The sequence below is a fragment of the Protopterus annectens genome, chromosome 5.part0, assembly GCF_019279795.1.
Source record: "Protopterus annectens isolate FY-2018-M chromosome 5.part0, PAN1.0, whole genome shotgun sequence".
Lineage (NCBI taxonomy): Eukaryota > Metazoa > Chordata > Ceratodontiformes > Protopteridae > Protopterus > Protopterus annectens.
The window spans coordinates 1,467,833,672-1,467,905,760 of record NC_056735.1 but is presented as its reverse complement, the minus strand read 5'-3'; positions in this window follow the sequence as shown (position 1 = coordinate 1,467,905,760).

Genomic DNA, 72,089 nt, shown 5'->3' with positions numbered 1-72,089 from the left:
ACCTGACCGATACAAACCAGATAAAAATACAGCTCTATGCAAAGTAGCAGTGCTCTGTATTAAAGCAGCAAGGCAAATTTTATGAACAAAACGACAAAAACTTTATTCTATAAAATAAACACCAGAGTTTAGTGCTTTCATCTCAACTGTATCCAGACTTCTTCAGAACTACGAAAAACTGTTAAAACTACACTTCAGATTTAAAATTGATCAGTAATACACTCAGCTCAATAATCACCTAATTAACATCATTAATTCTTAAGTACTGCCAAGTTAAAATGCATATGTAAAACAGTTTCAAAATAGAATTAGAAAGTTAAAAACTAAAAAATCAAAAATCTTACACATCTAATTGTTTTAATTTTAGTACAGAATTTATAGAACAACATTCATTCAGCCCAGGATGGTTTGTTGCATTTAAGATCTGCCATTTAACTCACATTTATTTAAATGCTCTTCAGTAATGAACCCACGCTGATCTTTAGCTACCTGCTGAATATCTGTAAACTTGTGTGTGTGTGACATTAAACTATATGCCTATACAGGACATTCATATTTTTCTTCCTTTTGATAGCTGCCAAATGCTAATGTATCCTTTCTTTTAACTTTCCACAAGTTTTGCCCACATAAAAAGCAGGGCTTTGCTGGCAGAACGCTATGTATACTACTTCGGTGGAATCACAGGTAAAATGACCTGTGATATTGTATGTCTTTCCTCTAAGACTAATACTATTCGTAATAGATAGGGGCATTGGAAACACCTTCCACATTTCACCACCCCCATAGCTGTGTTTATTTTTACCATTTTTTTTTTTTGCTTTTCTAACAAATATTTATTGTATCTGTCCTTCCTATACACTGCTAAGCATTTTTTACCCAGTATTTTAAGAATATAGTTATCTGCAGAAAGTATTACACAATTCTTTTGTAATATATTCAAAATACCATGACTGTCCAGATAATACGTGGAAATAAATTGTGTTCTACAATAGACTTATTTTTCAGACTGTCCAAGCCATCTTTCAAACTTATACTGAAATTGTTAATATTAATATTTACATTTACATTGCCCTCTCTTCCACCTAACAAAGGGATATACACCCCCTGGTCTGTCTTCTGTACAACCTCATTCTTAATTTCAATTAAAAATTCTTTAGGGTATCCCCTTTTCAAAAACATCCCCACTGTATTATCACATTCTTTGATAAACCAAAAAGTGTTTTTTTCAGTGTCATATTGATGAGTAAATAATAAAAATTCAGTAGTAGTTGAAATAAAATTGAAAAATTCTTTCAACCGGTCCTCTGTGTCTGTCCATAAAATAAATGTTACCTAAAAAGCGGGTGTAATATAACCAAGACCTAACAAATTCACTCTTAAATAAATAAACTTGACTCCCAGTGAGCCATGACCCGGTTGGCAAAACTGGGAGCACAGGTTGCTCCCATTGGCACACCCGTATTCTTTTTATAACATTCACCTTCAAAACTCAAAATGTTATTAGATAACACCAAATCCATAAAAGTGGTGGCTAATCTGAATCTGTCCAGACTTCAAATTCCTATTTCAAATAGCATCTCTTCAAACCGGTCTAGACCTTCCCTGTAGGGTATAGTAGAATATATAAGTTGTTGACATCCAAGGTGACAAAAGTACAGTTTTCCCCAAATTCTACCTCATTCATCCTGGCTGAGAATTGCCAGGAATCTCAACAAATCTGTGGTACCTTTTGTATAGACTCTTTCACTGACATATCTGTAAACTTAGTTGTGTAATGTGCATTTGATTGAGTCAAGTTGACATTTGGCCCCAAAGGTGGAGCAATCACAGATTTATGCATTTTTGGGATGCCAAATATCCCAGCAGTAATAGGTTCAGCATTTTACAAAAATATATATTCTCTCTTTTTTTTTTTTTTTTTTTTTTTTTATTTGCCCCTCTTATAATAGATCAAATAGAGCCATGTCTATTTTCTCAAAAGCAATATTGATTTAATTCTGATATATTTGGATATATTCATCCCCTATTAATAAACCATTCATTCTATTAATAAGTCCTCCTTATTCATTATCACAAGCCCCCCCCCCCCCCCGGTCTGGCTTCATCACTCTGATGTTATCATCCTTATATAAATCTCTTAAATACTTAACATCATCACCAGACAAATTGAAACATCTCCTATTGGGTGGTTTTGAAAGCAAACTATAAATTTTGCTTTCACATAATTTCTCGTACAGACTTACGTAAAATTAAAGTACTAGATTTTTGCAAAATGTTCACATTAGGTCTAGCAACACTGTAACTAAACCACACACCGAGATTCAAACTTGCGAGTGTACTTTTTTAAAATCTGTTAAACTGTCTACTACAAGAGCTCTCCTTGTTGGTATAAAACTCAACCCCTTTGCCAAAATGTCTGCATGATATTTATTAATATCCTGGTCAGAGAAGTTAAATCAAAGTCCATGGAGTTAGTTATTTGAATAGGATAATTTACAGTTATGTTCGCACCTGGCATTAATGATGATTCTTGAAGTTCCTGTTCTGTTAACCGTTCAGTTTTGCTCCTTATTTTACATAATTTTCTTCGTTGGTATTCACTGCACCTTGCTGTGTGTTGTTCTGCATTATTCTCTGAGATCTCTGAAAACTACCATAATCTAAAGGAGCAGGCGCTGCTACTGCATCATAAGTAACCTCTTTCGACTCCATTCCCTGTTGTCTTGTGATTGGATTATCGACACCATTAATGTTTCTGTTGTACTTCTTCATTGTTGGATTAGGGTAGGTGAAACCTTTTTGATATTCCTCCAAATCTCTTTCAAACTGTTTAACCTTCTGCTGCAAAATGTTTTCCCAGAAGGATTCCACTTTACTGAATATGTTCCCGTAATTAGTTTCATAGTGATCGAACGTAACTCCATTTAATAAAGCAGCATTCAGACTGTCCATCTCGGCTGATAATTGTTTGATCTGCATATCGTTGAAGTTAACCATAATCCTTAACACATCAATTCCATATGTGTTTTATATATGCATTTTAAATAGGCAGTACTTAAAAATTAATGATGTCAAGTAGGTGATTATTGAGCTGAGTGTATTATTGGTCAGTTTTTAAGTATGAAGGGTTATTTAAAGTGTGGTTTTAACAGTTTTTGGTAGTTCTAAAGAAGTCTGGATACATTTGAAACAAAGGTGCTTAACTCTAGTGTTTATTTTATGGAATAAAGTGTTTTGTCATTTTGTTCATCAAATTTGCCTTGTTGCTTTAATATAGAACTCTGCTACTTCACACAGAGCTGTATGTTTGTTATTATGCTGCCGATACTTCCTGCAATATTCCTGGCATAATCTTCAAGCTTTACCTGATGATATTAAGGCTAAACTTCTTTATGCCCCCCCCCCCCCCCCCCCCCGAGTAATCAAAATCTCTTTGGTATTCTAGTAGTAGATTTGTTTTTAAGACTGTACAGGTCCAAGGCAAGTTCATGAAGGACCTTAAAACAGATTTTTGTCTCTTCAATGCCTAAGTTTGAGGAATTATTCTGCTAAAACTACCTTTGTTCATAGACAGCCTCTTCAGCCCTCCAAAGGTAGGAAAGCCCTCTGCATGATGTTCATCGTGTTTCACTGTTGCAGTCATGACTGTAGGGTTCTCCCCTGCCGGCAGGCAGACCTCGGTCGGCCAGAATCCCAAAGTCTGGGTCCGGCGTCGACTGTTCAACCCTGCTCCCTGACGTCAGAGCGCCAGGAGTATAAAGCTGACAGCCGACGCCATCTTCTCCAGTCTTTCTTGCCGTGCGGAGCAGTTCGCAAGTGCCGGTCGGTTGACTCCTGACGAACATTTCTATATACTTCGGTCCGAAGACTTTCTTCTCCACTCAAAGCTAAGTACCCCGTTGGGGAAACTTTTTTCTTGCTCCACTCCGATGTCAGAAAAAGTTAATAATTGTATTTCATGTGGGAAGCAAATACCTCATGAGGATTTTCATTCTTACTGTATTCCTTGCTTAGGCCCTGACCACGACGTAGCTAGTGTCTGTTTTGTGCTAGATTCAATCAACGTACAATTAAGCGAAGGTACGATTTTGCTTTTCATTACTTCGGTAGGCGCTTTACCTACAAAATGTCGTCTGATACAGTTCCATCTACCGGAGTTCACAAACGTCGCAAGGATAAAGACAGGCCTCCGAGGTCTAAATCTGATGATAGTGCACATGTGGAGCCAGCTTCAGGTTCGGCTGTTGTCAGTGAGGCGCTTTTGCAGCCCCTGTCGTCAGCCATTTCAGAACTGATGGCCGAAACGGACTCTCATAAGGAGCCAACCAGGCCTTTAAATATCTCTGTTGCAGGACCTTCGGACAATGCTCCTTCGGATGGGTCCGGAGCCGCTGTGCAGGTACCGGCTTCCAAAGGGGTTTTCAGGCCTACTCAGCTTCAAGTAAAGGCCAAAGCCAAAGGCAAAGACTCCTTCTAAATCAAAGACTTCAACCCAGGCCTCTTCTGAACCGGCTCCCAAGTCACAGAAACAGTTACTCAAGATGGCGGAGGATTTACTTACAATGATTAGGGGTTCTCATCCCCCTCCAGCCAAAAGGCCAAGGCAAGATGTTTATTATGATTCCTCTGATCAGGCTTCTGTTTCCTCAGTTTCTTCTTCTGATCAGGAATTTTCTTTCCCTCCTTATGAGGAGTCTGATGCGGAAGAATCCATTCCTTCAGCTTCTCCTCCTGAGGATTTTTCTTTTGGGGAAACTCTGCATGAAATGAGGGAACATTTCCACTGGGAGGGACAGGAGTATTCGGAATCCAAGAAAAGACTGAGGGATTTTCTTCTTCTTCCCCAACATAGACCCCTGGCTATTCCTCCTGTTTTGGATATTGTGGATGATGCCTTTTCGGAGGCTAACTTAACCCCTGATTCTTTTCCTCCTGCTCCTGTTAAGCCTGATAGATACTACAGGGTTCTTGATTCCCATCAGTTTTTATACAAGAATCCTACTGCTGACCCTGAAACCATTTCTCAGGGTCCTAAGGGTGTTAAGGCCGCTACTGCTAAAAATCCCATTCCTACTGAGAAGGATTCTCGAGCCTTGGAAAGATGGGGAAAAAAGGTGTACACTTCTGCTACTTTGTCCATTAGGGCTTTAAACTGTCAGTTTCATATGGTTAAATATCAGCAATTTCTCTTGTCTGTCTTAAAACAAAAATTTACTTCCATTTCTGCCTGTGCAGATAAGGAATTACATGACTTATTGCATGCCACTGAACAGGTTGGGAAGCATGTTTTACACTGTGGATTTGATGCCTTGGAGGCTTCTTGTAGGGCTGCGGCCTCTGGCACAGTCATTAGAAGACGTGCATGGCTAAAGGAACAAAATTTACCTGAACAAGTAAAGGCTAAATTATTGGATGCTCCTGTTCAGCATAATGTTTTGTTTGGGTCTAAAGCTGAAGAGGTGATTAAAAAGATGGAGGATAAGGCGAAATCCATGCAAACAGTTAAAGATTTCTTACAAGTACAGCCTCCTAGATTTAGCAGGAATTGGCCATCAAAAAACTGGTCCTTTCCCTCTTCAGACAGGCCTCAGAGGGGTAGATATAGACGCTCCAGGGGGAGGCTTCAAACACAAGCTGCTTATAGACCAAGACAGTGGACTGCTTCTACCCCTAGGGGAGGAGAGGACAGGCCACAGTCTCAAAGGAAACAAACTCAATGACTTCCTCTGTTGGGCTACAGGAACGTCTTGCCTGGAAGCCCCTCTCGGAGGAAAACTCTCTCTTTTTTTATCAAAATTGGACACAAATAACCCAGGACAAATGGGTTTTGGATGTGATTTTAAGAGGTTACAAATTCCATTTTCATACCTTGCCAAGGCCAAGCGGATGGCAGACCTTCCAAAACATCAATGGACGGAGGCCTTAAACCAGGTGGAAGCTCTTTTGGCTATGAATGCCAGAGAACTGGTTCCTCTTTCAGAGATGGGAAAAGGGTTTTACTCAAGGCTCTTTCTAGTCCCAAGGAAGCAAAATTCATGGAGACCCATTCTGGATCTGTCGGTCTTGAACACCTTTCTAGAGATTCCAAAATTCAAGATGCTTACTCTACAGCAGTTACTTCCAATGCTGTCCAAAGATGCATGGATGGTGACTTTGGATTTAAAGGAGGCATATTTACACATTCCCATCAGGCAGGATCGCAGAAAATACCTCAGGTTCAAGGCCGGATCGAGGCACTTTCAATTCTCTGCGCTGCCCTTTGGATTGTCTACTGCGCCCAGGGTCTTCACCAAATGCGTGGCTCCAGTAGTAGCTTACTGCAGACTCAAGGGAATTCAAATTTACCCTTATCTGGACAATTGTCTAATTCAGGCAGACAGCAAGGATGTCTTACTCCAGCATCTAGATTTTGTACAGAACCTCCAAGTTCCTGGGATTCTCTGTAAACATAAAGTCAAATTTGACACCATCACAACAGATAACTTTTCTGGGTGCTCTTCTAAACACTACAACCCAGATGGCATTTCTGACATCCGAAAAACAATTACAGCTGGCTTCAATTTTCAAAGCCTTGGCAACTCTAACCCATCTATCTGCAAGGAAATTCCTGCAGGCTTTGGGTTACATGGCCTCCTGCATCCTTCTCATACCATATGCAAGACTACACATGAGGAAAATACAGTGGTACCTAAAAAGTGTATGGTCTCAGCATTGCCACAGTTTGGACATACTGATTCCCGTCCTTCCTTGCCTTCAAAAGGAATTTCTTTGGTGGTCCAGGGCATGTGCTCTAAACAAAGGGAAGCCCTTCCGTCTACCTCCTGCCTCTCAGATTCTAACCACGGACGCCTCTGATTATGCTTGGGGAGCCCATTTTCAGGGCAATTGTCTGCAGGGCCTTTGGACAAAGGATCAGAAGCACCTGCATATCAACTTAAAGGAAATGTTAGCCATTCAGAAAGCTCTATTGGCCTTCAGGAATCTCATACAACCAGGACAACTACTAATACGGACAGACAACACCACAGTTATGTGGTACATAAACAAGCAAGGGGGATCTCATTCCTACCCCCTTTGCAGACTAGCCATGGATTTATGGAACACAGCTCTAGCTTACAATCTGGATCTTCAAGCTCAGTTTCTACCGGGGAAACAAAACTTCCTGGCAGACAGTTTGAGCAGAAACCTTTCGGATCCACACGAGTGGATGCTGGACACCAAAATATTCAGGATGATAACAGCAGTATGGGGATGTCCTCACATAGATCTCTTTGCACCCCATCTAAATCATCAGCTACAGAATTTCTGCACCAGGACTTTCCACAGAGAAGCTTGGAAAGTGGATGCCCTGTCATTCAGTTGGAGGAACCTCTCAGGATATGCCTTTCCGCCTCTTCCTCTTCTTCCACGAGTTTTATTGAAGATAAAACAGGATAAACCCAAGATGATGATCTTGTTGGCTCCGAATTGGCCTCGGCAGTTTTGGTATCCAACTCTAAAAAAAACCTATGCCTGGAGCCCCCTTGGATTTTACCTCAGTCTCCGAACCTTCTGTCCCAACATCAGGGTCAGGTTCTACACTCTCACGTCAGAACTCTCAGCCTGGCGGCCTGGTTAATCCAGGGCCTTTGATTTCTTCTTTCCTACCCAAGCAGGTTATGGATGTCATTTTAGAAGCCAGACGTCCTAGCACTAGAAAATCTTATGCAGGAAAATGGAAAAGATTTTGTTCCTGGATGCAGGCTCAGGATTCTGATCCTCTTCTTCCTAACATTACTTTAATTTTACTTTACTTGTCAGATCTCTTACATAGGGGTCTCTCTTTCTCTTCCATTAAGATCCATGCCTCTGCTATTTCTGCTCATTATAATACAGACCCTCCCATCTTTTCCCACCAGCTCATGAGACAGTTCCTCAGAGGAGCTAAGAACTTAAGACCTCCTAGATCTCCTCCCATTCCTGCTTGAGATCTCAATTATGTTTTGGAAAAACTAACCTTGCCTCCTTTTGAGCCTGCCGCTTCTTCTGACATCAAGTTTTTATCTTGGAAGACAGCTATCCTGTTAGCACTAACCTCTGCCAGGAGAGTTTCAGAGTTACAAGCTCTTATGGCTGTGGAACCTTATATTATTTTTCACCAAGACAGGGTATCTTTGAGGACTAATCCGACCTTCATGCCTAAGGTGGTTTCCAAAGTGGCTTTAAATCAAACTAGAAAAAAAGACCTCCGAGGACCGGGTGCCTCAAACCTGCTGCCACTCCGTAAATCAGCTTCTCTTAGAGAGGTATACCAGTGACCCTTCAGCAAATAGTTTAAAAACAGGTTACGCTAAAACAGAAAATTCTGTATCCAAAAGCAGAAAAGATCAGTCCATAAAAAGCCAAAATTGCTTTTAATAATCCACAAAAGATCGTAAAAAACGAGCGCTTTCACCTGGCGCATCCCAGGCTTTGTCAAGTTATATTAAAATGTATGGCCATCCCCTTTATTTATATCACAAGATAGGCCAACCAATTAATCATTTAAACTTCAAATATACAAATTGATCAATAAAATAATTCATTAATTTGCAATTAAAGAAACACAAAAACTTAAAAATAATCAAGTTAGAATGAACAAGACACTGCTACTTATCAAATGATTTTTAGAAATGCCAACCTAATGTGTTAAAAATGTATATTTAAATTTGATCCCCTACATGAATGTCTAAGAATAATTTCTGTACAAACCTCGAGTGGGCTAAAAATAAACATTTGTGGTCGACTTTCAAGCAAACCACTAAGTAAAAATTATATTAATAACTTGTTGAAATTATAAAAGTTGCCACTTAGTGCCAGTTCCAAAGGCGTACGTGTGGAAAACCACTACAACCCTTAAATAATTGTCTAAACATTCATCTAGTCTCAAAAGGTATACTACTTCAAATTCAGGCCATGAAATGACAACAGTGCATGCTAGAAAAACTAACCAATGTATTATAATTTATTACTTCTGATTTTAAGCACACTCTTGAGACTGACACTGTCATTCAACCCAGGGAATCTAGTGGCATCTAATACTAGTTGCCACATTAACTCTCGATTTTCCAAAAGGTTCTCCCAGTCTCCCCCTCTAGGGTCATGAGTGACCCGCTCGAGAATGAAAAACTTTATGACCATATTACTACAATTCAGAGAGTGCTTAAAAAATGCGTTACTCTCTTTTTTCTTTTCAATATCATATGAATGTTCGTATATCCTTTTCTTGAGAGTCCTAGTAGTTTTTCCCACATAGAATGCAGAACACCCTAAGCATGTACCTAAATATACCACTCCATAGGAGTTACAATTGTAATGCTCTTGTGCTCTCAGCATACGTTTTCTGGATGGAATGAAAATGTGGTCATCATTCAGCATATATGGGCATTGGTTGCATGCTCCACATTTATAAGAGCCTTTCTTTCTAAATGTGTTGATGTTATTAACAGTGCCCTGATTACGCCCACCTTGCTCAAACATGTCCTTTAAGTTTGTATCACGCTTTCTGATAAAATGTATCCTGTCTGGCAGGAAAGATTTAATGTCATCTTGTGATGACAGAATAGGCCAAAAGGTGTTCATGGTGTTTTCAATAAATTCTGAGTCCCCCAAATACGTATATACAAAACATCTGAGGTTTTCAGTGAGCGCCTGTTTATTGTTACTAGGTAAAGGAAGACCATATCCCAAGAGTGGTGGATAATGTGAATCTCTTTTGGCCTTAATTTCCACAACACATGTGTTGACCAACCAATTAGGATAACCTCTCTCTTCAAATAGAGCTGACTAAAAAGATATTTCATTCAAAAATAAATCAAAAGTACTACACATTCTGGAGGCTCGTATTAGTTGTCCTCTGACTATTCCTCTTTTAGTGTACTGCGGATGAAAACTATCAAAGTGTAAAAATGTGTTTGAGAATGTTTCCTTTCTAAAAATCTGAGATGCAAATGTATTATTGGTCTTATCCTTTACACGAGCCACATCCAAATAGTGGAGGGAATGTTCACTAAGTTTGTAAGTGAAGGATAAAAAATCTGTAGAAGAACTAATATGGTCAAAAAACTCCAAAAAACTATTTCTAGTACCTTGCCATAATAGGCAAATGTCATCCAGGTAACGTTTGTAAAAAAATAATGTTGTTCTTCCAGTCAGATGCATGGATGGCCATAGTCTCCCACTTGTGTAATACAATATTAGCATAGGAGGAGGCACACGGGGCTCCCATGGCCACCCCCTTGCACTGCCTAAAAAATTCTCCACTGAAAAAAATGAAGTTATTGTTCAAAATAACTTCCATAAATTCAACTATTAAGTTCGCCATGCCATTATTTAACCCTGATTCGGTGGCTAAGATCTCCGTAAACCACTCCATGCCAATAGTGTGAGATATACTTGGAGACAATTCGATGACATCAATAGTCACCATTAGCAAGTCCGAATGATAGCTGTTCATAGGTATGCTAGCTAAAAATTCCCAGGAGTCCTTGCAAATGTGAGGAAGTGTGGATACGAAGCTCTTTATGTTATGTTCCACAAACTTACTCAAGGGCTCCGTGATGCCTCCTGCTCCTGACACCACCGGACGAAATTTAAGAGGTTCTAAACCTTTATGAACCTTCGGAATTCCGAATAAAATCGGAATTTTAGGGTTAGGGACATGCAAAAAAATTAAATAACTTCTCATTGACACATCCTTGTAACAAATGGTCTTCAATCAAATATTTAATGTTGGCATAAGCTACATTGACTTCGTTCTTAGAAGCCTGCTCATATGTGTTCCTGTCCTGTAAGATATCATGCATGTAAAGCAGTGCATTAAAATCACCCCTCCCCCTTTATCCGCTTTCATTACTCTGATCCTGTTGTTTCTCAAGTTATTCACTACTTCCTCTAAGTTGACATCAAAATTATTGATGTTTAAATTGTTATACTTGCCACAATTTTTTCTAAGTTCTTTTTCCACAAATTCCTCGTAAGTCCTTAAACTTGGGTGAGTGGGTGGATTAAAAGTACTACTTCTGTGGATGGAACTGTCAATGACATTTTGGCCTTTGAAGTGGAGTAACAGATTTAAATTCCTAATAAATAATTTTAATTCCACAAGTAAATTAGGTAAATTTGAGGACTTAGCCGGGACAAAATGGAGTCCTTTGGTAAATAACTCAAAATAATCAGATGTAATTATTTGCTCAGTGAAATTATAAATGGTGAAATTATTGTTAGTCACCACCATACATTTATTAGTAGGCTCAAAAATTTCTGTAAGTGAGGAGTCGTCAAGCGTAGAAATTACCTGCGCCCCCTCCCCCAATTCTGTTGGTAATAAGACTGATTCCTCCCCAACGGTCTGCCCTGGGGGAACTGAAAAAAATGTGGTGAACTATTAGCTCCTTTTTGCGCTAGTCGCTCACTCCTCCTTAGGGGATCCACATCAGGGGTGTTGGGTACAATGCCATTCCCTGCCAAATTATCAGAATTGTTATGGCTTACCAAGTTTTGTTTTTGGCCCATTGGTAAGGGATAAGCTCTACCATCTCTGTATTCTAACAAGTCCCTTTCCAATTTTTTTGTTTTTCTATCTAATACCTTGAGACAGTGTTGGTCAACTTCAAGAAATACTTCATCGTATTTCTTTTTGTAACCTAGAAAATTCTTATGTTTTACAATCATATCATTCAGTGTGGTTAGCTCGTTCAAAATCGTGTTGGCTTTAGTTTGGTAATCATTTATCATTAATTCCATCATTTCAAGCCCTGTACGATTGAAAAGCTCAACCAGTTGAGAATGTAACGATGAGCCAAGTTTAGCCCCATTCGGAAATTTGTACACACGCAGCCCTTTGGGGACTCTTTGTACTTTAAGACATTAACTTAAATAATTAATTTCCAATTGCGTGTTCTTATATGAGTAAAGCTTTTTGTTAAAAACATCAAAGTCTAAGTCCAGTTGGTCAGAATGAACATTAAAAGTACCTTGTTTAAAGCTTGGCTGGAATTCCGTCCAAGCTTTAAAATTAAAAGCTCTCCCATTGAGATTAGAGTCAGGGACAGTTTTGTTCGGTTCCTTCTCTTTGTTGTAGCGACCCGTATGAGTTACCGTTGGAATAGAACTCTGATTTTCTCCAGCGCCGTTCGGCTCCTGAATATTTGTGGCTCTCGTATTTAACAAAGCCTCGTGTTGTTGGTTCCCCGGGATATAGGTATCACGGTCCATGTTACCGTTAGTCAATGTGTTGTTGATCTGAGTGAGTAACGCTACCACTTGGTTGAATTCTTTACGCGTTACAGGAGCCTCTTCTGGCTCATCGTGCAAAACAGCCGGTGTGTTAAACAGGTCAGAGTTATCCGTGCCCTCCGCCATAGACGTAGAAAACTGCGACTGAAAGAACCAAACAAGAAAAAAGACCTCAGAGGACCGGGTGCCTCAAACCTGCTGCCACTCCGTAAATCAGCTTCTCTTAGAGAGGTATACCAGTGACCCTTCAGCAAATAGTTTAAAAACAGGTTACGCTAAAACAGAAAATTCTGTATCCAAAAGCAGAAAAGATCAGTCCATAAAAAGCCAAAATTGCTTTTAATAATCCACAAAAGATCGTAAAAAACGAGCGCTTTCGCCTGGCGCATCCCAGGCTTTGTCAAGTTATATTAAAATGTATGGCCATCCCCTTTATTTATATCACAAGATAGGCCAACCAATTAATCATTTAAACTTCAAATATACAAATTGATCAATAAAATAATTCATTAATTTGCAATTAAAGAAACACAAAAACTTAAAAATAATCAAGTTAGAATGAACAAGACACTGCTACTTATCAAATGATTTTTAGAAATACCAACCTAATGTGTTAAAAATGTATATTTAAATTTGATCCCCTACATGAATGTCTAAGAATAATTTCTGTACAAACCTCGAGTGGGCTAAAAATAGACATTTGTGGTCGACTATCAAGCAAACCACTAAGTAAAAATTATATTAATAACTTGTTGAAATTATAAAAGTTGCCACTTAGTGCCAGTTCCAAAGGCGTACGTGTGGAAAACCACTACAACCCTTAAATACCCTTAAATCAAACTATCCACTTGCCAACCTTTTTCCCCACTCCTCAAAATAAAGGGGAAAGGATCTTACATTCCTTGGATGTACACAGACAGCTACGTTTTTATCCGAACAGAACCAAGGACATCAGAAAATCAGAACAGTTGTTTGTTTCTTATGCATCAAGTTCCCAAGGTAAAGCCATTTCTAAACGAACCATTTCTAAATGGATTGCTCATGGAATCAGATTTTGTTATTCACACCATGGAAAGCAAATCCCAGGGAGCATACGGACTCATTCCACCAGAGCTGCTGCCACTTCTGCGGCCTTCCTCAGGGGAGTTCCTACCAAGGGCATTTTAGAAGCTGCAACTTGGAGTTCAGTGCATACTTTCTCTAAGCACTACAATTTACCTCTCTACTCTAAGTCTAGGGCAGGCTTTGCCTCTGCAGTCTTGCAGGGCCTTTTAGCCGCCCCTTCTTCATGACCACCTCCCTTTCTTTCAGCTTTGGGATTCTACCCTACAGTCATGACTGCAACAGTGAAACACGATGAACATAGTACAGTTGTGTACACCCTACCATAAATGTAGATGTTCGAGTGTCTTCACTGTTGCAGTCTGGGTTTCCCTCCCTCCTGTCCCCTCTTATTTTTACTTTTGTGTGGTTCCTTTTTTTTCACCATTCTTCTGAGGTGTGTTTGCAAAAATTATGGGACCATTTTCATTTTGGGACTCCTGACATCTGGGGCAAGAAAAACTGGAGAAGATGGCATCGGCTGTCAGCTTTATACTCCTGGCGCTCTGACATCAGGGAGCAGGGTTGAACAGCCGACGCCGGACCCAGACTTTGGGATTCTGGCCGACCGAGGGCTGCCTGCCGGCAGGGGAGAACCCTACAGTCATGACTGCAACAGTGAAGACACTCTAACATCTACATTTATGGTAGGTGTACACAACTGTACTTTTTACTGACAAACCAACTCGGACACCTAGACCTCAAAAGCCTTCCTTTTATAACAAATCTGCCTCTGTCTGACATTCTGCCCTTCCTTGGCGAGTTTCCCTTTTTCTCTGACTCTCTCTCTCTCTCTCTCTCTCTCTCCCCATGTATTAGTAGATTACTTCTGACACTCGGATGCTTTCAGTCATTCATCAAAGCTGTTTCTTGGTTTGGAAATCTCTCCCCTACCTCTTTTTTGGACATTCCTCAACCCCATTTCAGATCAGATTCCCCTAGTTTTCAAGGGTAATGCAGAGTGTCTTGGATAAGGGCACATTTCAACCCATCCCAGTGGCCCTGAGGGGTGCATGGTTTTATCTGAGGATATTTCTGGTTTCCAGAAAGGAGGGTTTTTGGAGGCCAGTACTAGACCTGTCATTCTAGTATACTTTCCTCAAGGTACCCACCTTCAGGATGCTTTCCCTCCAGACTCCGTTTCCCCTTTTACGTCTTCAAGCCTTCCTAGTTTCCCTGGATCTGAAGGATGCTTCCCTTCATATTTCCATTCACCCTGTATTCAGGAAGTATTTGTTTCTCTGTTAATTTCCTCTCATTTTCAGTTCTCTGCTTTGCTGTTTGGTCTTTACACAGCCCACAGGGTATTCATCAAGTGCCTGGCTCCAGTCATAGCTTTCTTCAGGCTTCAAGGCATACATATCTTTCCTTATCAAGACTGTGCTCATTCAGGCCCCTTTACTTTCCAGGATCCTGCAGGACTTTCACTTTACCAGGTTACTGATAAACAGTCTGGGTTTCACCATCAGTCTTCAGAGGTCTGTCATGTCCCCCTCTCAGGATCACTTTTTCTGTCTCATGCCTTCCGGGGAATTTCTGCAGGTTCTGGGCTTCATGCTTTCAACCATCCCCATGCTCCCTTGTGCCAAATTTCATGTGAGAAAATTCCATTGTTACCAGCAGTTGGTGCGGCTTCTGCATTCTCACCCACTGGAGTTTCCACTTCCCTTGCTTCCTTTCTTGTCTAAAACTTGAGCTTCAACAGTGGATTTGGCATATATTTCCCAGATGTTCATCGTGCATACAGCTGCAGTAATCACAGATGGGTTTTCTGACGTCAGGCGGTCCCTCGGTCGGCCGAATTCCAAAGTCTTGGTCCGGCGTCGGTTGTTGTCGCTTTCTCTTCTGACGTCAGAGAGGCCAGAGTATATAAGACACAGCCGACACCATGTTCTTCAGTCTTTTTTGCCGCGCAGTGCCCGAAGCAGAAGCAGTTCGCAAGTGCCGGTCGGCCAGCTCCTGAATTACGAATATTTTGGAAACCGAAGTCTTCATTAAAGCTAAGTACCCTGTTGGGGAAACTTTTCTTGCCTCAGACCGATGTCAGAAAAAGTTAATAATTGTATTTCTTGTGGGAAGCAAATACCACATAAGGATTTCCATTCCCTCTGCATACCTTGTTTGGGCCCAGACCACGACATCTCGGGTTGTCGCTTTTGCGCTACCTTCAATAAACGCACTATTAAGCGTCGGGCGGAGTTCGCCCAGCACTATTTTGGTAAAGCTTTTGATTATAAAATGTCGTCGGACACTTCGACTACCGTTTTGTCCAAAAAACGCAAGGAAAAGGATCGACACCAGGCCAAAACAGGCTACACGTGGTCCGGTTCTCAGCGAGACGCCTTTGTAGTCCCTGACTACCGACGACACTCCTTTGGCAGTGTCCTCTGTACCCGAGACCGCTGGGTCCTCGGCCCTTTCACAGACTACAACCGAAGCCTCGGCTAATGTTGAGCCTACTAATGTGGACAGGTCCACTTCCACCCATGGTGTATTTAGGCCCTCATCTTCTTTTTCAATTAAGGCCTTTACTAACTCCAAAGCAGCCAGGCATCTCACGAGGCCTGTTGCACAGGGCCCATCTCCAGGTCCCATGCCTAAAAAACAGATGCTTAAAATGGCTGAGGATTTAATTACTCTTATCAGAGGTTCTCAACCCCCTCCAGACAAGAGACCCAGAGTGGAGGAAGATTCTCCCTCTTCTGATCAGGGATCCATTTTATCAGAACATTCTGATGCAGAGGAACTCTCTTACTCTCCTTTTGAGGATTCGGATGCAGAACAGTCCATTCCTTCTGTATCCCCTCCTGAGGATTTTTCCTTTGGGGAAACCTTGCACACCTTGAGGGAACATTTCCATTGGGAAGGCCAAGACTTTTCAGATTCCAAGAAAAGACTTGGGGAATTTCTTTTGTTACCTCAAAACAGACCTCTGACTATACCCCCGTTTTGGACATACTGGATGATGTCTATTCGGAGGCTTGTCTTAACCCGGATTCTCTGCCTCCTGCACCAGTCAAACCTGATAGGTATTACAGAGTACCCAGCTCTCACCAATTTCTCTTCAAAAGCCATAATGCTGACCCTGAAGCCATTTCACAAGGCCCCAAGGGATTGAAGGCCTCCACTGCCAAGAATCCACTTCCTGCAGAAAGGGAATCAAGATCTTTAGAAAGGTGGGGTAAAAAGGGTATATACCTCGGCCACCCTAGCCATGAGGGCTTAAAATTGTCAGTTTCATATGCTTAAATATCAACAGTTCCTGTTATCACAATTAAGGAACAAAATGTCTCAACCTGAACAACCAGATTTAAAGGAGTTACAGGATATGATGCATAGTGCGGAGCAAGTGGGTACACACACCTTACAATGTGGTTATGATGCCCTAGAGGCCTCAAGTAGAGCGGCTGCTACAGGATTAGTCATTCGCAGACATGCCTGGCTTAGGGAACAAAATTTACCTGATCATGTGAAAGCTAAACTTCTAGATGCCCCTTTACAAAAGGATGTGCTGTTTGGTACTAATGCTGAGGAGATACTACGGAAAATGGAAGAAAAAGCCAAATCTATGCAAACTGTCAAAGCTTTGTTACAGGTCCAACCGCCACGTTTTAGCAGAAATTGGCCTTCAAAAAACTGGTCCTTTCCAGCCTCTGACGAGCCCCAAAGAGGTAGATACAGACGCACAAGGGGCAGAGGGCAATCACAAGGATCATATAGAGGCCGACAATGGCAAACTCCAGCACCAAGAGGTGGCGAAGACAGTGCACAACAATACAGGAAGCAAACCCAATGACTCCCTCATTTCCATGCCAAGCATGTCTCAGCTGGCAGCACCTTTGGGAGGGGAAATTAGCATTATTTGCAAGCAATTGGCATATTGTTACAACAGACAAATGGATCCTGGACATTATAAACAGAGGCTACAAATTTCAATTCCACACTCTTCCAAAAATGAGAGGCATGCCAAACCTGCCACAAAATCAAAGGGCAGTGGCACAACTGCAAATTTCAAAGCTCATAAGCATGAGAGCTATTCAAGAGGTACCTACTCACCAGCAAGGTCAAGGTTTTTATTCAAGACTTTTTCTGGTACCAAGAAAAGGAACCGACTGGAGACCCATTTTGGACTTATCCATCCTAAACACATTTCTACTCGTACCAAAATTCAAGATGCTCACATTACAGCAACTTCTTCCCATGCTGGGCAAGGAGTTTTGGCTGGTAACATTGGACCTCAAGGAGGCATACCTGCATGTCCCAATCAGACAAAGCTGCAGAAGATACCTCAGATTTCTTGCAGGTTCAATCCACTATCAATTCTCTGCATTGCCCTTTGGCTTATCTACTGCGCCCAGAGTATTCACAAAGTGCCTGGCATCAGTGATTGCTTACTGCAGACTTCAAGGGATACAAATTTACCCTTATCTGGACGACTGCCTGATCCAAGTGGACAGCAAGCACATACTTCTGGAACATCTGGCATATGTGACACGCTTACTGCTTTCTCTGGGATATACAATCAACAAGGAGAAATCAAGGCTAACACCATCTCAGAAAATAACTTTCCTGGGTGCCAACTTGGACACAAACACCCAGATGGCCTACCTTACGCCAGAAAAATAGGGGCAACTATCTCAGTACTTCAAAACACTAGAAAAAAGTACCAGGCTTACTGCAAGGAAAATCCTGCAGGCTCTGGGATTCATGGCATCTTGCATTCTTTTAATCCCATGTGCAAAGCTGCATATGAGGAAACTTCAATGGTACCTAAAAAAACTATGGTCTCAACACAGTCACAGTTTGGAAACAATAATACCAATAATTCCATGTTTGCAAAAGGAATTTCTATGGTGGGCCCAAGCATGTCAAGCAAACACAGGCCTCCCATTCTGCAAGCCTCAAGCAAAGCAAGTCATAACCACAGACGCCTCAGACTACGCCTGGGGGGCGCACATGACGGACAGGTGCATTCAGGGCAAATGGTCCCAAAAGGAAAAGCACCTTCACATCAATCAAAAAGAAATGCAATTACAGCTTTCAAGGACTTCCTGCATCCAGGACAATTACTGATAAGAACAGACAACACCACGGTAATGTGGTACATAAACAAACAAGGAGGAACACATTCATACCCCTTGTGCAGACTAGCCATGACTCTTTGAAACTTGGCTCTGGAAAGACAAATCGAACTTCAAGCACAGTACTTGCCAGGATTGGAAAACACACTTTCAGACAATCTAAGCAGAAATATGACAGATCCACACGAATGGAAGTTACATCCTCAGGTGTTTGCAGAATTAATCCAAGCATGGGGGAGGCCAGACATAGATCTTTTCGCCTCCCACAGGAATCAATTGGAAAAGTTTTGTTCGAGGACCTTTCATCCAAAGGCCTGGAGAGTGGACGCCCTTTCATTCAGTTGGACAGCATGGACAGTGTACGCATTCCCACCTCTACCTCTTCTACCCAAGGTGCTTTTGAAAGCAAGAACAGACAAACCGAAGATGATATTGATTGCTCCAGATTGGCCAAGGCAACACTGGTACCCAGTCCTGAGGAGCCTAACACATACTCCTCCCTGGTCCCTACCTCTAATGCCTCTTCTGCTGACTCAGCACAGCTACAAAACTCTTCACAGTGAGCTGAAAACACTCAATCTCGCTGCATGGAAAATTCCTTAACACCACAACAGACCCTACTCTCCAAGGAGGTGCAGGATGTCATTTTGGAGGCCAGAAGGCCATCTACCAGAAAAGCTTACTCCGCAAAATGGTAGCGGTTTTGCTCTTGGAATGAGAAAAGAGGCCAGGACCCTAGAAAACTGAACTTGCCTCGGGTATTACAGTATCTAGCTGAGCTGCTGAACAGTGGACTTTCATTTTCTTCCATAAAAAGCCATGCCTCAGCCATTTCTGCAAAATTCAACATGGATCCTCCTTTATTTTCTCACCCACTCTTACGACAGTTCCTCAGAGGGGCTAAGAATATTAGACCACCAAGGAAGCAACCAATACCAGCATGGGATCTTAATTACATACTAGAAAAATTAACATTGCCTCCTTTTGAACCAGCTGCCTCAACAGTTTTTGCAATATTTGTCCTGGAAAACAGCCTTCCTTCTGGCCATCACTTCAGCTCGTAGGGTTTCTGAACTACAGGCCCTCATGGCGGTGCAGCCCTTTCTCATTTTCCATCAGGACAGGGTTTCCCTTCGTACCAACCCATCATTTATGCCTAAAGTGGTATCCAGGGTAGCTTTAAATCAAGCCATTCACCTACCTACCTTCTACCCCAATCCTCAAAACAAAGGGGAAAGGCTACTACACTCTTTAGACATCCATAGGCAGCTACGTTATTATTTGGACAGAACAAAGCCCTTCAGGAAATCAGAACAACTCTTTGTGTCCTATGCTGTAGGGGCTCAAGGGAAGCCAGTTACAAAACAGACTATTTCAAAGTGGATAGACCACTGCATACGGTTTTGTTATTCCTATCATGGGAAATCTGTTCCTACAGGTATCAGATCTCACTCCACCAGGGCCACAGCTACCTCTACAGCCTTCCTCAGAGGAGTTCCTACCAAAGATATTTTGGAGGCAGCCACTTGGAGTTCTGTACATACCTTCACAAAACACTACCACCTGCCTTTATACTCCAGAACAAGAGCAGGCTTTGCCACTGCTGTTTTGCAGGGCATTCTGGCTCAACCCAGTTCCTCCTAGTACCTACCACCCTGTGCATAGCTTTGGGACTCTACCCATCTGTGATTACTGCAGCTGTATGCACGATGAACATAGTACAGTTTTGTACCTACCATAAATGTAGATGTTTGAGTGCTAATACAGCTGCAGTACAGGTTTCCCTCCCTCCTTCCCCACTTGGCAAAGGCATGGTGCCTAACAACCTCTTCATACTAACTGACTGGGTTATCCTGCTATGTTTTATTTGCTTGCTACCACTGTTTTTGGATTATATTGCATTGCTTGTATTTGCATATATGCATTATTTATGTATTGCCTTCCTTCTGGGGGCACCTGACATCTGGGGCAAGAAAGACTGAAGAACATGGCGTCGGCTGTGTCTTATATACTCTGGCCTCTCTGACGTCAGAAGAGAAAGCGACAACAACCAACGCCGGACCAAGACTTTGGAATTCGGCCGACCGAGGGACCGCCTGATGGCAGAACACCCATCTGTGATTACTGCAGCTGTATTAGCACTCGAACATCTACATTTATGGTAGGTACAAAACTGTACTTCTACAAGTCCCTTTTCAGCCTCTGGCTCCATTCCAGGAGCTCTTTACAGACTTTTGGATCGGGGCAGGGGGTCTGCTTCAGGCAGTATAAGGGATCAGGGTCTCTGGTCACCACGTCAGCAGCTGGGTCATATCAGCATCAAGGAAAATGCCGGTACTTATCCTTGCTGTTCAGGCCTTTTATTCCCTTTGGTCACCAGGACCTTTGAGTGACTATGCAGACAATGCAGTAATGTGGTACATCATCAAGTAGCGGGGCCAAATCTCTCAGCCATCCAGAGTTCTTGCAGAATGTCCAGATTTTTGCCTCATATTTTTGGCTTGTTGCTCATAAAATTTGTGGTTTTCTGGCAACTCACTGTGATGATCAGATGATTGAAGTCACTAAATAATGACATACATTTCAGTTTCAGACTTCATGTCCTTCAGAAAAATAAATGTTAAGACATATCCTGTTCTATCAATTTTCTGAGTTTATAAGAGCATTACATAAAACCTGGCCCTATTTTTGTGCCTTTGTCCCCCATTATGTCAGGATTTCTCTAGATTTCTTGTGTTAAAAGGTTGAGAGTATGTATGGGGCACAAGGTCCTAACTTCTTTGCAGGCTAGCCCTTTATGCCTAGGATCTCGCTATCCAAATGTAGGTTTCTCTGCAGCCTGTTTACATTCCTTTAGGACAAAACCTGGTGGCAGAGTCTCTGAGCAGATACAGGTCACACAGTCATTAATTAATGCTTCATAGAGAAGTTTTTCTGGACTTAGTTTATCGGTAAGGTATTGCTCAAGTGGATCTCTTTGCCTCCCCTCTGAACAAACAGTTTCTTCTCTTCTGTTCCAGATCCCCAAGCCCTCTGGATTGGAAGGGTGGACACCATGTTTTTTTTTTTTTTTTTTTTTGTTGGAAGTGGTTGTTCTTTATATTTATCCATCTTTCTCTTCTTCCCAGGGTCCTGCACAATATCAAACAGGATTCTCCAAAAACTTGTTAGTAACTCCCCTTTGGCCCAGATGGCACTGGTTCCCCCTCCTTTTTCATCTGACCATGGCCAGTCATAACAAGTTACCTCACCAGACGGATCTTTTCACTCAAGACAAATGGTTTCTCCTTCACCTGTACTTCATTTGTTTAGGTATTGGGGATTTAATCCCCTTTCATTACAATTTCGGTGAGGATGTGTCTTAAGTGGTAAGCACCAGGTAACCTATCTACCACATAGGGAGTGGTGTCTGGCCCAGAAATTGTAGTTATTTTTCCATCTGTCTCAACTTTCTGATTTTAAAGCCTGCATTTGCACTTGTCTCTCCCCTTTCCTGTAACTAGTCTAGTTCAGATAGATTTGCTGTAGCCAGGACTGTTTGTAAGCTCCGGAGCCCCCAAGCCTTTCTGTGTTGGAGGGAAGCCTTCTAACTTATCAGTGGGAGTGGTAAGCACTAGGTAACCTATCTACCACATAAGGAGTGGTTTCTGGGCCCAGAAATTAGTTATTGGCCATTTGGGCAGTTTTTCCATCTCTCAACTTTCTGATTTAAAAGCCCGCATTTGCGCTTGTTTCCCACCTTTCCTGTGACTAGTCTTGTCCAGATGTTCTTCATTCCACATTGCTGCAGTCCTAACCATTGGGTAGTCCGCTGTCCAGTCGGCCCGAATACCAAAGTATATGGCTGACGTCGGTCAAGGCGCATTAGACTGATGTCAGGACGTCAGGGTACTAATGCGCATGACCGACGTCATATCCTCAGTCTTTTTTGCCGCATGGTCCGATGCAGAAGCAGTTTTGCGAGTGCAGGTTGGCGTTCTGAAATTTTCTGAAGTCGGAGTTTCAGACCGAATCAAAGTTGGCTAAGTACCCGTTGGGGAACATTTTGGTTTTTCTTGCCTCAGTATTTAACCGGATGTCAGAAAAAGTGAATAACTGTATTTCTTGTGGGAAACAGATACCTCATAGGGATTACCATACTTTGTGTATACCTTGTTTAGGGCCTGAGCACGACGTTGTTGGATGCCGCTCTTGTGCTAAATTTAACAAACGCACTATTAAGAGAAGGTTAGACTGTGCCAGGTTAGTGTTTGGGAAGCGTTGTAATTATAAAATGCCGCCGGATGCTCCGGCGCTTCGTCCAAAAGCGCAAGGACAAAACAGCGAAGCCTAGGGTTGATGAACCGCAGTCCCGGACGTCGGTTCTTTAGAAGGCTCAGTGGAGCCAGAGGTTTTGCCAGGACTTTCTTTGGAGTCTCAGGCAGAGACTTTACTGTTACAGGATGTGCCTTCTCAGGAGGTAGGCCAGGCTGAGGGGCTTCTCAGGTAACTGTTCTTCCCTCTCTTCCCAAGGTAGTTAGAGCCTCTCCTTCTGTTTCCAAAACTTCTTTGAGAGGTAGGCCAAGTTTAGCTTCAGTGGGGGCTTCTCCTAGCACTTCAGGTTCTGTGCCTAAGAAACATATGCTTAAAATGGCAGAAGATTTGATTACTATGATTAGAGGTTCTATGCCCCTCCTGATAAGAGGCCTAGGGTGGAACCTGAGTTTGAGAGTTTTGAACAGTGTTCAGAGGCTTCTGAGTCTTCTGCGGAAGACTTGCAGGAGTATCCTCCTTATTCTGATTCTGATGTGGATGATTCCACTCCTACAGCTTCTCCTCCTGAGGATTTCTCATTTTCAGAGACTCTGCATTCCATGAGGGAGCACTTTAAATGGGAAGGCCAAGATTACTCTGATTCCAGGAAAAGGCTTAGGGAATTCTTGTTTTACCCCAGCATAGGCCCTTAGCTATACCTCCTGTGTTGAATGTGGTGGAAGATGTTTTTGCAGAGGCTTCCTGAACCCTGATTCTTTGCCTCCTGCTCCTGTTAAACCTGATAGGTACTATAGGGTGCCTGAAGCTCATAAGTATCTTTTAAGAGTCCTAGGGCAGACCCGAAACTGTTTCTCAGGGACCTAAAGGTGTTAAGGCCTCTGTTGTTAAAAACCCTGTTCCCACTGATAAAGAGGCAAGGGCTTTGGATAGATGGGGAAAGAAAGTGTATACTTCTTCCACTTTAGCCATGAGGGCGTTGAATTGTCAGTTTCACATGCTAAAATATCAAAATTATCTCCTTTCACAATTGAAATCTAAGGTGGATGCTTTGGCGGAAGGTATTGAGTGTAAAGAGTTGCTGGATTTAGTTCATGTGTCTGAACAAGTGGGTAAGCATTCTTTGCAATGTGGTTTTGATGCTGTACAGGCCTCCTCGAGGGTGGCTGCCACTAGTTCTGTTCTTCGCAGGCATGCCTGGTTAAGGGATCAGAATTTAGCTGAGCATGTTAAGACAAGGATTTTGGATGCTCCTTTACAGTCTGATGTGTTGTTTGGTTCGCCTGTGGAAGCAGTTTTAAAGAAAATGGAGGACAAAGCTAAGTCTATGCAAACTGTTAAAGATTTTTGCAGGTGCAGCCACCAAGTTTAGTAGAAATTGGCCTACTAAGGGATGGACATATCCTGCTTATGATTCCCAGTCTAGGGGTAGGTCTAGACGTGGTAGGGGCAGAGCTCAAGGTTCTTTTAGGCCTAGAACAGGGAGTTCACCTGCTCAGACTTCTGGTGAGGGCAGGGGTCAGTCCTTCGTAAACAGACCCAATGACCTGCTTTTTCAGCTGCCAGTAGATTCTCGTCTGGCAGCTCCTTTGGGAGGAAGACTGTCTCTTTTCAAAGAAAATTGGGATTTAATTACTCAAGACAGATGGGTGTTGGATATCATTCACCACGGTTACAGGTTTTATTTCCATACATTGCCCCCTTTCAAAGGCATGCCAGACGTTCCTCCTCCACAAAGGAAAGAGGCTCACAAGCAAATTTCTCTGTTACTCCAAATAGGGGCCATTCAGCCAGTCCCTGTATCAGAAAGGGGCCTAGGATTTTATTCTCGCCTGTTCCTAGTACCAAAGAAGGGGAACACGTGGAGACCAATTTTGGATTTATCTATCCTCAACACTTATCTGGACATTCCCAAGTTCAAGATGTTGACGTTACAACAGCTTTTACCTCTGCTGGGCAAAGATCACTGGATGGTAACTTTAGATCTCAAGGAAGCTTACCTTCATGTGCCTATAAGACTAAGTTGCAGGAAGTATCTGCGTTTTCGAGCTGGAAATTCTCATTATCAGTTCTCTGCATTGCCCTTTGGCTTATCTACTGCGCCCAGAGTATTCACAAAGGTTCTGGCTCCAGTGATAGCTTACTTCAGGCTAAAAGGAATTCAAATCTATCCTTACTTGGACGACTGCCTGATTCTGGCTCAAGAAAAGGAAGACCTTCTACAGCATCTGGAATATGTTATAGCAGTGCTAAGATGCCTAGGGTATTCTGTGTGCGAAATAAAGTCCAGTCTAGTACCCTCTCAAGACATGTGCTTTCTGGGTGTGAGACTGAATACAGCAGCCCAGATGGCCTTTTTAACCCCGGACAAACAAAAGAGTCTATCCCTTTACTTCCATCAACTATCTCATCAGTCCATGCTGACTGCAAGGACAGTCCTTCAAGCATTAGGGTTCATGGCATCTTGTATTCTGGTGCTTCCCAATGCCAAACTGCATATGAGGAAGCTGCAATGGTATCTCAAAAATGTTTGGACACAGCACTGCCAGGATTTGGACACTGTCATTCAAATAATACCTTGCCTTCTAAAAGAATTTTTGTGGTGGGCTCAGGAATGTCACCTAAACAAGGGACTCTCTGTGACCCGGCCAGAGGCGAGTCAGATTTTAACGACAGATGCCTCGGACATTGCTTGGGGAGCTCATCTAAATGGAAAGTGGATACAAGACAAGTGGCCTGCCAGACTACAGCATCTACATATCAACATGAAGGAGATGTTAGCAGTCCAGTTTGCATTAATGGCTTTCAAGGAGTTACTTCTTCCAGGGCAGGTGTTGATTCTAACAGACAACACAACTGTCATGTGGTACATCAACAAACAAGGGGAACACATTCTTATCCTCTATGCAGGCAAGCAATGATTTTATGGGAGACTGCGCTCAGCTTGCAACTAACTCTTCAGGCAAGGTTTCTGCCGGAGCACAGAACTCCTTAGCAGATGTGTTAAGCAGACAAATCATGGATCCCCACGAGTGGAAACTGGATCTTCATGTATTTCAGAAATTGACAGTGTCATGGGGAACTCCAGACATAGATCTGTTCGCTTCTCCACTAAACCACCAGCTGCCAAAGTTTTGCACAAAGGGGTTTCATCACACAGCTTGGAAAGTGGATGCTCTTTCTTTCAGTTGGAAAAATCTTCATGTGTATGCCTTTCCACCTCTGCCTCTTCTTCCAAAGGTGCTCTTAAAGGTCAGACAAGACAAGCCAAGGATGATTTTAATAGCTCCAGATTGGCCTCGGCAACACTGGTACCCACTACTAAGGAGTCTGGTAAGGAAGCCTCCATGGCCTTTACCTTTGATTCCACATCTGTTATCTCAGAAGGACGGTCACCTGCTCAATGTCAAGCTTCACTCTCTTCATCTAACAGCCTGGCATATTCTGTGTTGAAACACAGCAGGCCTGAACTTCCTCAACAAGTTTTAAATGTGATTATGGAAGCTAGAAGACCTAGTACAAGGAAAGTGTACGCAGAAAAATGGAAGAGATTTTTATTTTGGAGTACAGCAAAGAATTTGGAGATTTCTGAGCCTAATTTGAGTGTGGCTCTTCAATATCTTACTGAGTTATTGGACAAAGGTTTGTCCTTCTCTTCCATTAAGATTCATGCTGCAGCAATTTCAGCTCACTATGATTGTGACCCACCATTGTTTTCGCATCCTTTGTTCAAGCAGTTTCTTAGAGGGGCAAAGAATATAAGACCCCCACGTAGAGCTCCTACTCCTGCTTGGGATCTCAATTTTGTGTTGGAAAAACTTACTCTACAACCTTTTGAGCCTGCGGCTACTGCTGACTTGAAATACTTGTCATGGAAGACTGCTTTTCTGTTGGCTATTACTTCTGCAAGAAGGGTGTCTGAGTTGCAGGCCCTTATGGCAGTAGAGCCCTTTTGATTTTCCATAAGGATAGGGTATCATTACGTACTAATCCTTCCTTTATGCCTAAGGTGGTTTCTAGTGTGGCGTTAAACCAAACTATTCATTTGCCTACTTTCTATGCAGATCCCCAAAATAAGGGGAAAAGATTTTGCACACTTTAGATGTCCATAGGCAGTTGCGTTATTATTTAAGCAGGACTAAGGATTTCAGGCAGTCTCAGCAGTTGTTTGTTTCTTTTGCTTTGAGTTCTCAGGGCAAGCCTGTGTCTAAACAAACTATTTCTAAGTGGATTGGGTTTTGCATTTCATTTTGTTACTCCCATCATGGCAAAGAGATTCCAGCTGGGATTAGGCCTCATTCCACTAGGGCTACTGCCACTTCAACAGCATTTCTAAGGGGTGGCAACTAAGGATATTTTGGAGGCAGCTACTTGGAGTTCAGTGCATACTTTCTCTAAGCATTACCATCTTCCTCTCTACTCTAAATCTAGGGCTGGTTTTGCCACAGCTATTTTGCAAGGCATGTTGACAGCTCCTGCTTCCTTATGATTTGCCAGCCTCCCTTACCTCTGCTTTGGGATTCTACCCACTGGTTAGGACTGCAGCAATGTGGAATGAAGAACATAGTACAGTTTTGTACCTACCATAAATGTAGATGTTCGAGGATCCACATTGCTGCAGTCCAATTTACCCTCCCTCCTTCCCTCTGTGTTTAGGGGTGGTGGCGTGCTAGTATATATATATATATATTCTTGTGCATTTGTATATATTGTATATATGTTTGGTGCAGGGTTTTTTGGTGTTTTGGTTTGGGCTTGTCTTTTTAGGGTCTTCTGACATCTGGGGCAAGAAAAGACTGAGGATATGACGTCGGTCATGCGCATTAGTACCCTGACGTCCTGACATCAGTCTAATGCGCCTTGACCGACGTCAGCCATATACTTTGGTATTCGGGCCGACTGGACAGCGGACTACCCAATGGTTAGGACTGCAGCAATGTGGATCCTCGAACATCTACATTTATGGTAGGTACAAAACTGTACTTTACAGACTTGCTGTATCCAGGACTGTTTGAAAGCTTCTGAGCGGTGCCAGAGCCTGCTCTTCAATTTTTCCCTTAGATTTACTAGTTCTCTCCTCTCCTGCACTTATACTAGCTTATTAGTCTAGCACTTTACCAGACTTCTTGTAGCAATTATTGTAGCACACAAAAGTGCTACCAGCACTAAATGTTCTACAAGGAAATAGATCTAGTACTTATTATCAATGCCCACCCGCCAGGCATGTCTAAATGTCAGTTCCCTGTGCTTTCTCCTATTAACCTGGTGAACTTGGGCATCCTGAGGCAATGTAGCAACTGCCTCATGTACACTGACAACCCTCTCTTCTTACCTTCCAACACTCAGACTTGCGAGAGATGCACTTATATATCCAAATTGGAAGCCACGCACTCTCCAGCCAAGACCGGAATAGCTGGTCAGAAGAAGAAGGTCAACACTTGTACCACACCACATGGAACATATAGCCCTCCAGAACACGCACCAGCACTGCCTTCACATAAAAACACAAGCCACACACCAACCTTTGCGGAGGCTCCCAATAAAAATCTACCCAAGCAGCAGAGCCCTCCAAGGCAGAAACGCACTTGACTGCCACAACACAACACTAATCACGAGACACATAATTCTCCTAAACAGTGTGCCACTCAACCAAAGCCTCTAAGGCAAAACAGCATGCCCAACACAATAGTCAGGTGACTTGATAGTGAAGCGCACTGATGTCCCACTCACTAGGTTGAATAAGGAGAAAGTAACAGCTGCCTGTCAGGTGCCAGGATCCGACACAACGCATGCACTCAGGTTGCTCAACAGTTACAAATCTGATTCTGTCATTGTACATGTGGGTGTGAATGACCTGAGATGTACTTCCCTGGACTACATGAAAAGAGACATGGAGGAGCTCTCGAATTATGTAGCCCAGGCGGGTATGACCCTAGCCCTGAGCAGCATCCTACCATCACCCAGAATGATACCACAGTATAAGCAAAAAATGATTGACTTCAACAATTGGCTAAGTTTCTGGTGTCATTCTAAGGGGATCTGGTATCTGTCTGCCTGGGATGACATGATTGACAGACCTTGATGCTTTGCCAGAGATGGCCTACATCTGTCACCCCTGGGCTTCCAGATATTGGCCAAGTCTTTTGACACCCCTATAGTGCCTTATTTAGGCAGTGTTCCAAAGACCAAATTACCACTGTAACAGCTGCAGACAAATGCAACCTGAGGGTCATGTCGCTGAACGCTAGAAGTCTAAATCTCAAAATGCACTCGCCCTTGGCACTCCTTTTAATGGAGAACATTGACATTTGTGCTGTAACAGAGACCTGGTTCAAGGCAGCAGAAAGCGCCCCTGCACTACCAGGCTAGAACTCATTCCACACCTTTCGGTCCCAGAACTTAGACCGAAGCTCCAAAGGTGGTGGTGTTTCCATATTCATAAGGGATGTGCACACCTCCAGACTGGTAGCCCAACATAATGCATCAGAAATGCTTCAGGTGCAGCTAAGCTTGGGTAAGACAGCTTTTCAGGTTGTAGCCTGCTATAAGTCCCCAACCATGTCCCAAGACTCGCATTCCACATTCCTAAGCACCCTGGAGGATATTAGGGTCCAACCTAACACTCGTACTAGGCATCTTCAACTGCCCCTCCATTAACTGGGTAAACTACTCCTGTACCAATACACTTGCCCAATGTTTCCTGGAGTTTATTAATTCCAGTGCCCTGGACCAGCTCGTTCTTACCTGCTCTAGAGGTAGCAACACCCTCCACCTGGTCATTACTAACATGGGCGACCGTTGCTCTACACCAATAGTGAACTCCTCCCTGGTTAGATTCAACCACAAACTAATCACCTTGACGATCCATATCCCTCCCACCCACCCCCAGCAAAGGTAACCACCAAGAAAACTTCTCCAAACCTAACTTTGGGATCCTAAAAACAGAGGTGGCTAACAGCACGGCACCCATGCAAATGGAGAATAGTTGTGTGACTGCAGAATCGTACACCAATGCACTGTGCAAACACGTACACAAATGCATGGATCTCGCCATACCCAATAGAACCAAGACATTCTCCTCCAAACAAACGAAGCCAATCTGGTGGTCCCCTGCCATAAACAAACTCTACAACAGAAGGAGGAAACTGATGCGGAATAAGGTGAAGTCCCTGGACTGGAAAAACTCCCTTATCAGCCTCAACAAAAAGTTGAGATCCCTCATCAAATCCTGTAAAACTAGGTATGAAAACAGAATTGCAGCAGATAGTAAAGACAACCACAAGGCCTTCTATAGTTCTGTAAAGAATCTCCATGGCAAAACCCAGGTTTGCTCTGAGCTACTGCACAATGGTACCTCCCATACAGAGCCAACAGATATTGCTAGTATATTGGCCGACAGATTCAGTGCCAACCCCGGCCCAATCACAATACCAGTAGATTGCCAGGCACCCAGTATTACTGCTGCACAGGTTAAAACAGCACTGTCCAAGGCCAAGAATACAGCTTCTATTGGGACCTGACAATATCCCTGGTTGTGTTCTACATGAACTACAGAGTGAATGGGCACCTCACCTGTGTGCCCTGTTCAATCACAGCCTCACCTCAGGCTTTGTCCCTGCCGAATGGTGCACTGCTACAGTCATCCCTCTCCACTAAGGAGGAGCGACTACAGACCCTGGGAACCCATCGCCTCATGAGTCTGATATGCAAAGCTATGAAATGTATTCTCATGGACCTAATAAACAAGGATGTAGGGAATCTCCAAACTCTCAATCCCACACAGTTTGGTTTTGTGAAGGGTAGATCATGCCTAGTCAACTTGGTCGACGACTTTGAGTCAGTCACCAGAGCTGTGTATGAAGGCAAGGTGGTTCATACAGTCTACCTTGATCTGACCAAGGCTTTTGATACAATTCTCCACTCAGGAATCCTAGAAAAACTCACTAAGCTTGGCATCAACCCCTGTATCACTAGGTGGTTTGCAAACTGGCTCACAGAACCCACGGTGTGAAAGTAGCTGACTCCAAGTCAGACTGCCGATTTGTCATGAGTGGAGTCCACAGGGTTCAGTCCTGGGTCCTCTCCTGTTTGGTATCTACTTCTTTGAAGTCCAGGCCAACACGAAGGGACTCTGGCTGACAAAGTTCACAGATGATTGCAAGTTAGGAGCTATTAACTCCCCAAGTGATATTGACATCCTACAGAATGGCCTCACTGCAACCAATGACTGGTGTCAGAACCATGGCCTTAAGCTCAGTGCCAAAAAATGTGTTGTCATCCCGTTTGGGAAAAACCCGGTTCCCATGAATTACCACATTGATGGGAGTCCACTGAACACAGAAGGCATTATAAGAGATCTGGGAACACAGGTTGACATTAACCTCTCTTTTGATCCCCACATTGCCACTGTGGTCATAAAGTCCTTCTATGTGGCACATCTCATTACTAAGGGTTTTGCATCCAGAAAGAAAGAGGTCATTGTCTCCCTCCACTCTTGCCTCATTAGGCCAGTCATAGAGTACAATGCCCTATTTGGCATGTACCTCACTAAACACCTGCAACAACTGGAGGCCACAAAAGTGCCTCACAAAGAGGATCCTAGGCCTTAAACACTTTTCCTATATGGCCAGACTCAAAAAAACTCAAACTATTCTCTTTCTCATATCACCTACTTAGAGGCAATCTCTGCTTGACTTACAAAGCCATGTCTGACCCAGCTCTGTTAGAAATGCTACATCTAAAGAAATCCCAATCCCTCCACACCACACGCTCCAGAGACCTCAACTTCATTACCACAATTAACAGAACATGCTGGTGGGACAGGTTCATAACCCAGAGACTTAGACTGCCCATTCTATGTCAAGCAGAGCACCTCGCTTACCCTCTTCAAGAGAAATCTTGATGAGTGAATGGGAAATAGAAAATTCACCCCGGGGATAACACCAGTGGCTCTACTCGACAGAGGCACTGGGAACTAAGGTCTGGTGGCACTATGCCAAGGTAATCCTATGGCTAGGCTGTAAAGTCCCCAGGGCCATTAGCCTAGTACACACCTATGAACCTATAATGTTCTGTAAGAGGCCAGGAAACGTATTACCAGAAATTTTTTTGTTTGGTTTGTCACACTTCACTAGGATCCTTTCTCAGAGGGGGTCCTTTGGTTCTCTGTTACTTGCGTGACTTGTTCCATGTTGGCTTGACATATTTCTCTGTTAAAGCCCACTGTTCAGTAATCTCTGCTTGTCTGCTGTTGACTCCACCATTGGCCTCTCATTTTGAGGTTAAACAATTCCTGAAATGCATCGTCCACATCAGGCCTTCAAGAAAGCCTGTCCCTTCTTGGGACCTTAATTTTGTTCTTGAAAAATTGACCTGGGCTCCTGTGAGCCTGCTGCCTCCTCTTATTCTCTGAAACATTCCACCTGGAAGGCTGTTTGCTTTATCAGTTGTCCTTATTTCCACCAAGGAGCGTTTATGAACTCCAAGCCTTAATGGCGGCTTCTCCTGTTTTGATTTTCCATAGGGGCAGGGTGAGTCTGTGCACTAATCCTTCTTTTATGGCCAAGATAGTCAATGAGTTGTCCATTTATTAGTCTATCCAGCTTCCTTCCTTTTTTCCTTCTTTGCAGTCTGCTAGTGAGAAGGTTCTACACACCTTGGATTTCATAGAGAGCTCGGGTATTATTTAGATGAGACAGTGGCCATGCATAAACCTGTGCAACATTTTGATGTTCTTTAAGTTTCAGTCCTGACTTGAGGAATTTCTGGCTTTGGAAGCCCTTGGCCAGCCCGACTACTAGAGTAGAGAATTTCCTCCTGCTAAGGCTGGCGGATGCCATACCCTGATATCAGTACATTTGGATATAAAGGGAGTTAGCTGATTCCATGATAGCAGTCTTTCTTGCTGTCAGAGCCCGAAGCAGTAGCAAGTGAGTTGGTCCGTCTGCAGTGGAGTGAGAAGTCTTCAAAAAGCGAAGTACCCCATTGGGGAACTTTTTTCTTTCATGTCAGATAAAGTTTACAGCTGTCTCCATTGTGGCAAACAAATTCCACACAGATTTTCATACTCTTTGTTTTGCTTTTTTATGCCCAAACCACCACCCCCAACCCCAGAAAAGATAGGAGGAAGACTTTTCCTATTCAAGGAGAACTGGGCTCTCATTGCCCCTAACAAATGGGTGCTGGAAGTTATCACAGATAGTTACAGGTTCACTTTCAAAGAGATTCTCAGGCTTTGATGTACCACAAAACCAAAGAGTAGAGGCCATTTCTCAGATCTAAAATCTGTGGTGTTCAGGACTACATGGAACCAGTTCCAAACCACAGGGTAGGAAAAGGGTTTTACTCCAGACTATTACTGGTCCCCTTGAAAGAAGGCTTCTGGTGCCCTATCCCTGGATCTGTCCATCCTCAATCTGTCCCTCTGAGTTCCCAAATTCAAAATGCTTACTCTCCAAAACTACTTCCTGTGATCACCCTTCAGGCTGTAATGGTTACTCTGGACCTGAAACATGCCTACCATGCCTACCTACACATTCCTATAGAAGAATCCTGCAGAAATTTTCTATGCTTCAGCACAGGTACACATCACTTTCAATTCTCTGCTGTTCCCTTTGGCTTGTCTGCTGATCCCAGGGTCTTCACAAAATGTTTAGTCCGTATCACCTTTTGCAGAATGACAGGCATCCAAATCTACCCTTACCTGGATGACTTCCTCATACAAGCCACAAAAGAGTCAAAGTTCCTTGGGGATCTTGGCATTCACCCAGGCCCTTCTCTCTTCCCTAGGATTTACCATAAACCTAAACAAATCAAATACAGATCTTACCACTAGGATAGTCTTCCTGGAGATTCTGGTGGATTCCTTTCATGCAAAATCTGAAGGTAATGCTACTCAATACTAGAAGTCTAAACCTCAAAATGCACTCTCTCGAGGCACTCCTAAAAATGGAGAACATCGATATCTGTGCAGTAACTGAGACCTGGTTCAAGGCTCCAGAGAGCACCCCTGCAATACCAGGCTACAACTCTTACCACACTTTTCGGCCACCAAACCAGGACCGAAACACTAAAGGTGGAGGAGTGTCAATATTCACCAAGGATATTCACACCACCAGGCTAGTTGGCCAACACAATGCGTCTGAAATTCTCCAAGGGCAACTAACACTAGGTAAGACTGCAATCCAAATTGTAGCTTGCTACAGATCCCCCACCATACCCCAAGATTCTCACTACACCTTTCTAAACATACTGGAAAATATTAAGATAGAACCAAACACCCTAATACTGGGTGATTTTAACTACCCTGCCATTAACTGGGAAAACTACTCATGTCCCAACACCTTTGCGAACGGTTCTTGGAATTCATAAATTCCAACGCCCTGGATCAACTAATCCATAGTCCCACCAGGGGCTCCAATATCCTAGACCTGGTCATTACCAACATGGGAAATCAATGCTCCATACCTATGGTCACCCCCTCGTTAGGTCTGACCATAAGCTAATCACCCTTAACATCCACATCCCACCCCCCAGTAAAGAAACCACCATAAAAAACTTCTCCAAAGCCAACTTCATGCTACTCAAGTCAGAAGTGACCAACTTCATGACACCCATGCAGACGGGAACTGAAAGTTCAACTGCTGAATCCTACACTAAGGCACTGTACGAGCACATCCACTCATGCATGAATCGTGCCACCCCAAATAGAACCAAAATGCTCTCATCCAAAAAAAGGAAGCCAATCTGGTGGTCCCCTGCCATAAACAAACTTTACAACAAAAGGAAGAAACTTTTGCAGAAAAGAGGAAAATCCCAGGATGCAAAAAACTCCCTTACTAGCCTCAGTAAGAAACTGAGATGCCTCATAAAATCCTCCAAAGCTAGTTACGAAAGTAAAATTGCCAAAGATTCCAAAGACAACCACAAAGCATTTTATAACTATGTCAAGAATGTAAATGGCAATGCTCAGATCTGCTCTGAGCTAAAACAGAATGGCATTAAATATACTGATCCGAAGGATATTGCCAATATCCTGGCAGATCGATTCAGTGCCAACTTCACCCCCCTCTCACCCCCTAAATGGCCCATCTCAATACCGGAAGATTGCCAAATTCCAGTAATAACGGCCACACAGGTGCAAAACGCACTCTCAAAAGCCAAAGAATACAGCATCCATGGGACCAGATGACATCCCAGGCTGTGTACTACATGAACTACAATATGAACTGGCACCTCACCTAAGTGTCATGTTTAATCATAGCCTCACCTCAGGTTTCGTGCCCACTGAGTGGCGCAGAGCTACAGTTATCCCAATCCACAAGGGGGGATCGACCTTGGATCCCGGAAACTACCGTCCCATCAGTCCTGACAAGCCTCATCTGCAAGGCCATGGAGCGTATTATCATGGAACTTATAAACAAAGACATTGGCAACCTTCAAACACTGGACCCCACCCAGTTTGGGGTTTGTGAAGGGCCGATCTTGCCTCCTGAACCTGATTGACTTCTTTGAATCAGTCTCCAGAGCTATGGACAAGGGTAAGCTGGTCCACACAGCCTATCTAGACCTTGCCAAGGCCTTTGACACCATCCCCCACTCTGGAATCATAGATAAACTTACTAAGTTGGGCATTAATCCCTATGTCACCCAATGGGTTGCTAAATGGCTTACTGATAGAACCCACACTGTAAAAGTAGCCGACTCCAAATCCAGCTCCAGACAAGTGGAGTACCTCAGGGTTCAGTCCTGGGGCCGCTCTTGTTTGGCATCTACTTCTCTGAAGTACAGGTCAACACTAAGGGACTCTGGCTAACAAAGTTTGCAGATGACTGCAAACTGGGAGCCATTATTGAATCCCCAAAATGATGTGGATACTCTACAAAAGGGCCTTACAGAAACAGATGCTTGGTGCTAGAGCCATGGGCTCAAGCTCAATGCCAAGAAATGTATTGTTATCCCCTTTGGAAAAAACATGTATCCATGAATTACCATATAGGTGGCAGTACACTAAACACAGAAAGTGTGATAAGAGACTTAGAGACACAGGTGGACAGTGGTCTCAACCCGATAACCACATCGCCACAACAGTCAGGAAATCCTTCTATGTGGCACACCTCATCACGAAGGGCTTTTCATCCAGAAAAAAGGAGGTCATTGTCCCACTGTACTCATCCCTCATTAGACCCATTATAGAATACAACGCCCCATTTGGTATGTACCTCAAGACATCTGCAACAACTGGAAAGGCCTCAGAAATACCTCACTAAAAGAATCACAGGCCTAAAGCAGATGCCCTACGCTGACCGCCTTAAAAAACTCCAGCTATACTCTGTCGCATATAGTCTACTCAGAGGCGATCTCTGCTTAACATACAAGGCCATGTCAAACCCAGAGCTGCCCTCAGAGCTACACGCTCCAGGGATCTAAACCTTGTCATCACAATAAACAAAGCATGCTGGAGGGATAGGTTCCTGACCCAGAGACTCCCCAGACTCTGGAATAGATTGCCCATACATGTCAAGCAGAGTGCCTCTTTGGACCTCTTCAAGAGGAACCTTGACGATTGGATGGGAGAAAGGAAATTCACCCCAGGGATCACGTCAGTCGCCCTGCTAGACAGGGGTCCAGGAAAGTAAATAATGTGGGAAGAAATAGCCAGGGAATTGTTATGGCTAGGCTTGTATAGGCCCTAGGGTTGATAGCCTAGTACCGTCCTATGAACCTATGAAAAGGCATTTCTCCCTCCAGACAAGGCTGCTTTTCTAACCCAGTACTTCCAGGGTATTTATGCAGAGACCGTGCCTTTCAGCCAGGGAATTCATCAGAGTACTGGGCTACATGGCATTTTGCATACTAATGATCCCTCTGGCCAGGCTACACATGTGGAAAATTCAGTGGTACCTCTAATCTCTGCTGCCAACATTCACAGCCCCTGCAAATGGAAATTCAGTTAATTCCCTGCCTCAAGTTGGAACTGGCATAGTGGGCATGAGCATATGCACAGAACCAGCATCTCCCCTTCAGGTTTATCCCTCAGGGACAAACCCTAACCACAGCTGCTTTAGACACAGCCTGGGGAGCCCATTTCCAGCACCTCCTTTCTCATGGCAAATGGGAAAGCCATTTTGGGCACAAACACATACATTGGAAGGAACTGATGGCAGTAAAGAAGGGACTGGTGGCCTTCAAAGATCACTGGAAACCAGGAAGTCCTACTTATCAAAACAGACAACACAACAGTCATGTGGTACCTAAGCAAACAAGGGAGCACCCCCTCCTACCCACTTAGCAGATGGTATGGGGTTGCACCTGATGGCTCAGAATCTTCCTGGGTTCAGAACACTTTAGCAGACCACCTCCGCAGACTCTTGATGGATCCCCATGAGTGGCAGCTGCATCGAGAAACATTTCTCATTATAGCCCAGAAACGGGGATCCCCTCAAATAGACCTGTTTGCCACTGATGAAAATGCTCAGCTAATAGATTCTGTTCCAGGAACAAACTTCACACAGCCTGGAGGACAGATGCCTTCTCATTCTCCTGGAACTACCTATTTCTCTATGCATTCTCTCCCCTGCCTCTCCTTCCAAGAGTTCTCCTAAAAATCAGGGAAGAAGGATCGAGGGTCATCTTGATAGCCCCAGAATGACCCAGGCAACACTGGTACCCCCTGCTTCTGAGTTTGGCCAAAGGAAAACCTTGGCAGTTTCCCCCATAGAATAGATCTGCTGACTTAGGCAAAGGAGAAACTCTTGCACCCTAACCTGCAGACTGTCAAACTCTCAGCCTCGATAGTTCAACAACATTCTACCCTGAGATTCCTCCAGTAGCCAGATGCTTAATATACTTAGAGTTTAGAGGACCAGTATTAGAAAAAAATTGCCCTGCTAAGTTTAAAAGATTTTCGGTTTGGTATCAGTAGCAAGACTTCAACCTTGCCTTAACCAGCATTTCAACCTGGCTAGCTTGGTGGACAAAGGCCTATCCTTCTCTTCTATTAAGATACATGCCTCTGCCATCTCACCCCATATTCCTACTCTTCCTGCTATCATCTCCCACCCTCTAAAGAAACAATTCCTTAGGGGAGTGCTTCACATTAGATCTCCCAGGAGGCAGCCCATTCCACCTTGGGACCTTAACTTTGTGCTATAGAAATTGACCTTGCCCCCTTTTGAACCAGCTGCTTCCACGAAACTAAAGTTGCAAGCCCTCATGGCAGTGGAACCTTTTTTTATATTTCACCCTGACGAGAGTATCACTCATAACTAACCCTTCCCTTATGCCAAGGTGGTCACGGACATTTCACTGAAAAAGACCATGCACTTGCCTACTTTCTTCCCTAAGCCACAAACAAGGGAGAAAAAAATCTTTCATTCATTATATGCACACAGGCAGCTTTGCTACTACCTTAATAGAACTAAGTCTGTTATAAAAATAGAACAACTGTTTGTCTCCTTTACCTTGTAATTTGAAGGGAAACCAGTCTCCAAATAGACCATTTCCAAGTGGATCTCACACTGCATTTCCTTTTGTTACACCTAGCATGGCAAAAAGCCTCCTGAATCTGTTAGGACCCACTCTAATAGGGCCACTTCTACTTCTGCAGCATTTCTAAGGAGAGTACCTACCAAAGACATTTTGTAAGCAGCCATTTGGTCGTCTGTGCATACCTTTACCAAACACTACCTACCACCTGTTGGCCTTCTCTAGGTCCAGAGCCGGATTTGCCACTGCCATTCTGCAGGTCATCGTCTCCTCTTCCACCTTCTTCACAGTTTTGTGAATCATCCCATAAGTCAGGACTGCAACAGTGAAACACAAAGAACATAGTACAGTTGTGTATGCTTACCATAAAAATGTAGATGTTCAAATGTATTCACTGTTGCAGTCTTCTTTCCCACCATCCACGCCCCTTATTCTCTCTACAGTAACAGCTTACTCCCTTGACCTCCCCTGCAGGGGACCCTATGTAGGGGACCTTTCAGATCTCATTTCCTCTTATCTTATACCTCACTTAGAGGTCATCCATGGGGCTTCTACTTTCTAGGGACAAGAAAGTCAGATGTCATGGTATCGGCCGGCTCCCTTTATACCCAAACATACTGATGTTAGGGTAGGGGGTCTGCCAGCCTTAGGAGTAGGAATTTTTCTACTCTAGTAGTTGGGCTGGCCATGGGCCTCCGAACAGGAAATCCCATAAAGTCAGGACTTCAGCAACGAATACACTCGAACATCTACATTTATGTTAAATGTACACAACTGTACGTCTCTTTTCATGCCAGGGCATTGTTTCTAAGCAGACAATCTCCTCATGGATTTTGAAAAATATTTCCTTGGCAAGCAGCTTTCTGTCAGTTTTCAGGCCACTGACTCCTCTATGGTTTCTTCAAGGGTTTGGACACCAGTTTCATCCTTGATGCTGTTACTTGGTCTTCTGTGCACACCTTCACTAAACATTAAATGTTGAATGTCATTTCTCGACCCAGAGTGGACTTTGCCAAGGCTACCCTTCATGGGTTTGTGGAGGGCTCCTCCTTGTCTTCCTCCACCACTCATTCCTTATAATTGCTTTTGTACTCTCCCATCTGTTATGAATACTGCAACAGTGATGTGGAAGTACATAGTACACTTGTGTAAAATCTTAACCTTAACTGTAGCTGTGCTTCTGTTCACTGCTGCAGTATTCAGTCCCTGCCTCCTCCCCTTTTTCTTCCTTTTTTCTGTTGGGAACATCTGCCTGGCCAAGGGTACTTGCTCTTCTTCCTAGACACCTTTTTTTCCCTTGGATGTTTGTGTCTTTTCCTAGGATGACTCTTGTTCTCCTGGGGCACTTCTGTTCTGAGTGTGGAGCATCTGTACTTCATCTTTATGCCTTACACTGACACAGGGAGCATATATTTGGCATAAGGTGCCAATAAAAATTAAAGGCTTTGGTATACTGGCAGGATGTGGGGCTATCCTTGGCAAGAGATCCCATCTGTTTTGAATACTGCAACAGTAAAGAGGAGGACATCAACTGTTATGGTAAGATTCTGCCCAGCTGTACTTTACTGAAAAGCTTGTGACTGAGGTACAGACACCTATGTATCCTGATATACCTAATGCACATGTCGTGTAAGTAGATGCAAGTAATTAAAAACTGGAATTGTACTGATGCACGAGACCAAACCAGATGCGTATCATTCAAGAGCCATTACAGATATGGAAATTAGTTAAGCTGATGTTTAGAAAGAGATGTTAGACATTGTGTTTGGATACAAGACATTCCATGAATATATTTATGGTAAACCAGTGCTGGTCAAAACATAATTGTAAACCACTACATGCCATATTTAGGAATTCATTACTGAAGCACTGCCTCAATTGTAAAGGATATTGGTGAATTTTTAAAAGTATGCCTTATAAAGGTTAAGCAAGCAAAGGAGCAGTACTCATCTGTTGCATAGACTGGCTCAAGGAGTAAAAGTTACATAATTTCCAGGAAAATTTAAAAGCTTTATGGATCATTTCACAACTGCCAATATCCAAAGAGAGACAGTCAGGTTCAAAAGATATATTCAGGAGGACAAGGAAATACAGCTACTCAAAAGGAAGATGCAGCTAAAGACTGGACAGATTCATTGTGCATCTAGGCACAATAATGTACTATACAAATAGAGTTAATATGAGTTCTGTTTATGGTGTCTTGTCCAGCTGAGATGGTTGCTGTAGAATATACTTGATGTTGCCAGAACCAATAGGTATGGATCATGGTGGTTTTGAGGAGGGGAGGCAAACATATGTCAACATTATTGGAACAATGATGATACAGAGGGAAGCAGAGTGTAGGAAGGTACTGCTGTTTTGTTGGGTCTTAATGCAGAGAAAGCATTCAGCAAAGTGAGCTCTGATTTACGAGTAGTGCAGGGGTATCATTTGCATTCCCTGATACAATAATAAGGTTAATTAGGAGGATATATGAAACAATGGGATGACATATGTATGGTTCCCAAATATGGAACAAAGTCTAGAAGATATAGAATGTTTGCTTGGAAGTGGTTGCCTACATATTTTTATACCCCAAGCAGACTCTAAATAATTTTTCCTCAAGTAGATGGCAAATGTTCGAGGTGTGATGGGAATGAAAGCGGTCACTGGGAAGATGTTTTGGGAGTGTAATGAGTTGGCAGACTTTAAAAATTCCCTACAGAGTATTCTGTCAGAAATATTCGCGGTGTGATTTGGTGAGCAAATGGGTGTACTTAAGGAATTGATTTTTGAGCTTGGGTACAGTGTCTTGAGTTTTAGTGTCTTGGATTCTTCCTCAGTATTGAAGGTTGAAAGGGTGAGGGAATTGACCAAGCTGCTGTGTTCAGTGGCAACAGTACCACATGCAGTTTATTGGACTTTGGTGATAAGTAGGAAGTGAGTCATATGATTTCATTCTTTTACAGTTAGTCTGTGTTCTGAAGTCACTTGTGGTAAGGAGCTTTGGATAGTGACCACAGGATGAAATCTCGGGTATATACAGCAGAAGTAGGGTTCCTTTGCAGGCTAACTGAGCTTATTCTCTGTTATGGATTGAGGATCATGGCAAACCAACAGAGTTGTAGATTACAGCTTCTCCTTTAGGTTGAAAGGAGTCAGTGGTTGTTTGCATTTTATGACGATGCTCCCTGGACATGTCCCACAAGAGGTTACCAGGTCTGACCACAGGAATGAATTTCTAGGATGGACTCAGGACAGTGAAGGATTATATTTCACACCTTGCTTGTGAATCGCTTATAATGCTATAGGAAGGAAGTCACTTTTTCAGCTTGCTGTCACCATGACATGACCGTCACGAAAACAAGCAGTTTAGAAAACAGATGGATGAGTGGATATAAAGCATTAATACGAATGTTGAGATATGGCAAAATTAGTAACCACAATGATGTTCGGTATGATGTTTAAAGTATTGTATGTCTACAGAGTGGAAAAAATCTTTTTAAGGACAGCAAAACTTTGGCAGAAGTTGAAGAAACATTTTGCAACTTCAGTGGATGAGATGTGCTGTGACCACATCCCCATCCATATATAGTAGAGTTTTGGGTGTATAATGGGTTTTCCTGACTGTAAATCCTTTGTTATAAACATGCCTTGCTGTTATGATTGTTTTTTTAGAAATATCTGTAAATCCTGCTGTCTTTGATTAGAAAGAAAGTTACCGCTGAGTTCTGAGACTGCCAGTTTATCTGTTGTAAAGGGTGGAGGTTATAAATGGTAATGCACTGTTTTATATTGTAAACGCTAAAATGAGTTAATAAATAACTATACATGTGTGCAGCATTATTGTTAACTTGAGTAAAAGAATCAGGGCTTTTGTGTAGATTCATATTTTCTGGTTACTGAAATCACTGCTTTCCAGCAGTTGTTCTTGTATTAAATGTACAACTTTTAATTTCAAAGATTCAGTTGCTGTCTTTGGTCATAATGCTAGATATTTACAAGGCAATACTGTCCTCACTGTTGCCCAGTTTAGATAAAGTAAACGTTACGTGATGCTACTTTGGTAAACTTAACTGGCATTTTTTGATTGTAACTTGAATGACTTAACACATGTAGGGTATGTCCTGTGCATTAAGACACAGACTCTACAGCATTGATTTGTGTACTTCAGAATATTTTAGCAGATTAACAAATTTAAAATGTTATGTTTTTAATATTGAGAAGAATGTTTTACTGCATTGTTTCCTGACTGATTTTTCTCCTCCTGCAGATGAGCTATTTAAAGCCAAGCCAGCCATAATCACAACACCGGTACTACTTGTTTTTGTCAATATTTCTGAAATCATCTTTTTGGTGAAATGTAAGTAAAAGCATGCCATAATGTTTTCTTACCTTGAATTTAACATTGGCACTACACCTGAAAGATGTTTTATCAACACAACAAAGATGCATCTTGCTTTTGCATCCCCAGATTCAGTAGCTCATTTCTTGAATATTGGGACTTCAGCATTAATGAGGCCTTTGGAAATCCACTCCCAACAGATACACAAACCCTGTAAGCATAGCTCTTAACCTTCCATCTTCAAAATGTGGAGCACTGCCTCTCATTGATGTGGAATAGATGGCCAAAAAAGTGGAACAGTTAACAGCTTGATAACATATTCAATTAGGAAGATCATAGGATTTTTTTTCCTGATAAATTAATATGATTCAGTATTGTATACCATTAATGTTGGTTAAAAAAATTCCAGACACAGTGTGTAGCATGCCTTGTCAGCGTGAAACAGTGACAGCCATGGACTTTTCAAAATGAGGACCATTCCTCATAATGAGCTACACACGAGTGTTTTATACATAGAACCTCTTGTTGTGTGCCAACAGTGCTAAGTGGAGCAGCGGTTAGTGTTGTTGCCTTACAGCAACACGTTCTCCAGACCAGTTCATAGCTGGGGTGTGGAGTCTGCAAGTTCTCCTTGTGTTCTCATGGGTTTTCTGCGAGTGTTCCAGTTCCTTTCTCACATTTCAAAGGCATTCCAAAAACACGTTAACTATCCTGTGAACTTCCTAGTTGAAGTTGGACAGTCTAAATTGGCTGTAGGTGTGAGGGCATTGATGGTCATTGTTTGTGTGACACCCCGACTCCATGTGCAAAAATGGGAAAATGGGGGTTATGGATGGATGGACCTAGCCTGAGTGGAATTTCACACCTTCTGACACCTGCAGAGTTCTGCCTGGACAGCTTTCACCTGAGCTGGAATTTTAGTATGCAGTTTTTTTTTTTGTATCTCAAAAACTATAAAAGTTACAAAAAAAAGTTAAAATATGAAAATTACTGGCTACAGACACACACACACACACACACACACACACACACACACACACAATGGTGATATTAACACATGATGTCCATCAGATTTCATGGTAATTTTATAATGATCAAATAATATATATAATTAATTGCTGTTGATTATGGCAAACAAGTATGTCTCAGTAATGGTAGCTAGATCTCAAGCATCATTGTAACTTGTTTGTGCAGATGTTTTATTCATTCTTCTGGAAAGCAGTTTTACAGTTTACTCCCTGTTTTAAGATATTTGCTTAACTATGAATAGTATGCATATTTGTATATTTAATGGATAAATAAATAGCTGCAGGTCAGTGGTAGTTGGACGCCAACTGTCAGTGCAAGATTTTTCCAGAATTGCACATGCTTTCATTTGATAACATGGAGTGTCATACAAAACCTTCTGGCTCAATTAACATATGGAATATATTCATAGTAAAGTAACCCATTTGTCTGAGGAGCCATTCTTGACTTCTGTGGTGACTGGGCACGTGAAATGCTTTTCAACAGTGACAACTTTTGTTGTATTATGTAAGCTTTCATAACTCTTTCCTTCATGACACAACATACCACCCCTGTATTAAAGCATTTAATCTGGAATGCTATATAATGTTTTATATCATTTTTATTAATTCTTGTTTTCTATCTGCAGGAATGTATACTCATTCCTCACACACCCCAACTTTCCCAAAACATAAGAATGCATCAGATATACTTTATTTTTATATGACATGTGAAATGCTTTTCATACTATCAAAGTTTTTATTTCTTACAGTAATTCCTCCCATTGTTTTTTATTAAACCATGTCTTAAATTTTATTCCTAGTACACTGAGTTCATGCAAGGAAAAATACACCCTTTTTGCATTTTCATTTCAATGTCTAACCTGCTTTTTTTAATTCCTGTTACATCCTCACTGTAATTTCTATCGTCCATAGTCTGTTTTATTTATTTATTTATTCTTTGGCATTTGTTTACCGGGAAAGTCCAACTGAGCAGTGCCTTTTTTCAGAGGAAGCCTGGAGAGAAAAGCTCTATTATGCTCACATCATGGACATTATTTGAATTTTCTCACCATTTATACTAATTTTCATTATTCAGACATCCTTGACATTAGTTGTCATTTACAAGCAGCTGCAATTAAAAGTAACAGTTCCAGGGATTGCATATGAATATATATATATATATATATATATATATATATATATATGTGTGTGTGTGTATATATATATATATATATATATATATATTTTTTTTTTTTTTAATACAAGGAGATATATATAGTGTAGTATTGCCTGTATGTTTAGGTTTTCAGGTTTTATGCAAGACTGTGTTACTGTAAAGACGTGTTCAAAATCTAGGACATGGGAAGTATAAGATGATTAGATCAGGCCAAAGAATGGAACAGGAGGAAGATACACAAGGAAGATAAAGGAGATGAGATTGTAGAGGAGGTATTAATTGTGATAATAGTACATTAAGTCTTGTGCAGCAGAAAGTTATTCTAATTTATATAGCTGTATTAGTACCCATTTAATCAGGGTGGTACACATGCAAAGCCATTTGTCTATCAGGTGTTGCTTCAGTTGGCATTTAAAGTCTTTCAGGTTGCAGACTGTTCTTAAGTGAAGTGGGATGGTATTCCACCTGTTAGCAATGCAGTACAGGGAGTGTCCTGCATTGTTGTTAGGTTTAGCTATGGAGAGTAATGATTTGTCATTGGACTGTAGAGGTTGCTTAGTAGTGTAAGGTTGAACAATGAAGTGAAAAGATGGGATTTCAGCGTTGTACAGTAGTTTGAAGGTTGTAAATTGTAGATGCAATAGAAAATTATTTAGTTTGAGACAGCCTGGTTGTTGTAGAGAAAGACATTGAAGTGATCAATATTGTTGGATGGTTGTGAACTTGGCTACTTTATTGTAGTATTGTTCTAGTTTGGCCTAATAGAGAGGAGATGAGCTTGGCTAGGATATGAAAGGTATATAATAGGGTGGCGAGAAGAAAATGAGTGGTTTGTTTTGTCTAGCAAAGACAGTAAAGTGTTTTACTCTGCAGAGGCAGCTTAGCTTTTGATTTGTTGTCTTTTATTTCAGATGATTGTCACCTAGTAGTTTGGTGTGGGATACTAGTTCTATATTGGTATTGTTGGATAACAGTAAATGGGTGATAGCCCATAAGAAGAGAGTTTACTTTGGAGAATTTGATGATTGTGTTGAATACCTGGGATATATCCAGAAATAGAGATGAGAGATTTAGAAGGCTATATGGATGGGTGATAGTGCGGTGGGAGGACTCTGCAGGATGCATTTATAGATCATAGAGATTGAGAGGAGTAAAGTAGAATAAGATGATAGCATTGATGGGCAGGTTTGGGATTGATAGTGTATGTGTGAAGAGAAATCGAGGGTATTGTGGTATAAGCAGTATAGAGAGTTAAGGAGAAAGCTGACATGATATTAGAGAAAAATATGAGTGAAAAATTATTAGTTTAATTATAGTGTATGAGAGAAGATTGCAGGGATGGAAAGGAAGAGAGAGTTTTGCTCATGAACAAACTAGAGGTACATTTGGGGAGGGATCTGAGTAGGAGAGGATAATACAAAGCAGTGTGGGAGGGAGAATGGTAGTTGGTTATACTAAATGTTAGATGGAAGTAGGGAAAAGGAGAATAGAAAGTATTAGAGACGGTAAGATTATTATAGTTTGATAGTAAAGTTGTTTGGGAAGGTATAGGGAGTGGGTGTCCTGAGTGATAATTGCATGTAAGAAGTGTAGTGGTTGAGTTAGATGGGAATTTGGGGGTAGGGGAGTATAGCGGGCTAAACACCCTTGGGCCATTTATTGCAAAAAACAATCTGTTTATGGCCAGTGCTCAACAATTAGCAAAAAGGTACATAATAGAACAAGTTTTATAAACATTTATTAAATGCAGACAAGAAGAAGCTAGGAATACATTGTAACTGGCTTACACTTTCGGATATTGGCAAAGGCTCTTGCCACCCCCATAGTGCCTTTTTTAGGCAAGGCTCAAAAGTCAAACCCACCCCCATAGAGAGCACAAGGAACAAGAAACTAAGGGTAATGCTGCTAAACGCCAGAAGTCTTAACCTCAAGATGCACGCACTCGAAGCTCTCCTCAGTATGGAGAACATCGATATCTGTGCAGTGACAGAAACCTGGTTCAAGGCTCCAGAGAGCACCCCAGCACTACCAGGCTATACCTCATATCATGCTTTTTGGCCCCAAAACCCGGACCAAACCACAAAAGGAGGGGGAGTTTCCATATTTATCAAGGATATCCACACCTCCAGGTTAGTGGCATTGCACGAAGTATCGGAGACCATCCATGTGCAACTCACAGTGTGCAAGACTGCTTTTCAGTTTATAGCATCCTACAGACCACCCTCTCAAAGTCAGGAATCCCATTCGGCTTTCCTGAAAACATTGGAGAACATGAAGATCTCTCCGAACACCATTATATTGGGCGACTTCAACTACCCAAACATTGACTGGAAGCACTACTCAAGCCCCAGCACCTTAGCCCAAAGATTCCTGGAAATTATAAACTCAAATGCTATGGAACAACTAGTCACCACTCCCACAAGAGGGGACAACATACTAGACCTGATCATTACCAACATGGGGACTCTATGCTCCACACCAGAAGTATATCCCTCATTGGTAAGATCAGACCATAAATTAATTTCACTGGATGTCCACATCCCGACCCCACCCCAGCCCAGAAAACCACAGTGAAAAACTTCTCAAAGCGAACTTCTCACTTCTCAAAACCGAAGTGGAATCCTTCAAGGCCACAGGGCCAGTGGAAACTACAGCCCAAACTGCAGAATCCTATATAAATGCATTCTACAGACATCTCCAGGAATGCATGGATCATGCTATCCCAAACAAAACCAAGACCCAATCATCCAAAGGCAGGCGTCCAGTCTGGTGGACCCCTGCCATAAATAAACTGTACAACAGAAGGAGGAAGCTACTACATGATAGAGCAAAATCCCTAATAGGGAAGGCATCTCTGATCAGTACTAGCAAAAAATTACAATCCCTCATAAAATCCTCCAAGGCCAGCTTCGAGAGAAAAATTGCACAGGACACCAAAGACAATCATAAGGCTTTTTTCAGTTATGTTAGAAACTTGGGATGCAACTCCCAGACTTGTTCTGAGTTGATTCTAAACGACAAAAAATACACTGAACCCACAGACATCACCAATATCCTGGCAGACAGGTTCAGTGTGAACTTCTCCACCCCCTCCCCTCCAAAAGAGCAAATATCTATCCCGGCAGAGGGCTGCCTCCCAAACATCTCAGATGCTCAGGTGAAGGCTGCCCTCTCCAAAGCAAAAAACACTGCTTCCATGGGACCAGATGGCGTCCCAGGTTGCGTCCTACATGAACTACAAGAGGAACTAATCCCTCAAATAAAACAGCTATACAATCTCAGCCTCACTACAGGATATGTGCCCACAGAATGGCGTACAGCAACAGTGGTCCCACTCCACAAAGGTGGAGCATCTACGGACCCTGGAAACTATCGCCCCATAAGCCTGACTAGCTTAGTTTGCAAGGCTATGGAGAGGATCATCATGGAGCTCATAAACAAAGACATTGGGGACCTACAGACACTAGATCCTACCCAGTTCGGCTTTGTCGAGGGCAGATCCTGCCTTTTGAACCTGGTTGACTTCTTTGAAACAGTCACCAAAGCCATAGATGAAGGAAAGGTAGTCCACACAGCCTATCTGGACCTTGCAAAGGCATTTGACACAATACCCCACTCGGGCATCATAGATAAGCTATCCAGCTTAAATATAAACCCCTATGTCACAAGATGGGTCGCAAACTGGCTCAAAGACAGAACCCACAGAGTGAGAGTTGCCGGAGCCATGTCAGACTCGAAACCGGTCACAAGTGGCGTCCCACAGGGTTCTGTCCTGGGACCACTCTTGTTCGGTATATACTTTTCCAAGGTACAGGCAAAAGTGGGAGGACTATGGCTCACCAAGTTCGCAGACGACTGCAAACTGGGTGCCATAATCAACTCTCCAGCTGACACAAACATCCTTCAAAAAGGTCTCACAGAGACAGATAACTGGTGCCAGCGCCATGGTTTAAAGCTAAATGCCAAAAAATGTATAGTCATACCCTTTGGCAAAAACAATGTGCCCACAAATTACCACATAGGCGGAAACCCATTAAGTACAGAGAAAGTTATTAGAGACCTGGGGACCCAAGTTGATAGCAATCTCTCCTTTGAAAACCACATTGCCAAAGTGGTTAGAAAGACCTTCTACATAGCCCACCTCATCACGAAGGGTTTCACATCTAGATCAAGAGAGGTAATCGTGCCTTTATTCATCCCTCATCAGGCCCATCATAGAATACAATGCCCCTGTTGGGATGTACCTTACCCGACACCTGCAGCAATTAGAAAGACCCCAAAAGTATCTCACCAAGAGGATCAAGGGTCTCAAACAGATGCCATATACTGCTCGGTTAAAAAAACTCCAGCTCTACTCAGTTGCATACCGCCTACTTCGAGGCGATCTATGCCTGACATACAAAGCTATGTCAAATCCAGAATTAATGGACATGCTCCACCTCAGTAAATCTAAATCCCTTAGAGCCACACGCTCGAGGGACTTGAACCTCAGTACAGAAATAAATAGAACTTGCTGGAGGGACAGGTTCATAACCCAGAGGCTCCCTTCGCTCTGGAATAGAATTCCAGTTCATGTGAGGCAGAGCACCTCACTGAATCTCTTCAAGAAGAATCTCGATAAGTGGATGGGGGATCGTAGGTTTGTTCCAGGGGATTACTCCTGTGTCACTATTAGACAGAGGCACAGTAAACTAAACCTTAAAAAAGGGCACAGTATACTCAAATCAAGGGGTGGCGTAAGCCATACAGAATCGGGCTAGGCTTATAATTGCCCCAGGGCAGATAGCTTAGTATGAACCTATAATCTGATGGTCAAGGGATGAGACTGGCGAATTTAGTAAGTGGTCCTTAGAGTGCAATAACTACTCCTCTAAGGGGGAATGTCACAACTACTTTCCAACACAGGGCAGGCACATATTTAACTAGTTAAAGTTAATATACAGCAAGGCTCTTCTCGTTATAATTGTTTACATTGCACAGTGACAATATTCTCAGTGTAAACTTTCACAGAGGTATGCCTTGTTATGACGGGTCTTTGCATACATTTGCTGTAAAATGCTTATTAATGTTCTGCTTACTGTCTAACTTAATATTTCACTTGCTCTTGCATTAACTGTGTTATCCAGTACACTTTTGGAATATTAAATATAATCAACTTGCAGTTTCCTCTGTTATGCTATTACCTCTCTTCAGAAATTAACATATTTCATACATCCTTTCCTATTGTACCACATATCTTCATACAGCGCATTATACGTATGCCTTTTTTACATCTTTCATTTAATTTTCATAAAAGCCTTACAGTCTGCATTACTTAAGGCAGTTGGCCTTCAATTCGTAATATCTATCCTTTGCCATTTATTATATGAGTTTTATAATTCCATCTTGTAATTTTTTTTAATATTAAAGCCTTCTTCTGTCCCATTCATTACATTTAAAAATTCTTCCTTACCTCTGCACATTTCCCATCTCTTAATTCCATCTGACCCAGGTACACTGCCCATGTTCTCTTCTTTAAATACATCATCCATATCTTTTTCATACGTTTCCATTTTGTCAGATTTTCCTCTACTTTCTTAGAAATATCTTTAACATATTATTCTGTTACTGTTTCCATACTACCTGTACATCATTTTCTATTTTTCCTTGAGGGCCATTTTAAGCCTAGCCAATTTCCCTTTCAAAGGTGAGTATCAAACTTTGTACCTTGTGTCTGTGAGGTAAACAGTTCAACCATTATGCCACACCCCAACCCCAAGAACATATTTCATGCATTCCATTTTCCAAAGCCTGGCCCTTCTACTTCCTTTCAGTGATTATTTTTATTGAATAGCCTCTTCATTCTTTGCCAATTATTTTCATGAATTTCTTTTATGTTCGTCTTAGTTCCTTTCTAGCATTTGTTAAAATTCTTGTACTACTGTACTGTAGTAATATTTTAGCGTCTTCCATTTCTTTTTCTCCAACCTCCTATATACACTTAGATTTTTCTTAATACTTTATCCATCTCCATTGTTCATAAAAATCCCTCGTTATGCTCATACCATAAGATTTGCCGTTCACTTCTCAGCTCTTCTTATTGTACTGATGCCTCCCTTAACCTTTTTAAATCTTTTCCTCTTTTATTGCGTCATTGTTTTCCTGTTACTGCCCATATTGACAAGTGATCTGTAAAACCTGCAGTTTTTCTTCCTTCTTTGTTTCTCATGCAGAGCATTAGACGTTTTAATTTTTTTTTTATTTAAATGTTTCATCTGACATATGTATATTTTTCTTTTCCTAAATGAAGTCTTCCATACATCATTACTACCTCGTATATCCTTATCTTTTTCCTCTTTTATGTAGTTTGCAATCAAGGTAATCTTTAACCTCTAATGTAAAATCTGTCACTGTCACACACATCGGTTTGTCACATCTTCTCATATCACATATCCTATCATTCTTAGAGTTTCAGTTGTAAACATCTATTATCTTAATTTCTATATATTTTTATACAAGTACTGTTATTCCCAAACATATGCTTTTACCAAATTTCCTTAACATTTTTCCCATAGTCTTATAAGTTGATCATTTTGTCCTGTAATCATAAGTCATTGTAATTGGCATCTCATTTTGCTTTTTATTTGCACAGCCAGCCATTTTTATTCCTGCCTGTAATCTATTAGTTGTATCACTGTTATACTTGCATGATTTAATGCAGTTACTGAAGTGTAAGTTCTTGTAATTTCCTGTAGTCTAATACCATTCTTTGAACTGTAGCAAGTATTTAATCCTGCAATGTTCAGATAAGCTAAAGTTAATGTTTCATACAAGACATTTACAGTTTCTGCACTTAGCCTCCTCATCTTGTGAATGTACAGTACAGTGTTCTGTTTCATTATTTACATACATGCATACAGATGTTTCAAGCATGGGCATTATTTCCCTTCTAGCTTGCCATTGTACCAACACACTTGTTCCATAGTAAGTGTTCAGGCTGTTCTTAAAAATATCTAAACTAGTACTTGCTTTAATGTAATTTGGTAATCTGTTCCAGCTACTTTGTCAGAGAACCAATTAGTACACTTCTCATTCCTTTAGAATCTTTTTTCATTTCCCCAAATCTTTTTGGGTTTCTAATACCATGACGGGAATGGACCCCATTCCTAAGTCAAAGTATGATTAAAGTTCATGAAATTAGTATGGTTTCAATCTTTGATGTCAGCCAGTCGTACTCTTTGCAGCACCCACAATATGCCCCATAATAACTCCTACAATTCGTACGGAGTTGCATGTATTGGTACCAAATCTAAATACAATTGTAGATTCTTTTTATAAGACCCATTGCTCCTGTTACTATTGGAACTGTTTGGATATTCTTCTTCCACATTGCCCTTGTTTCTGCCTGTAAAGCCTTGCAGTTTATGACTTTGTCTCTCAGTACTTAACACATTGTAGTCTGCGGGTGCAGTAATTTCAATGATCAATGCTACTTTTGTCGTCTTTTCATGCACTACTATAACTGGTTTTCTCACATCTATCTTTTGAACTGTTAGCAATGAGTGATCCCATTTGATGTAGACTTCATCATTTTTTATGATGCATTGTAGCTCATGTTTCCAGTGTACTCCACCTACTTCAATATTATGATGTTTGCACAATCAAGACAACTCCAAGGCAGAAGGTCACAAGCAGAAACTATTTTGTTTGGTAAACCAAATACCCCCCCCCCACCACACACACACACACACAAAAAGCAAATTTTATATATATATATATATATATATATATATATATATATATATACACACACACATACACACACATATATATATATATATATATATATATATATATATATATAGATATATATATAGATATATAGATATATATATCTTGTTGGAACTTTATCAGAATATAAAGCAATGGTAATGGGAATCTGGGGAGGTCCATTGGTACAGTTATTGGAACTAAGTGAATTGTATTGGCAATTGACTTTGAATGCCCGTGGTTGGCCTGGACTTAGAGACTTGTTCCATTGCACCAGTTTTGAAATTTAAAGTATTAACTAGGTAATAAAAGAGAGGTAGGGATGTATGGTACTTCTGGCCTGTTTGCTAAGTGTTCGCATTTTAAGCACCCTTTTTATATTTTAAATGCACAATACACCAGTAAATAAAGGTATTTATTTGAATTCTATATTTAGCAACTTTTTTCCTCCCATTCATGCTCCTTCAGGAAAATGACATAATGTATACATTTTATATACTCTTTAATGGAATGACCTTACTGCCCATTACCATTGCTTTTAATATCTTTTACCATCTCACTGCATGCATTGAATGTTGTCATTTTAGGCACCAAATTTTTGGAGATTTTTATATACACGATTTCAACATAGTTAGGTTTTATATGGTTATAAGATTATACATTCTTCATTTTAAGTGATTTTTATTTCTTATTTAAGATTTTCATACAAAAACTATATATATATATATATATATATATATATATATATATATATACAGAAAAACATAATCTGTTTGATGAAATGTTTACAGTATTCTAACTGGCTTGCATGATTAGTCAAGATGAAGTGCACTTACAATTTTCGAACAGTAGATGGCATTGTCATATTACTTTGCGTAAGAATGGTGGGAGACACTCCCTCTAAACAACAAAGAATGCGTTGTCATAAGTTATGGATGTATGTATAAAAGTTTGTTACTTAACTGTTTTTATATTCTGATGAAATTCCGACAAGGGACAAAAGTGCTAAATATATATGTATATATATATGTATATATATATGTATATATATATATATATATATATATATATATATGGTTTTAATTGGTTTACCAAATAAAATAGTTGCTGCTCGCGACCGTCTGCCTTGGATTTGTCTTGGCTCTGGAGCCTTTTGGTTTTTGTGTTTTAAATGTTTGCACAATCCCCAGTGAACAGTTTTATCACATTATTATGCCTTTCAGTATACAGTCCTTCTGCCATTAGTATATTACAACCAGCAATAAGGTGTGCAACTCTTTCCAGTTCTGTTTTACAAAGCCTACATTTGTCTGTTTCTCCCACATGTTCAGTGGACTTTGTAAACCAGCGTGTAAGTAGCCCACTGTCTTGTGCCGCCAATATTGAACTTTTGGTTTGAATTTGCCTCTCCTTAACCATTCCTGCGTTTGATCCTGATCAACATGAGGTTCTTCCAGGAGTTTTTTTTTTTATACTTGCAGCTATATTTGTACATTTTCTCCATTTCTTGCCTTCTCATCTGATCCTTCACCTTATATTCTTTCTGTTGTTTTTGGCACACTCAGTTGCTGCCTGATTTTTATCTACTTCTGTTTTCTACTTCTGTTTTGATTTCCATTCCCGCTTGACACTGATATGCTTCTGCTAGACTAAGAAGTTAAGTTGTCTTGGATTTATTCTCCTCAAGTTTCAACACTTTCACTATGTTTAGGTCTTGTGAGGTCAGCAGATATGTATGTAGTCCCACAATTGCAGATCTATACATGTAATCAATTTCAAAGAGGCCTATACCTCCTTAAGAATGAGGAATATGTAATCTTGGTATGCTCTGATTTATATAAATCATTTTAGCATGAAACATCCTTCTCATTTTCCTGTCTAATCTATCCAACACTTTTTGGGGCCAGTCAATCACTTAAAGGACAACCGCACCCACAGACTCAAAAAACGTGTTTATTTCATCATGGTTTGGTGTTTCATACATTTTATCACCACTCTGGGACTATTTAGAGCTTTTTAGATATTTTTATACGCAATTTCTGACTCTGACCATATATGGTCTGGCATCTTGAAATAATTGACTGTTTTAAGTATTCCAGAATGCATTGTTTGTCTCCAAAAAATTGCATCAGATCTGCCATGTTTTCCCTAAAGCTCCTGTCAGTCCACTGATTTTACAGGCATTCACTGCTGTGTTATAGTCACCTACTTTTGGTTAAAATGTTATCCTTTTTTAGTGATTACTTGAAACACAAGCAGTACAAATGCTACAGAACAGAATTGAAAAGTGCATTTTATTGCTCTTTCTTCTTAGAAATGCTAACTTGATTTCTTTTGTGAAGGCTGAAATCTAGATGTTCTTCGTGTTTCACTGTTGCTGTCATCACATTTGGGTTATCTGCCTGCAGGTAGCCCTCAGCTGACCTGAATACCAGAGTCTTGGATTCCTGCGTCGGATGCTGTCTCTTCTTCCATGACGTCAGGTCATCAGGGGTATAAAACATGCAGCCGCCATTACAACAGTCTTTCTTGCCTTACGGTGCCCGAAGCAGAAGCAGTTCACAAGTGCCAGTTGGCGGACTCCTGAAATTTTCGTTTTTGAGTTTCAGAACCGAAGTCTTCGAAAAAAGAAAAGATAATTACCCCATTGGGGATCTTTTTTTCTTGCTCCTACCGATGTCTGTAAAAGTTAACAATTGTCTTACCTGTGGAAAGCAAATACCTCATAAAGATTTTCATTTGTACTGCATTCCTTGCTTAGGCCCAGACCACGACGTACTTCGCTGTTGGTTTTGTGCCTTATTCAACCCCCGAACTATTCGTCATCGGGCTATTTTTGCAGCAAATTATTTTGGAACTCTGTATCAGTACTCCAAAATGGCTTTAAGTCATCCGACTACTGATCTTCCTAAAAAACGTAAAGATAAAGACAGAGACAGGCCGCATGGGTCCAGAACTGCCGACGATGCTTCTGTTAAGCTAGTCGCCAGTCCGCCGGTACTCAGTGAGGCACTTTTGCAGCCTCTGATACCCGCTACTTCAGATTCGCAGGCCTCTACAGAGATCCATTCGGAGTCCAGTATGCTGCGAGATGCTTCGACTATGGAACCTGCAGATGTCTCTACCTAGGATGGGTCCGGAGCCACAGTGCAGGCACCGGCTTCTGAGGGTATATTCAGGCCTACAGACTTTTATTTTAAACTGACATCCATGTCTAAAACTCGCACCATGCCTAGAAAACTGATGTCCAAACTGCATGCTCAGGCCCATATGCCTGAAAAACAAATGCTTAGAATGGCTGAAGACCTTATTACCTAAATTAGGGGAAGTCAGCCTTCCCCCTCTAAGAGACCTAGAACTGATTTTCCTTCTGATTCTTCTGATCGGGAATCTGATATTTCTGTTCCTTCTGATTACCAGGATTTGCTCTTATCCACCTATGAGGATTCTGATGCAGAGAATTCCATTCCCATTGCATCCCCTCCGGAAGATTTTTCTTTTGGTGAAACCTTGCACACTCTTGGGGAGCATTTCCGCTGGGAAAGCCATGATTACTCTGACTCCAAAAAGAGGCTTAGGGAATTCTTACTTCTTCCTCAACACAAGTCTTTAGCTATCCCTCCTGTTCTGGACATTGTAGATGATGCTTTCTTGGAATCTATCCTTTCCCCAGACACGTTACCTTCAGCTCCCAGAAAACCTGACCGGTGTTAGAGTACCTCTCACAAGTTCCTCTTCAAGAATCCTACTGTGGATCCAGAGACCATTTCCCAAGGACCAAAAGGCATTAAGGCTACTGCAGCCAAAAATGCTACTCCTCCTGATACAGATTAGACAGATGCTTCTTTGGCCATTAGGGCTTTAAATTGCCAGTTTCATATGTTAAAGTACCAGCAGCATATTATGGGACTACTTGAACAGAAAATGATGTTGATTCCTGACTATGCTGAACACAAATAATTACAGGATTTAATGCATTCTGCAGAACAAGTTGGTAAATATACTTTGCAATGTGGTTTTGATTCTTTAGAAGCATCTTGCAGGGCTGCTGTCACTGGGTCTGTACCTAAAAGGCATGCTTGGCTTAAGGAGCAAAACTTGCCAGATCATGTTAAAGCTAAATTACTAGATGCTCCCTTAAACCAAGACAGTCTGTTTGGCAACAAAGCAGAAGTCCTCAAAAGGATAGAGGAAAAAGCTAAATCTATGCAAACTGTTAAATATTTCCTACAAGTACAGCCTCCCAGATCTAGTAGACATTGGCCTTCAAAGAATTGGTCCTTTTCAGTCTCTTCCAGGCCCTCTCAGTCCAACCCCAGGAGCAGCAGACCACCTAGGTTACAGTCTCAGATTGCGCACAGGTCCAAGCAGTGGGGGGCTCCCACTTCCAAAGCAGGGAGCAGTAAACCTCCCCCCTACGGAAAAATGGCACAATGACTTAACCTTAACCCTCCCAAGTTATGCTCATCTGCCTGCTCCCTTAGGAGGAAAGCTCGCCTTGCATGCAAAAAACTGGGAACTCATTACCCGGGACAAATGGGTTTTGAACATAGTTTCCCATGGATACAGATTCCACTTCCACTCCTTACCAACCCCAAACTGTCGGACAGACCTACCCCCAAATCAGTGGGCGGAGGCCCAACAGCAGGTTCTCTGTCTTCTAAATATCAGGGCTATTCAACCTGCCCCAGCAGAACAGAGAGGACAAGTTTTTTATTCAAGACTTTTCCTGGTACCCAGAAAAGACAGCTCCTGGGATCTTATCCTGCACCTCTCTATTCTAAACACCTTTCTGGTAACCCCAAAATTCAAAATGCTAACACTTCAGTGGCTGCATCCTATGCTAGGCAAAGATGCCTGGTTGGGCAACCTTAGACTTAAAGGAAGCTTACCTGCACATTTCCAATAAGGGAACCTTGCAGGAAATACCTACGCTTCAGGGCAGGCTCCATGCACTGTCAGTTCTCTGCACTTCCCTTTGGCTTATCTACTGTGCCCAGGGTATTCACAAAAGTGTCTAGCTCCAGCCATTGCGTTTAGCAGGCAGAGAAATATTCAAATATACCCATACTTGGATGATTGTCTGTTTCAGGCAGAAAGCCAGGACTTGCTATTACAACATCTGGCATTTGTAAAGAAACTTCTAACCTCTCTGGGATACACCATAAACAAAAGGAAATCTCACCTGGTACCCTGCCAGCAGATTGTATTCCTGGGAGCAAGCTTGAACACAACTTCCCAGATGGCTTTCCTCACTCAAGAGAAACAAGTTTATCTGACAACCTACTTCAAACTATTGGCCACAAAGACCCAGCTATCTGCAAGGAAAATTCTGAAAGCCCTGGGGTTCATGGCCTTTTGCATTCTACTAATTCCATATGCAAGACTGCATATGAGGAAACTACAATGGTATCTAAAAAGCCTATGGGTGTCAACATTCTCAGGATCTGGAGTCAATGATTCCCATCATTCCTTGTATAAAGACAGAGTTCCTTTGGTGGGCAAAGGCCTGCTACCAAAACAAGGGGCTCCCTTTCACTCTACCCCCTGTCACCCAAACCCTAACAACAGGCGCATCAGACTATGCATGGGGGTCTCACTTGGCGGGGCAGTGCATTCAGGGCAAATGGAACCCGAGACAGATGCACCTGCATATCAACCAAAAAGAAATGTTAGCTGTACAGAATCCCCTGACAGCCTTCAAAGACCGCATTCTTCCAGGGCAACTATTGGTAAAGACAGACAACACCACAGTTATGTGGTACATAAACAGGCAGGGGGGAACCCACTCCTACCCTCTCTGCAGACTAGCCATGGGTGTGTGGAACACAGCCTTGAGCTTCCAAGTGCACCTACAAGCTTAATTCCTGCCAGGCAAGCTAAATTCACTGGCAGACTTGAGCAGAAATCTCATGGACCCACACGAATGGAAACTGGAACCAAAAATATTCAACCTCTTGAGGAACAAATGGGGGACTCCAGGGGGTAGACCTCTTTGCCTCTCCTCAGAACTACCAATTGGACAAATTCTGCACAAGGACTCCCGACAGTCAAGCTTGGAAAGTGGATGCCCTGTCCTTTGCCTGGGAAAGCCTCTCTGTTTATGCCCCCCCCCCCCTGCCTGTCCTCTCGAAGGTTCTGCTAAAGATCAAACCAGACAAGCCAAGGACAATACTGATTGCACCAGACTGGCCATGCCAGCACTGGGAACCCCCTCTTGATCAGTATGACACTGCTGGAACCATGGCACCTGCCTCAGACCCCTTCCTTGGTGTCCCAGGAGGAGGGCCATATTCTGCACCCTCAGCTTCAAATCATGAACCTTGCAGCCTGGCTAATTCCTTATGCTCTTCAATAGCATCCCTCAGTAAGCAGGTGCTAGATGTTTTTTTGGAGGCCAGAAGGCCTAGTACTAGAAAATCCTATGCTGAAAAGTGGAAAAGATACTGTTCCTGGAACCAGACTCAGGGGATGGGCACAATGGTGCCCAGCTTACCTCATATTTTTAGTACTTAACAGAAATGCTCCACAAGGGCCTATCCTTCTCGTCAATTAAAATTCATGCCTTTGCTATTTCAGCTCATTATAATACTGAGCCACCCCTCTTCTCTCACCCTCTGCTAAAATAATTCCTTAGAGGGGCCACAAATTTAAGACCCCCCCCCAGGAGAGCCCCTACTCCAGCCTGGGACCTTTTCTTTGTATTAGAAAAGCTCACTCTCCTTCCCTTTGAGCCAGCTGCAACAGCAGAGTTGAAATTCCTTTCTTGGAAAACAGCATTCCTTCTAGCCATCACTTCAGCAAGAAGTGTGTCTGAATTACAGGCCATCATGACAGTGGAGTTCTTCATTATCTTCCATGTAGACAAGGTTTTCCTCAGGACCAATCCTTCCTTTATGCCCAAGATGGTGTCTAGTGTGGCCCTAAATCAGTCCACTCACTTGCCTACTTTCTTCCCTAATCCACTAAACAAAGGAGAATGAAAACTACACTCTCTGGACGTGCACAGACAACTTTGATTTTATTTGGATAGGACTAAACCTCTCAGAAAATCTGAACAGCTGCTAGCTGGCTTTGCTGCAGGGGCAGAGGGGAAGGCCATTTCAAAGCAAACCATTTCCAAATGGATAGCCCATTGCATTTATTTCTGCTACAAGCACCATGGAAAACCTACCCCACAGGGGATAAGATCACATTCCACCAGGGCTGCATCTACCTCTGCAGCCTTTCTCAGAGGAGTCCCTACCAGGGACATCCTAGAAGCTGCTGCCTGGAGCTCTGTACATACCTTCACCAAGCATTACCACATGCCTCTTTTTTTTCTAAATCCAGAGCTGGTTTTGCCACTGCGGATTTGCAGGGCTTAATAGCTGGCCCTAATGCTCTCCTCCTCCCTTCCTTAGCTTTGGGAATCAACCCAAATTTGATTACTGCAACAGTGAAACACGAAGAACATAGTACAGTTGTGTACGCTTACCATAAATGTAGATGTTCAAGTATATTCACTGTTGCAGTCCTGGTTACCCTCCCTGGTTACCCTCCCTCCAGCCCACTGACTTCTCTTGGCTCTACCTTTCCTTCTTGTTTGGTATATTTAAGTTTTCTGGTGTATTTGCTTTTTGATGGAGGTGTACCATAACATATAATTGCTTCCCACTGTGGCGGCACCTGCCATCTGGCACAAGAAAAACTGATGTAATGGTGTCGGCTGCATATTTTATACCCTTGACAACCTGACATCATGGAAGAAGAGACCTCATCCGATGCAGGACTCCAAGACACTGGTATTCAGGCCGGCTGAGGGCTACTTGCAGGCAGATAACCCAAATGTGATGACTGCAACAGTGAATACACTCGAACATCTACATTTATGGTAAGTGTACACAACTCTGCTTTCTTCAAGGTCGCTCTCCTCCCCCTTCACACCTACCTTCCCTAGCTGCCAAAGAGCTGAGGGTAATTTGACCCATTATCTGCATGTGATTGACAGCTCACAGCAAGTGACCAGACTAATGTACTGTTTTCTTGCCAGCCTTTCCTTCCTTACAGTGGGAGATTTTTTTTGTTGCACTCCTACTGTCAAATTTATAACCAGGCTCCACAGCACTGGGAATAATCACTGTTTTGCAAAGCATCAAACTCCCACTTATTTTTCCTTCCTGTTTAGTTAAATAGCTAACAAATGATGCACTATAAACACAAAATATTTCACAGACTTGCATGACAGCACCCACATGCTTTTTTAAGTGGTAATTTAAGAAAATTACGGTATAGCATACTTGTAATCTGATGTAGTGTTGTCGATTAATTGTGACAGACATCTGCTTCTTATGTAAAAACATGTAATTAATGTCTATGCATGGTCATTGCAAATTTATGCTCTTAGTTTTTGCAGCTGTTACTGTGCTTCTGCCTGCACTTTGTTACATATCGGGTAGGGCTCTTCACAAAAGTGAGATTATAGTTTGACATTTTTGCTACATTAAGAGTGGGCTGGGCAAGGCAGCTCTGACATCACAATGTGGGATGTCCGCAGGCTCTTCTATACAGCATGCAAATCAGGTGGGGATTACATCACTTTGGGGGAGGAAACATCCCCGGTAGCTAGAGCAAGAGCTCTGGCAGATGTGACATCATCATTTCAGAGCCAGCTAGAGGTTTTTCAACTTGGTTTTCAAAGTGAAAGTAAAACAGTTTGGAAAGGTAGGAAGCTTAACAGGGAAAACAGTTGAGTGGATTAGTTTTTAAAGCTACATGGGTGATTTTTCGAAGCTGTATCAACGAACAGGGACTAAAAGAGACAGCAGGTTGAGCAATCTGCTTTAATATCCCATTGTTGTCCTTTAAAACTGTAAGTTAGGACAGGAAGAGCAAATTAGTTTATAGCCTGGATTTTCTTCCTAGATGTCAGCGCTATGTGCAGGATTAATTTAAGTCTTCTAACATGTTCCTTACCAAGTTTTATTTGCATTTGTTCATGTTTTATTGTTGATCCTTCATCAATTTCCAGATATGTATACACTCCCTCTAGCTCAAGTTCTTTTATATTGCATTCTTGTCCCAAACTGATGTTTTCTTGGTGCTGCAGCTATCCTGCTTTAAAGGTTGTTTTTGCACATTTATCAAGACCAAATGACTTTGTACTTTGAGGGGCTGATGAATGAAGAGAATGAGAGAGAGAGAAGGTTGGATGATGTGGGGATAGTGACTCAGGAAGTGAAACAGATTAGCAAGGAGGAAGTAAGGACAGCTATGAAGCGGATGAAGAATGGAAAGGCTGTTGGTCCAGATGACATACCAGTGGAAGCATGGAGGTGCTTAGGAGAAATGGCAGTGGAGTTTTTAACCAGATTGTTTAATGAAATCTTGGAAAGTCAGAGGTTGCCTGAGGAGTGGAGAAAGTGTTTTGGTACCTATTTTTAAGAATAAGGGTGACGTGCAGAGCTGTAGTAACTACAGAGGGATAAAACTGATCAGTCACAGCTTGAAGTTATGGGAAAGAGTAGTGGAAGGTAGGTTAAGAAGAGAGGTGATGATTAGTGATCAGCAGTATGATTTCATGCCGGGAAAGAGCAGTACAGTTGCGATGTTTGCTCTGAGAGTGTTGATAGAGAAATAGAGAAGGTCAGAAGGAGTTGCATTGTGTCTTTGTTGACTTGGAGAAAGCATATGATAGGATGCCTAGAGAGGAGTGTGAGGAAGTCAGGAGTGGCAGAGAAGTATGTAAGAGTGGTACAGGATATGTACGAGGGTAGTGTGACAGTGGTGAGGTCTGCAGTGGGAGTGAAGGATGCATTTAAGGTGGATGTGGGATTACATCAAGGATCAGCTCTGAGCCCTTTCTTATTTGCAGTGGTGATGGATAGGTTGACAGATGAGATCAGGCAGGAGTCCCCATGGACTATGATGTTTGCAGATGACATTGTGATTTGTAGTGAGAGTAGGGACCAGGTTGAGGGGACCCTGGAGAGGTGGAGATATGCTCAAGAGAGAAGAGGAATGAAGGTCAGCAGAACTAAGAATATATGTGTGTGAATGAGAGGGAGGATAGATGAATGGTGAGGATGCAGGGAGTAGAGTTGGCGAAGGTGGATGAGTTTAAGTACTTGGGATCAACAATTCAGAGTAATGGTGAGTGTGGAAGAGAGGTGAAGAAGAGTGTACAGGCAGGGTGGAATGGGTGGAGAAGAGTGTCAGGAGTGTTTTGTGACAGACTGGTACTAGTAAGAGTGAAAGGGAAGGTATGCAAGAAGGTAGTGAGACTAGCTATGTTGTATGGGTTGGAGACGGTGGCATTGACAAAAAGGCAAGAGTCAGAGCTGAAAGTGGCAGAGTTAAAGATGTTAAGATTTGCACTGGGTGTGTCAAGGATGGACAGGATTAGGAATCAATATATTAGAGGGTCAGCTCAGGTTGGACGGTTTGGAAACAGTCAGAGAGGCGAGATTGCATTGGTTTGGAAATGTGCTGAGGAGGGATGCTGGGTATATCGGGAAAAGGATGCTAAGGATGGAGCTGCCAGGTAAGAGGAAAAGAGGAAGGCCTAATATAAGGTTTATGGATATGGTGAAAGAAGACATGCAGATGGTTGGTGTGACAGAGCAAGATGCAGAGGACAGGAAGAAATGGAAACATATGATCTGCTGTGGCAACCCGTAACGGGAACAGCCAAAAGAGAAGATGATCAAGACCAAATGACATTCTTATATCATCTGAAAAAGTTTGACTACTTGCAGTTGTGCTTTCAGTTCCTCATCTGATGAGCTATACAGTTTTAAATCATCGACAAAGAGAAGATGAGAAGTCTTTACACTTAGTTGTTTTCTGGGCGCCAAATTTTAGCCATGACCTAATCTGCTAGATGGAGAGCTTAGGGAGTAAGAGCAATGGTGACAGAGTCACCCTGGAATATCCCCCTTTGGATTTTTATCCCTGGAATAATAATTTGTCCTTTACCGTGACGTACTTTATCAGTGTAGGGTGTATTTTACACATTTTTTAAGCACTCTCTTATCCATGAATGTGGGATACTGTCAAATGCTTTTCTTCTAGTCAGTCCATGCCATACTTAGATTCTTCTCCTTTTTACAGTTTTCCACTATGACTTTATTTAACAACAAATGATCCTTTCTTCCATATGACTTCTTTTACTGCCCTTTTGTTCTGTTGCCATAATTGAGTTTTCTTCTAAATAACTCTAAACTCTGTCCGCATCAAGTTTGTACGTTGTCTGAAGGCAAGTTATTGGTCTATAATTTTTAGGGTAGCTTGCAGGTTCACTTTTAAGAAGGAGCATTGTTTTTCTTGTTGGCCAAGCTGGTGTGTGTTCTGAGTGCGCATATAAATAGTTCTTACTCATGGCTAAATCTTCGTGCAAAGATGTTTATACGTTTAACCAGAAGTTAGGTACTGCATCTGGGCCTGGTGTTTTCCTGTCAGAAGCTTTTCTTAAACTTGTTACTTCATCCCATTTCATATCCTGTACCTTTTAACTTCTTATTCTTTCTTTTGTTTCTGTCCATTTAGCATATTTATGTTCCACAGGATCTTCATAAATGTTGTGTCTTTCGGTTTTTCCCGGTTAGGGGTCGCCACAGCGGAACTCCGGTCCGCTAATGATTGGTAGTTGATTTTTACGTGCTGAGTTACCAGCCCTGACGCACAACCTTCAACGAAGGTACGCCCATTCACACATCTCCACGCAGAAGACGCTCTAGCTGAGAATCGAACTGGACAGCATCTTACTGTGAGACGACAAAGCTACCGCAGCACCACCACCGCGGGTACAGGATCTTCATAATCTTCATAAATACTTCTCCAAAATGTATCCATTTCTTTTTTTGGTAGTCTTTCAGTTCCTTTTACCTTGGTTCCCAATTCTCTATAAAACTTTTTTGAGTCATCAATAAATTGATTATTTTGTACTTTTCATTTATATTTATCTGTGTATCTTCTAAGTTTTTTCTGCCTGTGCTGATATTTTTAGTTTATTATTTGTGATACTGCATGATAAATCCTGATCAGTTATAATACTGTGCATTACTTTTTATCACGTCTGTACTCCTCTAACAGTGACACTTATTGTCTTAATTTCTTACATTTTTCTCTGTTCAATACTTCCAGGATGGTATTAGATTTCCACCCCTTCCTTTCCCTTACTACCCTATGTTCTTGTGGTAGAATTTATCTGTTGTTAATTTAGATGCACAGTAGTATAGCTTGTTTACTTCTATTATATCGTATGGATCTCTATGGACAGTCCTAATTAGTGTTTATTTGTTATATCAGACTTCTAACTTTTTGGGTTTTATTGCCCTTCTGCAGTCTGTTTCTTTCATTGATCTTAATATGTCCGTAGTAAATCAAGCATCTCTTCTCTTAGCTCATTTTCTTCTAAACTGAGGGCACATTTTTTGTTCTCCGTTTTCTGCGAGCTTTCTATAGAAAGTTTTATAGCATCTTTCTGTGGCACATTCTCTTCAAATTTATCCTGTGTCATCCATTGTTCTGTCATATGGAAACTCACTGGCCTATCACTCGTCAACACTGACTGGGTCAGAGTTGCCACAATTTCATGTTCCTTCGCTTGCTGTCCATCTTCAAATGAACACTTATACTGGTTTCCTGTGGAAGGCTCCAAAGTATCTGCATAAGGCAAACGACCAGTTGCTTCCCGTTCCACTGGTTTCTCCTTAATTTGGATGCCTGTTGCTCTGTCCTGCTGTGGTGCATTCAGCATTAGATTTTCTACACTGAATCCTTCATTTCTCAGGTACTCCATAACCTCAGTTTCTATTTCTTTAACTTCTCCATTACTAATCTTTTCTGCTTTTCCTCTGTCTTATTTTTTTGTATTGTAATGTTTTCTGGATCCCTTTGGCTGCATTTCTCTTCAAATGTCTTTGGTGCTGCTCTTTTTGTATTGATTAGATGTTCATCGTGTTACCCTGCTGCAGTCATCACACTTGGGTTATCCTGTCGTCAGGCGGTCCCGCAGTCGCCCTGATTTCCAAAGTCTTGGTCCGGCGTCAGTTGCTGTCGCCTCTTCCCTGATGTCAGTGCGCCAGGGGTATATATAATGCAACCAACGCCGTTTTCTTTAGTCTTTCTTGCCGCACGGTGCCCAAAGCAGAAGCATTTCACAAGTGCCGGTCAGCCGACTCCTGAGATTTTCGAATTCGAATTTCAGACCGAAGTCTTCTATAAAGCTAAGTACCCCGTTGGGGAAACTTTTCTTGCCTCAGACCGATATCAGAAAAAGTTAACAATTGTATTTCTTGTGGGAAGCAAATACCTCATAAGGATTTTCATTCTTATTGCATACCTTGCCTAGGCCCAGACCACAACGTCACTTGTCGGTTTTGTGCTAGGTTTAATAAGCGTACTATTAAAAGACGCTTTGATTTCGCACGACACTACTTCGGTAGGAAATTTAACTTCACCATGCCGTCAGAGCAACCGACTACCGGCGTGCACAAAAAACGCAGGGATAAGGACAGGCAGCCCAGGCCTAAGCCAGATTCCGAGGCCTCGGCTGATCCGGTCTCCGGTTCTCCGGTCCTCAGTGAGGCTCCGACGCAGCCCCTGACTACCGCAGATCTGGAACCCGAGACCGCTACGGAAATTTTGACGGAATGTACCAGGCCGACACAGCCTTTTACTTCAGGCCCTTCCGACGACTTTGCTTCAAAAGACATCGGTGCTACAGAAACGCCATCGGTTTTTGAAGGCGTTTTCAGACCGATGACTCTCACCATTAAAACGTTTTGTAAGTCGAAGACTCCTTCTAAATCTAAAAGGACTGCATTTCATTCTCCTGTTCAAGGCCCTATGCCTAAGAAACAGATGCTCAAAATGGCTGAAGATTTGATTTCTTTAATCAGGGGTTCACAGCCCCCTCCTGACAAAAGGCCTATACAAGAGGAAGATTTTGCTTCCTCTGAGCAAATGTCCATTTCTTCAGACTTCTCTGAGGACCAAGACTATTCCTTCTCTCCTTATGAAGATTCTGATGCTGAGGACTCTATTCCCTCAGCTTCTCCTCCTGAAGACTACTCCTTTGGGGAAACTTTACACACTATGAGGGAACATTTTCACTGGGAAGGTCAAGACTACTCTGATTCAAAGAAAAGGCTCAGAGAGTTTCTTTTACTCCCCCAACACAGACCACTTGCCATCCCACCAGTTTTGGACATTGTGGATGATGTCTATTTAGAATCCATTTTCAACCCAGACTCTCTACCTCCTGCTCCGGCTAAGCCTGACAGATACTACAGAGTGCCTGATTTCCACAAATTTCTTTACAAAAGCCCAGTAGCTGACCCAGAGACTATCTCCCAGGGTCCCAAGGGGGCTAAGGCTTCTATGGCTAAAAACCCAGTACCTTCTGAGAGGGATTCCAGAGCACTAGACAGGTGGGGAAAAAGGTTTACACCTCAGCCACACTAGCTATGAGGGCACTGAATTGTCAGTTTCATATGCTTAAGTATTAGCAATTTCTAATCTCTCAGTTAAAGCAAAGAATAACCACTCTCCCTCAACAATCTGAATTGAAAGAAGTACAGGATCTGCTGCACGCCACTGAGCAGGTGGGCAAACATACCTTACAATGTGGGTTTGATTCTTTGGAGGCGTCCTGCAGAGCAGCTGTCACTGGGTCTGTTATTCGTAGGCATGCTTGGTTAAAGGAATAAACTCTGCCTGATCATGTTAAAGCAAAACTGCTAGATGCTCCCTTACAGCAGGATGTTCTTTTTGGAGTTAAAGCAGAAGAAGTTTTAAAGAAAATGGAAGATAAGGCAAAATCTATGCAGACAGTCAAAGATTTCCTACAAGTACAACCCCCTCGCTTCAGCAGAAACTGGCCAACAAAAAATTGGTCCTTTCCAGCCACTGACAGACCGCAGAGGGGTAAATACAGACTCCCAAGGGGCAGAGGACAACCACAAGCCCAGTATAAACCTCGCCAATGGGGCACTACAACACAGAAGGGAGGAGAAGACAGGTCTCAATCCACCAGAAGGCAAACTCAATGACTTGCACCTCATCTGGCCAAGCAGTACTCTCTTGGCAGCCCCCTTGGGGGGAAAACTCGCACTTTTTGCAGACAACTGGCACATTGTCACAAAGGACAAATGGGTCCTAGACATAATTTTACGAGGATACAGATTCCACTTTCACACCTTGCCATTGAAAAGAGGAATGCCAAACCTGCCACAAAATCAATGGGCAGAGGCACAAAAGCAAATTACAGCCCTTATGGATATGAGAGCCATTCAACTGGTACCTACTCGAGAGCAAGGCCAAGGATTTTATTCAAGACTCTTTCTAGTGCCCAGAAAGGACAATGCCTGGAGACCAATTCTGGACCTTTCAATTCTAAACACTTACTTACAAGTACCCAAATTCAAGATGCTAACACTACAGCAGCTACTTCCCATGTTGGGGAAGGAAGCATGGCTAGTGACGTTGGACCTCAAGGAGGCATACCTGCATGTCCCTATCAGACAAAGTTGCAGAAGATACCTCCGTTTCATTGCAGGTTCAACCCATTACCAATTCTCTGCACTGCCCTTTGGCTTATCTACTGCGCCCAGAGTTTTCACAAAATGCCTGGCACCAGTAATTGCATACTGCAGACAAAGAGGAATTCAAATATATCCATACCTGGACGACTGCCTCATCCAAGCAGAAAGCAAAGACATTCTCTTACATCATCTGACCTTTGTAAAGCATCTACTAAACTGCCTGGGGTACACAGTAAACGAAAGGAAGTCAAAACTAGTACCCTCACAAAAAATGACATTCGTGGGTGCCAGCTTGAATAAAACGGCCCAGAAGGCTTATCTTACGCCAGACAAGCAACTACAACTGACTCAATATTTCAAGACAATGGCAACAAAGACCCAATTAACTGCAAGAAAAATTCTGCAGGCTTTGGGCTTCATGGCATCTTGCATACTAATAATACCATTTGCAAAGCTGCATATGAGGAAATTACAGTGGTACCTAAAAAGCGTATGGTCTCAACACAGCCACAGCTTGGACACAATGATATCTCTCATTCCCTGCCTACAACAGGAATTTCTATGGTGGTCACAGGCATGTCACCTCAACAAGGGTCAGCCTTTCACCTTGCCCCCAGCCAGGCAGACTATCACAACAGATGCTTCAGACTACGCCGGGGGGGGGGCACACATGGCAGGACAATGCATTCAAGGCCTATGGACTGCAGATCAAAGAAATCTGCACATAAAATCAAAAAGAGATGCTAGCTGTACAGAAAGCTCTGACAGCCTTCAAGGATCTATTACATCCAGGACAACTTGCAATAAAGATGGACAACACCGCAGTAATGTGGTACATAAACGAACAAGGGGGTACACATTCCTACCCTCTATGCAGGCAAGCAATGATCTTATGGAACACAGCTCTGGCCTACCAAGTCCAGTTACAAGCTCAATTCCTGCCAGGACAGAAGAACACATTGGCAGACGACCTCAGCAGAAACATCAAAGATCCCCACGAGGCTTATTCGGACAAATGGAAAAGGTTTTGTTCCTGGAACCAAGCTAAAGGCCAAGACACAATTCAGCCTCACATGCCTCACATTCTACAGTATTTAGCTGAGATGTTGCACAAAGGACTTTCCTTTTCCTCAATTAAAATCCATGCTTCAGCTATTTCAGCTCACTACAACACGGATCCACCTTTATTTTCACATCCTCTTCTAAGGCAGTTCCTCAGAGGGGCAAAAAACATTAGACCACCCAGGTGAGCTCCTACACCAACATGGGACCTCGACTTTGTTCTGGAAAAACTAACACTACCTCCCTTTGAACCAGCTTTCTCTGCAGATCTTCAGTTCCTTTCATGGAATACTGCCCTGCTCCTAGCAATAACTTCAGCTAGGAGAGTCTCAGAGTTACAGGCATTAATGGCAGTGGAACCTTTACTCATTTTTCATCAAGACAGAGTTTCTCTACGAACTAATCCTTCCTTTATGCCCAAGGTGGTTTCCAGTGTAGCTTTAAATCAAACCATCCACTTACCCACCTTCTTCCCCAATCCACAGAACAAAGGTGAGAGACTCATGCATTCTTTGGACATTCACAGGCAGCTTCGTTACTACTTGGACAAAACTAAGGCTTTCAGAAAAACTGACCAGCTGTTTGTATCCTGTGCTACAGCTTCTCAAGGGAAGGCTATATCTAAGCAAACCATTTCTAAATGGATAGGTCATTGCATACGTTTCTGCTATACCCATCATGGGAAACCAGTTCCTGCTACCATTATATCCCAGTCTACCAGGGCAACAGCTACCTCTACAGCCTTTCTCAGGGGGGTTCCAACCAAGGAAATTTTAGAAGCTGCAACTTGGAGTTCAGTACACACCTTTACCAAACACTATCACTTACCTCTTTACTCCAAGTCCAGGGCGGGCTTCGCCACTGCAGTTCTGCAGGGCCTTATTGCCTCCACTAACCCTCTATGATACCTCCCCCCTACCTTAGCTTTGGGATTCAACCCAAGTGTGATGACTGCAGCAGGGTAACACGATGAACATAGTACAGTTTTGTACCTACCATAAATGTAGATGTTCGAGTGTTCACCCTGCTGCAGTCCAGGTTACCCTCCCTCCATCCCCTCTGATTTACTGGCAAAATCTCTTCTATGCCTTACTGATGTATTTGCTTATAGCTGAAGGGATTTTGTGTTTGTGCAGTGTTCACTCCATTTGGTACTAATTCTGACCACCTTTTTGGGGGCACCTGACATCTGGGGCAAGAAAAACTGAAGAAAATGGCGTTGGTTGCATTATATATACCCCTGGCGCACTGACGTCAGGGAAGAGGCGACCGCAACCGACGCCGGACCAAGACTTTGGAATTCCGGCCGACTGCGGGACCGCCTGACGACAGGATAACCCAAGTGTGATGACTGCAGCAGGGTGAACACTCGAACGTCTACATTTATGGTAGGTACAAAACTGTACTTTTTGCTTTCTCCTTTGCATAAATATTACACCATATTTAAATCTCTTTTTCTTTCTCATGTCCATATTTCTTCAGATGTCTCCTGATCGTCCTGTTTCTCCTTACTTTGGGGGCTGATTGCATCATGCTGTGATGTAACGTATTAGATCATCTACACCAAATCCTTCACTTCACAGGCACTCCATAACTTCTGCTTCTATTTTTTTTAACTTCTGCTTTACTAATCTTCTTTTCTACATTCCCTCTTTGTGGTATTTTTTTATTTTAAAATTTTTCCTATCTGGATGTCTTTGCCTGTATTTCTCTTTGAATATCTTTGGAGCTGCCTTTTTTTTGTATTGATTAATTTGGCTTTCAGCTTTGCATAAATGTTGCACCATATCAAGTCTGTCTTTTTTTCCCATGTCCATATTTCTTTTTTATACATTTCAAAAATCTCTAGCTGTTGTTTATATTTTCACACTTCCTGAGATGATGCTTTTTCCAAACAGTTCAAAGTTTATTGGTCTAGATAATGTTTTTCACAAATCGGTTGCATTAATGAACACAACTTTTTATTTGAGGCTTCTGACCATCTTTCTTGTGGAAGGATTTTTCTTTCCTCTAATTTCTCTCTTAATCTTTTATCTTGTGTCTGGAAATTCTGGGCTTTTTGCATAATAGTAACAATACATAATTTCTTTCTTATCCTCAGTAGTCCACTCTGTCGTCTTTAGGGGTGTTCTTTGGCCAATCAGTTTTTTTTATTTATATGGAATGCTTCTTCCTTCAACAGGGGGACCATCCTCCCTCTGGGACTGGCCTGGCCCCATTGTAGAATGTTTCTGTATTTTGAGGATTTTTCACTGTCACTTTTTCCCCAGTCCTGGCACCAGTGCGCTTACCAGGAATTAGGCACCTTTTTATCCTTGGTCCCGTGCACTCAGCTATCTTTTTTTAATTTTTGACCTACTTCTGTCCATGATCTATGCTGTATAAAATACAGGCTATATGTTAGTGTCATCTTGGTGAGATTTTGTGAAAAACAGGGTCCACCTTGGGAAGGTACTCACCAAGACTCGAGGATGAATTCATTTTCAGCAATACTACTCTCCTTTGCTTGCTGGCTTATCTCTCAATTCGGACCATAAGTTGTCTGATGATTCTTTTGTAATTTTTGATAACCCCAAGCATTCCCAGAGGTAGTATAAGATCTCTTCTTATATCTCTAAGAGACACTGTACAAGTTAAAATATTTTAGTCTTTCTTAACTTAAATTTTTACATGCATGGATGCCCTTTGTTGTATTTCCGCTCTACTCTTTCCAATTTATTCATGCTTGTTTTCGTATAGGGTTTCCATATTGTTATTCCATATTCAAGTTTGGGTCTAATGTAACTAACAAACAATGACTTCATCATTTTTCATTTTCTAGACTTTATAAATCTTTTTAAACAACCTAGTTTTGTAATTGTCATTAACCAATTGTTTGAAATTATTAGAAAAACTCATAGCTAGATCTACCTGTATATCCAGATCCTTAAATGAGTCTTAGTTTCAATCACTGTGTACTGTTTTAAATATTCACTTTTAAATTTGTCTCCCAGATCTTGTATGCTTAGTTTTTGATGCGTTTATTAGCATATTATTTTGCAGACCTGCCTTATCTGTAACACATGCAAT